The sequence below is a fragment of the Mauremys reevesii genome, linkage group 1 (genome assembly GCF_016161935.1).
Source record: "Mauremys reevesii isolate NIE-2019 linkage group 1, ASM1616193v1, whole genome shotgun sequence".
In the NCBI taxonomy this organism is placed as follows: Eukaryota; Metazoa; Chordata; order Testudines; family Geoemydidae; genus Mauremys; species Mauremys reevesii.
In genome coordinates, this window is record NC_052623.1 from 4,307,512 (window position 1) to 4,379,600 (window position 72,089).

A 72,089-nucleotide genomic window follows, 5' to 3' on the forward strand; every position below is an offset into this window, starting at 1 on the left:
ATGCTGAATAGAGGAGAATAATCACGTCCCTCGATCTGCTGGCAATGCCCCTACTTATACAGCCCAAAATACAGTTAGCCTTCCTGGCAACAAGGGCACACTGCTGACTCATATCCAACTTCTCATCCACTGTAAACCCTAGATCCTTTTCTGCAGAACATGATTGGTATAGAAATGGGTGGAAAGCAGCAGATGAAAAGGATATTGCATATTCAAAGAAATGGAAATGGATTTACCAGTGGGTAACAAAAAACCCTAAACAGTTAAAGGTGCAACATGTAAAGGCAAACAGTAAAGAAACCACTATGGAGGCTGGCATAAATATACAGGGAAGAGTAACCACCTTTCTGTATGCAATACTATACATTCCCTCCTGGCCAGAGGCACAAAATCCTTTTACCTGTAAAGGGTTGAGAAGCTCAGGTAGCCTGGCTGGCACCTGACCAAAATGACCAAAAAGGGGACAAGATACTTTCAAATCTGGGGAGGGGGAAAAGGCTTTGTTTTGTCCATTCTTTGTCTGTCTTTTCTGTGTGCTTGCCGGAGACGGATCAAGAAGGCAAGCAATCCAACTCCATTAGAATTAGTAAGTAATAATAAGGAAATGCATTAGCTTACTTTTATTTGGCTTGTGATTTTCCTTGTCTAGAGGAAGGTTTTGTCTCTGGATTTGTAATCCTAAGGTTTTGCCCAGAGGGGAGATCCTCTATGTTCTTGAGACTTTTGTTATTCTGTAAAGTATTTACCATCCCGATTTTACAGCGGTGATTCTTTTACCTTTTCTTTAATTAAAATTCTTCTTTTAGGAACCTGATTGATATTTCATTGTTTTTAGATCCAAGGGTTTGGGTCTGTGTTCACCCGTACCAATTGGTGAAGATGTATTCTCAAGCCTCCCCAGGAAAGGGGCTGTAGAGGTTTGGGGGATTATTCTCAAGCCTGCCAAGGAGAAGGGGTGCTGGGGCTTAGGGGGATATTTGGGGAAAGTAGGGATCCAAGTGGCCTTCCCTAAAACAAAACAAACATGATGCTGCAACCGACGGAACTCGGCTCCTCCCTACCAGTGATCAAACTAGCTGGCCACTAGATTGAGCTGGACTCTGGAGTGGTAACTATAATATCAACTGGCGGAACAGTGTATGTGTGTGGTGTAATTAAATGCAGATGCTAATTGCTGTATCTTCAATAAATGCAGCTTATTGCCTTTCCTCCTAAAAAGGATCCTGTGTGATTCTTATAAGCATAAAACTCATACCTTGTGGCATGATCCCTGGAATGTTTCATGGTTGTGCAGAGCAGACAGGAACTGTCCTCTATCTCATCATGCACATATTGCAATGGGTTTGCGGAGCAGGTGAGCTCCTCAGCAAGAGATGGGTACCTGAGATTTCTGAGATTGTAGTGTATCCCCCTCAGGTAGCCGTGTTCCACACCTCTCTCACCCCAGCATCTGCAGCAGGATCCCACACTGAGAGCTGACACAGGGGCATGCACTGTTTATAATATAGCTCCGTGCAATCCCAGGGGGGTTCGTTCAGCCTCTAGGGGCATCTGAATGTAAAAGGCTGGAGACAAGTGTGTCTGCACTTCTGTGCTATTTATCCACATTCAAGCTCAAACAGCAATTAAGGGACTTTCCCTAAGGAAAATGAGAACTCTTGGGCTCTGTGCTGAGTCAGAGAGGAATTGGAATTGTTCTGTGCATTTGTGTATATTTAAAAATTATAGTTGATTAGGAAGAAAACTTGGGATAATGCCTAAATCTCTGTAGGGTTTGACACCCTGTAAATGCCCAGACATTTCTGGAGATGGATGATTGAGGGGAGACACGAGCACTCTCTTTAGGTATACAGGGCTGTCACTAAGGAATCAGAGATCAATAATTGTGAACTCCCCACACCTGGGAAGTGTGAACTTCAGGACTCCATTTCCACTTCCACTCAGAAACTAGCCAATGCACCACAGTCACCGGGGTCGCTTTATTGGAACAGAGTGAGTAAAAGCGACAGCAACAGAATGTTCCTGTGCGTGCAGTGCAGCCCGGGGCCTGTCCTGGGGATAGAGGCCTCCCCCTACCTCAAAGCTGCTGTGCTACAGGCGGGATGGAGTCTGGATTAGTGTTTGCATTGGATTTGCTCTCTCTATATTGGTTCATTTTCTCCCAGTGTCTCCAATTTGGAACTGAAATCTAATGTTCCAGGCTGAGTCAGACTTGCCAGGATGGTCCCATCACTGAACTCTCGGCCTGCTCCTCTGGCTAACTGGGGGTATTTCTCCTGTGAGGAGCACTTGGGTTTTTAAGCACTGGAAGGAAACGGAGAGATTTCTCCTGTCTGATCTCAACAGGAGTGTGGTGTCCACCTGTATGCAAGTTACTAACTCTCTGTAGCTGGCCGGCATGGTTTGACCTTTGTCTCTAGATAAAGGTAAAGGGGAGGACGGGGGTACTAGGCCTTGATTTGTCTGGATTATTGTGCTGATTATTTATTAGCATTTTTTGTGTTGTGGAAGCTCCCAGAGGCCCCGCTCCAATTCGGGGCCCCTTTTTCTAGGCCGTTCACAAACCCAGAAGGAGAAACAGCCCCTGCCCCTCCTATAAATCAAATCAAGACAAGACCCAGCTACTGTGTGTAACAAACCAGAGAGGGGGCAGGCAGGAGATGAGGGAGTAACAACACTACAAATGGGTCATTTCATAGGCTGCTGGGTGGGTGTGAGACAGTGGAAATGCACAGCCCTGCCCTGTCCTGGGCTTTTAAAAGCAGAGCTCATCTTCAGAGGATCGAGTCTGGGGCTGGCGTGAACAAGATGGAATTCCTGGAGATGGAATACTGTGGGAGACCCTATAAAAATTAAAGTCCCATGATGCACACGGAAGCTACCCTGCAAAAGCAGCAATAACTGAATGCTCTGTAGCCCTTTAAGGCAACAGTGCACATAGACAGCGATAAACAACAAAAAAGTGTGGAACTTCCCCAGAAGAAGGATCAGAGAGGGGAGCTGACACAGAGACTGGATGAGTCAGGAGAAGCTGGGGCAGGAGCGAGGCACACGGCCGGCAGAGGAGACTCTTGGGTTGTGGATCTATGGCTGAAACAGAGAGCCAGACTCCAGATGCAGGAGAAGCCATGAGTTGCAGGAGGGTTAAAGTTTGCCCCAGGGAGGGTGGACAAAATAATGGCTATTGGAAAACACAATCCAAACTGTACATATAAAATTATGAGGTCTAAATTAACTGATACCAGTCAAAAAAAAATCTTGGTGTCATTGTGGATAGTTTCTGAAAACATCCACTCACTGTGCAGCAGGGAATCAGGTAGAAAGGGAGAGAGAATAAGAGTGAAAATATCATATTGCCTCTATATAAACCTATGGTACGCCCACACCTAAAATACTGCCTGCAGATCTGATCACCCCATCTCAAAAAGCTACACTGGAAATGAAAAAGTTATAGAAAAGGAGAACCAGAATGATTAGGGGTATGGAACAGCTTCCATATGAGGACAGATTAATAAAACTGGGTTTTTTCAACTTGGGAAAGAGATAACTAAGGGGAGGAGGATATGATAGAGGTCTATAAAATCATGACTGGTGTGGAGAACGTAAATAAGGAAGTGTTATTTACTCCTTCTCATAACATAAAAACTAGGGGGTCACCCAATGGAATTAGTTGGCAGTGGTTTAAAACAAACAAAATGAAGTATTTCTTTACACAACACACAGTCAATCTGTGGTACTCTTTGCCAGAGGATGTTGTGCAGGCCAATACTATTATGGCTATAAAAAAGAACTATATAAATTCATGGGACATACATCCATCAATAACTATTAGCCACGATGGGTTGGGATGGTGTCTTTAGCCTCAGTTTGCTGGAAGTTGGGAAAGGGTTATGTGGAATGGATCACTTGCTTATTACCTGTTCTGTTCATTCCCTCTGAAACATCTGAAATTGGCCACTGTTGGAAGACAGGATACTGGGTTAGATGGACCTTTGGAATGTCCCAGCATGGCCATTCTTATGTCCACTGAGGCAGGAAATGGTGTGCAGATGTTGTGTTGTGTTTACCTGGATCTAGGTATTCCTTCTGCTGTCTAAAGTAGAGGAATTATTTTAGCAACCTATGAATGGAATTCCAGAGGGTCCCACTCTGAGATTGCTCAATTAAAGCAAACTGCAAAGAATGGGGCTTACCATCCACAAAAGGGGTTGTTATTCTAATACGGTACTTGGATTTGCCAAGGCAGCAACAAAACAGCTTTCAAAATGTTTTACTACTTACACAGCAGCCAAAACACAGTTCACATACACCAACTTGGCCTTCCGTTTCCACCCAGACAGCCAAGTCAGGTATGATGAGGATCATTGAAAATCTTGTTCATCATATAAAACGGTTCTAACAATGCCAAAGTATTGGACAAATCACCTCCCAGGTGAACGAATATTTCAGATTATACACAGAGACATGATTAGAGTTTTTAAGTCATTTTCATAGTAGAGATGGCTGGCTTCAGAATTGGATAGAGTTCTTTCATAATTAGTCACGAGATTATAGTCCAATATTGAAACATTCATTATCAGGGCATTCCAGGGTGTAACTGGTGACCAGAGATCTGTGACTCAAGCTTCCTCCGATGAAGCTTAAGCAGATCTGAGATAAAAAGGATCAGGTTCCAAGATCCCTTTATACAGTTTCTGGGCCACAGAGTCCTCGTATGAATAATAGGCTTGTGAAGTAACCTTCTCTGATGTTATTGACATGAACAGTGACTGTATAGATATGCTGTTGGTATGCATGTATCATTTTTATATCTGAATTTATGAGCATTGACTCTGCTTGTATTTGAAGTGTTTGCTGTGGGAAACACATAACGGAGGTTTGGCCAACATATTGTTGTGACGGGTTGGGTAACAGCAAATCCCTCAAGCCTGCCACTAGATGTGCTGGAATACCATTGAGAACAATCCCCCTGCTAGAAAAGGCTTCCCTCCACTCCAATCTTGCTGAGCTAGAAACTCCAGTCGGCTCCAGCACAGACCAAGAGGTGGGCCAGGCCCCCCCTACAGTTCACAAAAACTAAGATTCGCTTAGCCCAGGTGCTTCTCAGTTAACAGGGACTTTCCCAGCACCCAGTAGTCAGTCTTTGTGGGAGCCTAACCCCCAAATATATTGGTTTTACTCTGTATAAAAACTTATACAGAGAAAATGCATAAATTGTCCGCCCTCTCTAACACTGATAGATATATAAAACTGTTTACTCCTCCAGGTGTAAATCACTTGTTCTGTGTTCATTAATAAACAAAAGTGATTTTATTAAGTATAAAGAGTAGGATTTAAATGGTTTCAAGTAATAACAGACTGAACAAAGAATGTCACCAAGTAAAATAAAGCAAAAACACACAAGTCTAAGCCTAATACATGAAGAAACTGAATACAGGTAAATCTCATGCTCAGAGATGTTCCAATAAGCTTCTTTCACAGACTAGACTCCTTCTTAGACTTGGCCCAATCCTTTCCCATGGTACAGTTCTTGTTAGTTCCAGCAGGGCTGCCCAAAGGATTCAGGGGGCCTGGGGCAAAGCAATTTCGAGGGCCTCTTCCATTAAATAAATTGCAATACTATATTCTCGTGGGGTCTCCTGTGGGGCCCAGGGCAAATTGCCCCACTTGCTCTCTCCCATGGGCAGCCCTGAGAAAAATAAACCTTCCACATCTCAGCACAAACCCAGTTTTGAGAAAACTTCTTTACAAGGTATCACTGGTTCTCAGCATCAGATAGTGCTAAAGGGCATTAAAGCTCATTAAAAGGGTTGGACAAATATTTTCCATCAAAACTATTTTTGGATCGAAAACTAGGGGTTTTTAAAAAGCAGAAAAAAATCACGGACAAGGTCTGCTTCCAATCAAAATTTGTTTTTTTTAAATTAAAAAGCTGAAATTAGTCTGCCAAAACCTGAACATGGTTTGAGGTTTCAGAAGTGTGTGGCCAAATATTTGCTGCTTGCTGTGTTTGATTGTTTAAAGAAACAATAAAAAAATTCTGCTAAAAAAATCCAAAACTTTTGAACCACCTCAGCTTGTGACCAAATGCCTGAGCTCATCCAGGCAGAGATTTTTCCAGGTTTCTGATACTCTGCTGGCTTCCTTGACTCATATCTGTCTCCATAACTTTAGGTTCACTTAGGTTAGAACATAAGAACAGCCATATTGGGTCAAACCAAAGGTCCATCCAGCCCAGTATCTGTCTACCAACAATGGCCAATGCCAAGTGCCCCAGAGGGAGTCAACCTAACTGGTAATGATCAAGTGATCTCTCTCCTGCCATCCATCATCACCCTCTGACAAACAGAGGCTAGGGACACCATTCCTTACCCATCCTGGCTAATAGCCATTAATGGACTTAACCTCCATGCATTTATCTATTTCCTAGAGACTGGCTCTATGGGGTCCCTCACAAACAGAAGACAGTTACTGTGGGTTTGTCTTTAGTATAGCTTATGTACATACTCCACGAACTGAGCATTTGAGCTTGTTCCAGTATCTGGGATGAGCCTATGTTGTGAAAACTGAAATGCTCAAAATAGCACATGCATGTGAATGGACACAGGATGCTAAAATTAAATTAACCCAGGGGGTCTCAAACCGGGGGTCAGGACCCCTCGGGGGGTCACGAGATTATTACTGGGGGTCACGAGCTGTCAGCCTCCACCTCAAACCCCGCATTGCCTCCAGCATTTATAATAGTGTTAAATATATTAAAAAGTGTTTTTAATTTATAAGCGGGGGGGGGGGGGTGTCTCACTCAGAGGTTTACTATGTAAAAGGGATCACCAGGACAAAAGTTTGAGAACCACTGAATTAATCCCTCAGGGAATGCAGGGGAGTGGGGGGGGGTCTCCCTTGGTAGGGTTGGGAAGGATATTGCTCTTCTCATGTGATCCCTCCCCCAGTGGCTAATTTGAAATGAAGCTACCCTCCCCTGACATGAATCGCCCTATGGCACTGAAATTAAATATAGACTATAACTTGGCCTTTGAGAAGTGAAAGGGATGGTAGCCCTAATGGAAAAGCTAACAGCTTGGCTCTTCTGCAAGCCTCAAATTGCTGAATGAGCTTTAGGGTAGAGAAGGCTGTGCCTCCCAAACAGCCTGGCCCTGCCCTCTATCTGACCCCCACCCACTTCCTGCCCCCCAACTGCCCCCTTCAGAATCCCCGACCCATCCTGCTCCTTGTCCCCTCACTGTCCCCCAGAGACCCCACCCAATCACCACCCTGGGACCCCACTCCTGCTCCCTGTCTGCCCCAATCCCTATCCACCCCGCCTGCTGAGTCCTGACAGACCCCCAGAATGCCCACAATCCAACCCCCGTTCCCTCTCCCCTGACCGCCCCCAACCTCTGCCCCTTCCCTGTGCCCTAACTGTCCCCAGGACTCCCTGCCTCTTAGCCAACCCACCCGGCCCGGAGCCTCAGCGCGTCGCTGAACAGCTGCAGTGTGGCTCCGGCAGGCCTCCTGAGCTCTGCCCCGCTCAGAGCCACGTGGTAAGGGGGTGGGGCTTCGAGCTCCACCCTGCTCAGAGCCACGTGGTAAGGGGGAGGGGCTTCGAGCTCCGCCCCGCTCAGAGCCGCGTGGTAAGGAGGTGGGGCTTCGAGCTCCGCCCCGCTCAGAGCCGCGTGGTAAGGAGGTGGGGCTTCGAGCTCCACCCTGCTCAGAGCCGCGTGGTAAGGAGGTGGGGCTTCGAGCTCCACCCTGCTCAGAGCCGCGTGGTAAGGAGGTGGAGCTTCAAGCTCCACCCTGCTCAGAGCCGCGTGGTAAGGGGGTGGGGCTTTGAGCTTCGCCCCGCTCAGAGCCACGTGGTAAGGGGGCGGGGCTGCGAGCTCCAGTGGGACCTGGGCTCCCTCCGCTCAGCCTGGAGCTCGCAGCCCCGCCCCCTTGCCAAGCGGCTTTGAGGGGGGAAGAGCTCAGGCCCTGCCGGAGACACGCTGCAGTGCTGTCCGGGGACACTGCTTGTTGCGCTGAGGCTCCAGGAGAGGGGCAGAGGCGGAAGCCTCGGCTGTTCTCTTGGGGGCCCCGTGGAGCCCGGGGCATGGGGCAAATTGCCTCACTTGTCCCCCCCTCTGGGCGGCCCTGAGTTCCAGCTCAGGTGGTAAGTAGGGGATTTCTCATGACTGCAGCCCCCTTTGTTTTTCCAACCCCTTTTATAGCTTTGGCACAAGGCGGGAATCCCCTACTTCATTCTAAATGGAAAAGCACCAGGTTAAAGATGGAATCCAGGTTAGGTATGATTATCACATGTCCTGTGAGATTTCATTACCCACTCACTGGCACACACATATACAGGAAATGTTACAAGTAAAGAGAGCCATTTACCACCAATTGTCCTGATTAATGGGAGCCATCAAGATTCCAAACCACCATTAATGGCTCACACTTTGCATAATTACAGTAGGACCTCAGAGTTATATTTCATATTCCTAGTTTCAGATACAAGAAAAAGTGAATACGCTCAGTAGATTATACACCAGGGGTAGGCAACCTATGGCACGTGTGCCGAAGGCGGCACGCGAGCTGTTTTTCAGCGGCACTCACACTGCCCAGGTCCGGGCCACTGGTCTGGGGGGCTCTGCATTTTAATTTAATTTTAAATGAAGCTTCTTAAACATTTAAAAAACCTTATTTACTTTACACACAACAATAGTTTAGTTATATATTATAGACTCATAGAAAGAGACCTTCTAAAAATGTTAAAATGTATTACTGGCACATGAAACCTTAAATTAGAGTAAATAAATGAAGGCTCGGCACAAAGGTTGCCGACCCCTGTTATACACTTTGGAATGATACCTTACAAGAGACCTTTTGCATAAAGCATATTACAATTACATCATATTCACACTTATAAAGATATATTTATAAACATATGGAGTGCAACATCACAATTGTGAAGGGACTATTCAAGTAATTGGAAGTACTTGACTGACAATGGACCTTGGGAGACTCCAATCCACATCTGAGGAGCATTCCTAGGAATGTTCAAGGTAGCATGTGAGCAATGGCTGCTTTACTTGCAAAGCACTGAGTCATGCATGGACATGTGACTTGCCCATGTGACTCCAAACTCCATCTTGCTGCTGTGATTTTCCAAAGTAAGAAAAAAGGAGTCCTTCCATATGGCAGAGGATATACAAGGCCCTGGAAACCCCTCCATTTTGTCTTCTATCCTGCTTCTGACCTCTGGAGGAATTTTCCTAGAAACTTAAGCTCTGAACAAAGGACTGAACAACCCATCCAAATCTATGCATGTACTCCAGGATGTACCTGTAGTTTATTCCACCACTGCCATAAGCCTAACCAAGAATTTTGCAGTTGTTGTATGTATTTGATTCCATTTAACCAATTTTAACTCTCATCTATATTTCTTTCTTTTTTATGAATAAACCTTTAGATTTTAGATTCTAAAGGATTGGCAACAGTGTGATTTGTGGGTAAGATCTGATTTGTATATTGACCTGGGGCTGGGGCTTCATCTTTTGGGATCAGGAGAATCTTTAACTGAGGACACTGATTTTCATAACCATTTGTTCCTATAAGAAGTGTTATTGGTGGTGAAACAAGAGAACTGGGATAACTGAGGGAATTGCTTGTGTGACTTCTGCTTAGCCAGTGGGGTGAAACCGAAGTCCTCTCTGTTTGGCTGGTGTGATGCCTTAGTAGTGAAGGACATGCCCCCACCCCACCCCGCCCCCAGCCTTGGGCTCTGACTGCCCTGCTCTAAGCAATTTGTCCTGAATTAATACTCTCAATAGTGCCCCCCAAGAACACCCCTTGTTACACCTTCAATTTCCTAGACATCACTGGTAATTAACTACCTGGATTAACATAAATTTATTATCCATTAAGCAGTTTATAGAGAGTTTATCAGAAACTTTAAAGAGACAAACAGAAAATGATGTCATTGCACCCAAGTTCCATCTAATAATATTTCCTTTTCATCTCTGAATTAACAAAATACAGCTCTAGACAGGAATCATTTCGTTACACTGTTAATCTCTAACAAGCTCTTGGTACTACAGTAACTAACTTCTTCCAATTATTTAACACTACAAGTCTACATTTCAAAGCTGTGGCCTGTCTAGGATGGAAAGGCCCCCATTATCATTTAAATACTTTTCTAACCTGTCTCTAAAGGGTGAATCTGGCCTGAAAGTTGATTACTCTTTCTGGCCATGTGTCACACAACTGCTTTTGCAAGACCATGGCACCCGAAAAGGAGAAACTGGAATCAGCGTGCGCCCAAGGGGAGCCCTGGGAAGGGCGGGCTGAAGCAATTGAAGAGTCTGGGGGAGCTGAGCTAAAGCTAGTGTCAGGGCCTTGGTGCTTGGCGGGCAGGTTTCTGCTCCCAGAGGGAGGCACTAGCACGGAAGCTGCACTGCGAGAGTGGGCCTGGAAACCCAGAGCCAGAGGCAGGGCCTGAACAGTGCTGTGACTCAAAATCACAGGGGTCTTGTTTGTGGGCCCCAAACACGCTCGGCTGGGGAGTGTCCAGCTGCATGAGCTTGAGTGAGGCTGTGACAGCAAACCTGGAGCTGCTACTCAGATGTGAAAGGGGAGTGGGCCTGGCCAGGGAGGTGCCACAAGGTATTTTCTTCACCCAAATGTGGCTCCTTTGCTACCTGTGTTTCCCCAAGTGCTCTTGTTCCAGTACTGATCCATCTGGTCTTCCCTGAGGGAAATGTTCCTGGAACACATGGTGCCTGTTTGGGGTCAGGGAGAGAGTTTGTGTCTCCCTTGGAAAGTGCTCCCCAGAACGGCAGAGACCTGTCCCTGTTCCTGTGGGTTTTGTCCCATCTCTCTCTCTCTCTCTCTCTCTCTCTCTCTCTCTCTCTCCCTCCCTCCCCTGGTGTATTAAGGTCCAGCTCTCTCTCTCCTTTGTAACTCACCCCCACACACACACTTGCCTCCCTCACTCTCACTTCTAAGTCCCTGGCCATTACCAACTAGCAGCCTGCAGTTGTGGTAGCCTACAGTCTAGCCTGCTTGCTTCCCTATATATCTTTTCTTATAAGTTTCTTATTTTCTTATGGGTTTGATTATTTCTTTTCTTAATAAGTTTACAAATTAATATCACCTGTAACACAAGGGACCTGCAGGCCACATCCTGTATGTTGAGCTAAAGCAGGTAGCAGATATGAAAAGGTTCGGCGATAAGTGCGGCCAGAACCTCCTGTTGAAGTTGTGGAGGAGTTGGAATAGGGGCTGTAACCTTGTGCTTTCTAGATAGGCATCTGCCAGGGTCTGTCTCATGCAACAAAATGGGCAGGCATCTGGAATGGGGGTGAACTCTGCTACATACATTCCAGTGCTAGGTGGTACTAGGTCCCGCGACTAGGTATCAGGGTATATGAGGAAGTGAAGCATGTGAAGTATGAGCATTTAAAGTTGTTCCCTCGGTGTAATTCAGAAACGAACTGGCTGCAGGGTGTGCAGCCAGCTCGGCTTATGAAAGGGAGGGGGCCAAAGGGACTCACGGGACAGGAGCCCAATCAAAGAGTCCAGAGGTCTTGGGGTGAGGCATTGGTGGGGAGCACCCTCTTGTAGGAACCATTCAAGGAAAATCTGAGGACTAGGAAATAAGGTAGGCTCCGCCTCCTGGAGTATGTGCAGGGGGATCTGAAGGGTGAAGAGCCCCAGGTGAGCTGTGAGATAAATAGGCCATGATGGCCACTCAGTGGAGGGCTGAGAACTGGGCTGGCCGAATGCTGGAGGAGTGAGCCCTGGCAAGATGGAAACAAAATGCATACAGGAGTGGCACAACTGATTGATGTCCACCTGGACATAAGTAACGGTAGAATTGTCATCTGGGTGTTGGTTGCACCAGACGTCCACCAGGGAGTGATGATTGACGATCTCTCTGAGGATGCCTGCAGTGGCCTGGCTGCTCTCGATCCCTGAGTGATTCTGGTCCTCAACAATGGTATTAAAATCCCCACTCAGGACCAGGCACTAGTGAGGATCCAAGGTGCCAAGGAAGGCAGACACCTGTTGATAGAAACACACCCACTCCGGGTCTGCATTCGTGGGGTAGACATTGAACAGATCCAATGTCAGCCCCTCCACACAGGCCTGGAGGTGAAGCAGGGAACTTGGTATGACCTCAGCAATTCCCAGCATCTCAGGCTGTAGATTGGGGGAGAACAGGGTGGCCACCCCAGCCGAATGAGCGCTGAGGTGTCTACAATATACCTGGTCTCCTCACTCTAGCCACCAACTAGTCTCGGCGGCTGGATCCATGTGGGTTTCCTGCAGGCAAACCACACAGTATCCTATGTCACAAAGGAAGGAGAGCACCTGGAAATTGTGGAGACCCACTTTAGAGCCTCTGGTGTTCAATGTTGAAAAGATGATTGGTTTCATTCTGAGGGCTGAGGAGGATCCTTGTGGGCAGGAGGATCCCCAGCCGGCCTTGCAACAATCTCTGACCAACCTGAAAGGCTTGTCACAGATTTTGCAGGCCCAGCATTAGACCAGGATGTCCTGCCTTCTGGTTCCCCTCCACTCCTCCAAAACAGCCCTTGTGGCCCAGAGGATGAGATGGAAGTCTCCCCAACACTTCTGAGGGAGCTTCACCTTACCCTTGAAATCACAGGTGTCCACCAGAAAATGGAGAATCTCATCCCGCAGCACAGTGGGGGATGGTGTCATGGACCTATGATGACCATCTGTCTGGGCCCCCGTTACAACCTGTGGCCCACAGAGATGGGCAAAGAGAGCAGACCACTGGTGCGTTGACTATACCGGTGGTGCTGCGCAACCCATCTCTATCTCCGGAAAGGGAAGTGGAGGGAAGAGAGAAGCCCCTAAAGGGTCAGGGAAGGGAGCCAAAGAAACCTCCTCCTGAGGTTTGTCCAAGGTCAGGTGAAATAGACAACCCATGGGTGGCAGTGGTATGGAAGATTGAGGGACCAAGAAATCAGCTGTCCTTCGTGAAATCTGATCTCCTGTGCTGCTGGGATCCTGAGGCTCCTAGCCGCTATTCTGTTGGTTGTGGGGAGGGATGGGAGTAGTTCTTCCCCTGCACAGCTGCTCTTGGTGGGGAGATCAGACCCACCTTCAGCGGCAGCGCATAAATAGGGGTGGTACATGCTTAACTGTGTTCTGCAGCAGCCCAGGAGCTGAGCTCAAATCTTCTGTCCCTTCCCCACCCCTCTGTCCCCACAACTTCTGCCACAGCACCAAGCACCGAGCTCAGGGCTTCCTCCTGCAGCGGCTCCTGCTGGGTTGGGGGTTTTTTCTCCCCTGCTCCCCCTGCAACTCCTGCATCCGCTCTGTGGCTGCAGCTGGGCTTGGGGGAGCCTGAATGGAGGGCTTCTTCTGCCGCTCCAACCGTGGCACCCTGGTCTCTTCCCCTCCCCCAGTGGCTCTTACTGGGGTTGGAGGCTTGAACTCCTGCCAGCTGAAGCTGACACATCCCAAGCTCAGGGCTTGATACCCTCTTCTGCTGCAGGAATCACATGATGATTGCAATATTCTGTTCATTCCCTCTGAAGCACCTGGCACTGGGCACGGTCAGAAAACAGGCTACTGGGCTACATGGACCATTGGTTTTACCCAGTATGGACATTCTATTCTTATTTAGACCCAAGATATATCTGCCTCCTGCTATATCACACTACACCCCACCTCCATCCCAGAGCTGAGATAGATCCTAGGAGTCTTGATGGGGTCTCTCTCTCCACAGAGTTAGTAACAAATTAAGAATAAACATTCAAATGTTATCACTAACCAGTGTCCTTAAATGACTTGCCACAAGATGTGAGAACATATTGGTTTTAGAGATGACTGGGTCGCAGCTGACAAAGGGAAGGGAAGAGAGGAACAAGAGAAGGGGGCAGGGCCTTGGGGAGAAGACACACAGCACGGTCAAGGCTTGACAGAAAAGATGGGTAAAGATTTTAATTCCAGGGATCCAGCTACCAGCAATTAGAAAGGTGGCAAACCAGTGTAGTGTACATAGACTGATTCCCCAGTTCATCACATTGCAATGGCACTGTAAGCACAGGAAAGGGTTTAATCTCACTTTGACTGTCCAGTAAGTGATTCAGGGAAGAAGTCCCAGCATCATGCATCAGCCAGCTCTGCACAGAGCTCAATCTGAGATCCAGGACACAAAGTGGAAACATTTAGGTCCCTTTATGAGCAAAGGGCTGGATCAGCCTGCCCCGGATCTGTTTGGTCCTCACCCCATAAATGATGGGGTGTAGCACAGGGGGCACCAGCTGGTACACACTGGCAATGAGAACAAGGAAATGCAGTGGCACATTGTGACCTAAGCGGAATATGACAGAGGAGAAGAAATCTGGTATGTACAAAGCTAAGATGGCACAAAGATGAGAGATGCAGGTCCTGAAAGTTTTGAGCCGGGCATCTTTTGTGGGGAGGCGGAAGATGGCCCGGAGGATCAGAGTGTAGGACATGGCGATAAAAAACACATCCATTCCACTCACAGAGAAAAGATCAAACAGTCCATAGTAACTACTGATGCTGATGTCAGCGCAGGCCAGTTTCACCACAGCTATATGTCCACAATAGGAGTGGGGGATAATATTGGTTCTGCAATATGGCCACCGCCTCGCCAGGAAGGGATAAGGTAATGTGAGTATGCCACAGCGCAGCACCACTGCCAGGCCTATCTTGGCCACAACAGAGTTTGTCAGGATGGTGGAATGTCTCAGGGGATGGCAGATGGCCACGTAGCGATCCAGAGCCATGGCCATGAGGATTCCAGACTCCATCGCTGAGAAGCAGTGAAGGAAATACATCTGGGTGAGGCAGGCACTGAAACTGATTTCCCTGGAATTGAACCAGAAGATGCTCAGCATTTTGGGCAGGGTGGTTGTGGACATGACCAGGTCAGTGACGGCCAGCATGCAGAGGAAATAGTACATGGGCTCATGGAGGCTCGGCTCCCTCTTCACGATGAACAGGATGGTGAAGTTCCCCAACACAGCTATGGCGTACATTGCACAGAAGGGGATGGAGATCCAGATATGGGCTGCCTCCAGGCCAGGAATGCCAAGTAGGATGAAGGTAGAGGGGTTGGTGAAGTCACTTGTGTTGAAATCTGACATGGAGTAGGGGAGGTGTCCAGCTCTGAGTTATAAGGGAGTCTCCTGCATGTACTATATGTTCCCCTGACTTTCTGTGTGTTCCCAGGATCTCGGGTGATGGTCACAATTGAAATGCCTGAATGGAGAGACAATATTAATATGAGACACTATATGCACTAGTGGAGGCTGTTCTCTTGGGAGAAGCAGATTGGCACACTGAAAATGACATGACATTTCCATTCTTCAGAGAAAATAACTATGAACAATGACCCTACTAAATCCATTCTGTAGGGAGTTCCTCATTCATCCAGTTGCTTGAAATCTGAGAGTTGAAAAATACAAAACGTTTGCTAGGACATGTGCTGGGAGAAACTCCCAACTAGAACATACATCAGGGAAAAGTCCTGGACGCCATTGATAGCAGTTGAATCATAGAATCATAGAATCATAGAATCTCAGGGTTGGAAGGGACCTCAGGAGGTCATCTAGTCCAACCCCCTGCTCAAAGCAGGACCAAGAGAAACACCTGCTCATTTGCAGTAGTGGACAAAACAAAAGCAATTTTCAGATCCTTAAGACATGGGATGGAGAATAACATGTTCTGGCTATGCGTTCAGTATTTGTCACCCAGTCTTTATAAAGGATATAGCATATATAAAAGGAGTTTCCAAGACAGGCTTTGGGAATGGGGGAGGCTGCTATATGCAAACAGATAAAACAACAATAACACAAACAACAACAAAAACCTCTTTCCTGTGCTTACTGTGCTGTGTCAATGTGATGAACTGGGGAGTCAATCTATGTACACTACACTGGGTTGCCGCCTTTCTAATTGCTGGTAGCTGGATCCCTGGAATTACAGTCTTGCCTCATCTCTTCTGTTAAGCCTCGACCCTGCTGTGTGTCTTCTCTCCAAGGCCCTGCCCCTGCAACTTGCTTCTGTCTTCCTGTCCCCTTGTCAGCTGCGACCCAGTCATCTCTAAAACCAATATGTTCTCACATCTTGTGGCAAGTTATTTAAGGACACAGGTTAGTGTTAAAATTTGAATGTTTATTCTTAATTTGTTACTAACTCTGCGGAGAAAGAGAAACCCCATCAAGACTTCTAGGATCTATCTCAGCTCCGGGAGGGGCTTAGTGGGTTACAAGAGAAGGCAGATACATCTGAGGTATAAATAAGCAGATCAGAATGGCCATTCCGGGTAAAACAAATATAAAAAGTGGAAAGTAGGACAAATTACAGATGATGAATATAGACAAACAACACAGGAATGCAGGGGAAAGATTAGAAAGGCAAAAGCACAAAATGATCTCAAACCAACCACAGGAATAAAGGGAAACAAGAAGACTTTTTGTCAATATATTAGAAGCAAGAGGAAGACCAAGGACAGGGTAGGCTCACTGCTCAGTGAGGAGGGAGAAACAGTAACAGGAAACTTGGAAATGGCAAAGATGCTTAATGACTGCTTTGTTTCGATCTTCACTGAGAAGTCTGAAGGAATGCCTAACATAGTGAATGCTAATGGGAAGGGGGTATGTTTGGAAGAGAAAATAAAAAAAAGAACAAGTTAAAAATCTCTTAGAAAAGTTAGATGCCTGCAAGTCACCAGGGCCTGATGAAATGCATCCTAGAATACTCAAGGAGCTAATAGAGGAGGTATCTGAGCCTCTAGCTATTATCTTTGGAAAATCATGGGAGAGAGGATATATTCCAGAAGACTGGAAAAGGAAAAATATAGTGCCCGTCTATAAAAAGGGAAATAAAAACAACCCAGGAAACTACAGACCAGTTAGTTTAACTTCTGTGCCAGGATAGATAATGGAACAAGTAATTAAGGAAATCATCTGCAAACACTTGGAAGGTGGTAAGGTGATAAGGAATAGCCAGCATGGATTTGTAAAGAACAAATCATGTCAAACCAATCTGATAGCTTTCTTTGATAGGATAACGAGTCTTTAGGATAAGGGAGAAGTGGTGGATGTGGTATACCTAGACTTTAGTAAGGCATTTGATACGGTCTCGCATGATATTCTTATAGATAAACTAGGCAAATACAATTTAGATGGGGCTACTATAAGGTGGGTATATAAATGGCTGGATAACCGTACTCAGAGAGTAGTTATTAATGGTTCCCAATCCTGCTGGAAAGGTATAACAAGTGGGTTTCTGATGGGGTCTGTTTTGGGACCGGCTCTGTTCAATATCTTCATCAAATACTTAGATATTGACATAGAAGTATGCTTATTAAGTTTACTGATGATACCAAACTGGGAGGGATTGCAACTGCTTTGGAGGATAGGATCATAATTCAAAATGATCTGGACAAATTGGAGAAATGGTCTGAGGTAAACAGGATGAAGTTTAACAAAGACAAATGCAAAGTGCTCCACTTAGGAAGGAACAATCAGTTTCACACATACAGAATGGGAAGAGACTCTCTAGGGAGGAGTATGGCAGAAAGGGATCATGGGGTTATAGTGGACCACAAGCTAAATATGAGTCAACAGTGTGATGCTGTTACAAAAAAAGCAAACGTGATTCTGGGATGCATTATCAGGTGTGTGGTGAGCAAGACATGAGAAGTCATTCTTCTGCTCTACTCTGCGCTGGTTAGGCCTCAACTGAAGTATTGGTTCCAGTTCTGGGCACCGCATTTCAAGAAATATGTGGAGAAATTGGAGCGGGTCCAGAGAACAGCAACAAGAATGATTAAAGGTCGTGAGACCTATGAAGGAAGGCTGAAAGAATTGGGTTTGTTTAGTCTGGAAAAGAGAAGACTGAGAGGGGACATGAGAGCAGTTTTCAGGTATCTAAAAGGGTGTCATCAGGAGGAGGGAGAAAACTTGTTCACCTTCGCCTCTAAGGATAGAACAAGAAGCAATGGGCTTAAACTGCAGCAAGGGAGGTTTAGGTTGGACATTAGGAAAAAAGTTCCTAACTGTCAGGGTGGTTAAACACTGGAATAAATTGCCTAGGGAGGTTGCAGAATCTCCATCTCTGGAGATATTTAAGAGTAGGTTAGATAAATGTCTATCCAGGATGGTCTAGACAGTATTTGGACCTGCCATGAGGGCAGGGGACTGGACTCCATGACCTCTTGAGGTCCCTTTCAGTCCTATAATCTATGAATCTATGAATCTATGAAAAGTCTGGGATTCTTAGTTTACACAAGAGACAAAGAAGGGAGCATATGACATGAGGGAGGAAAATTAATAATGAAACTGATTTATATTCAAATGGCCAGTTCCCAACCAGTACTATCTATAGACTTAGTGCTCCAAGAGGACTAATTACCCAAAGGTGAGGAAAATTGTCAGAAAAACTGATTGGTAGGAAAAATGTAGATAGAAAAATATGAATGAAAATTGGTAATTCTTTGATAAGTTTATTAGATAGCGGAAAAACATGATTCCACAGTCAACAAAATGAACAACTTTGGATGTAAACCCAGTTCAGTGGCCAAGTGAAAGCAGCAGTTAGTGGGGGGAAGCGATATGTAACAAAGAGGAAAAAGGGAAAATAGCTAGCCAAGAATAGAAGTTGGAAGTTATGAAAATTGACAAGGGACATTAAGTCATCTGGGTAAAGTCCATGTTTAGCAGAGCCCTGGATCACAAAAAGAAGGTTATTAAGTATATTTACAACAAGAGAAATCCTAGAAAAGTTTTATGTCAGTTCCTGTGTTAAATGTAAAGCATTAAAAATAAAGGGATTTTTTTTTTTATAAAATAATTGACAAGGTTAAGAAATAATGAAAAAGCTGGTATGGGGTTAGTTAAAAACAATGTCCAGAAATATAATTAATGCCAGTCACCAACAAGGTTTATGCAAAACAGATCTTGTCAAATAAACCTGATTTCATCCTTTTATGAGAACACATTGGTTGATCAAGTGAACTGCGCAGGTGTAACAAACCTTGATTTCTCAAAGGCATTTGATTTAGTAGGAGAAAACATTGAGTTAAAAAAATAACATCATGTAATATCAGTAGAGGTCATTTAAAATGGACTGAAACTGGCTAACAGCTGGATCTCAGAAAGCTGTAGTCAATAGGCCTTCGTCAGAAAATGAGGCTGTTTGTAGTGGGGTTCTGCAGGGATCAGTTCTAGGCCTGACGCTATTCAATATTTTCATCAGTGATCTGGAAGGAAATAGAAAATCACCGCAGATAAAATTTGTGGATGACCCAAAGATTGTCAGAGTGGTTGCAATGATGAGACTAGGGCAGGCACACCGAGTGATATGGAGCATTTGGAAAATGGGGCCTATGCAAAGAAAATATTTTAATACAGTCAAATGCAAAATGATCCTCTAGGAACAGGTAATGCAGGCCCGACCCACAGACTACAGCACTGTTTTATGGAATGCAAGGACCCTGAAAAGGATTTAGGGGACACTGTGGACAACCAACTCATTGTGAACTCCCAGTGCGATACTGCACCATAAAGGGGTGATGTGGTCCTCGGATGCATAAACAGGGGAGTGATGAGTTGGAGTTGAAAACAGATGCTGAAAACTTGCAGAGGAGGCAAAAAAGAGACATGAAAATGATTGGAGGATAGAGAAAAAGTCGGACTGTTAGACTTGAAGGTGTGTATCTCTTTAACTTATGAAAAAGATGATCAAGCAGAGACTTTCATGGGGAGAAAATCATGGGTATTAATGGGCTCTGTAATCTACCAGAGAAAGGCTGAGCGAGACCAAAAGGCTGGAAGCTGAAGCCAGGTAAATTCCAGCTAGAAATTATGGTCAAATATTTAACACTGAGGGTGATTAACCACTTGGGCCCACTGAGAAGGGAAGTGTTGGATTCTCCAATTCCCCATGTTGGCAGATCCAGACTGGATGTTGTTTTCTGGAAGATCTGCTTGAAGGGTTGTTTACACTTAAAATGCTACAGTGATGCTGCCATAGCACTTCAATACTTACACAGAGGAAGGGTTCTCCCCTCAGCACAGGTAATCCCCGAGAGGTGGTAGCTAGGTCGATGGAAGAATTCATCTCATGCTGTCTACACCAGGGCACAGATTAGCCAACAAGTTCTTGGGATGTATTGGAGGCATGTTTTTGTTCCAGAAGGAGGAGAAAACTTCTAGGAGAGAGGCTGTTCTAGACTTGATTTTGACAAAGAAGGAGGAACTGGTTGATAATTTGAAAGTGAAAGTTTGGGGGAAAGTGATCATGAAATGATACAGTTCCTGATTCTATGAGGGAGAACAGCAAAATAAAGACAATGGGGCACAAGAACAAATTCTCCCACTGTGTAGGAAAGATAGGATGTATGGCAAGAGACCACAATGGCTTGACCAGGAGATCTTGAATGATCTAAAAAACAAAAAAAAAGGATCCTACAAAAAGTGGAAACAAGGTCAAATTACAAAGGAGGAAAATAAACAAATAACACATGTATGTAGGGGCAAAATGAGAAAGACCAAGGCAGAAAACGAGATCAGACTAGCTTGGGACATAAAGGGTAACAGGACAACATTCTACAAATACTTTAGAAGCAAGAGGAAGACCAAGGACAGGGTCAGCCTGTTACTAAATGAAGAGGAGGAAACAATAACAGAAAATGGGGAAATGGCAGAGGTTCTTAATGACTTCTTTGTTTCAGTTTTCACCAAAAAGTTTGGTGGTGTTTGGACAACTAAGATAGAGAATGCCGGTGAACATGGAGTAGGTTCACATGCTGAAAACGGGAAAGAACAAGTTAAAAGTTACTTGAAAAGATAGATGTCTTCAAGTCACCAGGGTCTAACGAACACATATTACAATGCTCTGAAGGAACTGACTGAGCAGATATCTGAGCCATTTGAAATTCTCTTTGAAAAGTCATGGAAGACAGGGGAGATTCCGGAAGAATGGAAAAGAGAACATATAGTGCCTGTCTATAAAAAGGGAAATAAGGGCAGCCCAGGCAATTGCAGAATAGTCAGCTTAACTTCTCTACCAGGTAGGATAATGAAGTAAAAAATTAAGGAATCACTTTGCAAGCATCTAGAAGATAATAAGGGGATAAGTGATAGTCAGCATGAATTTGTCAAGGACAAATCATGTCAAACAATCCGGATAGCTTTCTTTGACAGGCTAACAAGCCTTGTGGATGGGGGGAAGCAGTAGATGTATATTTTGACATTAGAAAGGCTTTTGATAGAGTCTCGCATGACCTTCACATTAAGGATCTAGGGAAATACAACCTAGATGGAGCTTCTATAAGGTGAGTGCATAACTGATTGGAAAACTGGTCCCAGAAAATAGTTATACATGGTTTACAGTGATGCTGGAAGGGCATAACAAGTGGGGATCCACAGAGATCAATTATCGGTCCGGTTCTTTTCAATGTCTTCATGAATTATTTAGATCATGGCGTACAGAGTAAACTTATTAAGTTTGCAGATTATACCAAGTTGGGACGGGTTTCAAGTCCTTTGGAGAATATGAGAAAAATTCAAAATGATCTGGTAAAACTGGAGAAAAGGATGATTAGGGATCTTGAAAACATAACCTATGAGGGAAGACTAAAAGAACTATGTTTGTTTACTCTGAAAAACAGAAGACTGAGGGGGGACATGATAGCAGTTTTCAAATATCTAAAAGGTTGTTACAAGGAGGGAGAAAAAATATTCTCCTTAAGCTCTGATGATAGGTCAAGAAGCAATGTAATTAAATTGCTGCCAGTATGGTTTAAGTTCGACATTAGGAAAAACTTCCTAATTGTCAGAGTCTTTAAGCACTGGAATAAATTGTGTATGGTGGTTGTGGAATCTCCATCATTGGAGACTTTTAAAAGCAAGGTAGACAAACACCTGTCAGGGATGTTACAGATGGTGCTGGTCCTACCAGTTCTATGACTCTATGATATAGTTACATCACTCTGGGGTGTGGAATTTTTTGCTATTTAAAAATAGGCAAATGCAATGTAAGGTTATATTAGAAGAAATATAAAATGCAAATCACTGTGTGTGATAGTATTCCTCTACGCGGTGTGGGCTAAATTGGAGTAAAGTGTCCAATTTTGCTCACCAATGTATAGAAAGGATATAGAGAAATTGGAAAGGATCCATAGGCAAGTGACAAAACTGTTAGTCAGGGGATGGAATGCAAACTGTATGAGCGAGCTGAAGGCACCAATATGTTTATTTGGAAAAAGGATATTATTCGGGGACATGATAGTGGTCTTCAAATACTCGAAAGGCTGCCATAAAAATGCGGAGGAAAGTATTTCTGTCTTACTGGAGAGGGGCAGGACAAGAGGCAATGGGTTCAAATTCCAGCCTAGTAGATTTAAATTAAATTTCAGGAAAATCTTCCTGACTTTAAGTACAGGAGGCCAATGGAACAGACTCCCAGGGAAGTCATGGATGCTCCATCTGTGGAGGTTTTCCAAAGATGTGTGAATAGCCATCAGTCTTAGAGGACAAAGACAAAAAAAAAGACTTTGCCTTCCTTTATATCTCTTTGACACTATCATTTTATGCTGTAAAATCCTAGTGTAGACCCGGCCTTAGTGACACACACGTCTTTTGGCTCAATCCAGAGGTAACTGAGTGAAATTTAATGGGCCTGTGCTTTACAGCAGGTCAGACTGGATGATCAAATGGTCCCTTCTGATCTTAAACCCTATGGATCTATTGATAAAGAAAGTAGATCAGTCATTTATATTTAATGTGTCTCATAACACGAAGAAGGGAACATTTAGTTAAATTGAAGGTCTGAACATATAACATTGAGAAAAGGTAATTGCTACCATAATTCCTATTTGGCCTGTAGAACTCCTTGCTACCAACATTATTGGAGCAAAGAGCATAGACGAATAGGATTCACAAATTGATTGGCCAATGTGGATGGTGCCGGTGGCATCCCCTGTACTTAAGTCTGTCTGATACCTTCCATGAGAAGACCTCATTTCCAGTTTCTTATAAATTACCAAATTTTACGTGTTTGGACTGAAATTTATCATGCTGGGTGTCTGCTTCGAGAAGAATTATTTTTTGAATGTTTCAGGCATAACAGTTCAGCCGATTTCTCAAATGAAGCTAGGAGAAAGTATGTGTTACCTATGTGGAAAAATTGTCATTATTATTCTAGTGTGGAACAGTAGCACCTACACGCTTTGCAGCAGATAAAAGTCAGGTAGAAGATCCTGTCCCCCTGCCCCATTAACAGACAGAGCCCTGAAATGCAAGAGGACGGGGTGACAGTCTCTGTGCATTAACGCACAGTTTACTCCTGACGTCTGTACTCAATTCTTGCTCCAAGGAGAATTTTGCTTACTGGGGCCTGACCAAAGTACGGGGCATGGTCTCAGAAGGATTCACTCCGCCACTGAAATGCACCACCTTGGGGCTGGAGGCTATCAGGCAGGATGCGCAGAAGTGCACAGAAAATAGTGACATTTTGTCCAGTGATTCTTTAGTAAACTCATCGCTTATGGCAAGGGCCCTGGGATGTGTCATAGTTGTGCAGAGCAGAAAGGACAACAGACTTACTCTCTATCCCTCCACACTCACGTTGCACAGGGTTTGCCAATCAGGTGAGCTCCTCAGCAAGAGATGGGTACCTGTGAATTCTGAGACCGAAGTATCCGTGACCCACACCTCTCTCAACCCAGCATCTTCAGCAGCATCCCATGGCAAGAGCCGACACAGGGGTGTGCACAGTTTCTAATATATCTCTGTGTAATCCCAGTGAGGTTCACTTAGCTTCTAGAGGAGAAGAGACTGAAGAGTCTGAATGTAAACAGGCTGTCGACAAGCCTGTCTCCGCTTCTGTGCTAATTATCCAGCTTTAGGAGTAAACAGTAATTAAGGGACCTTCCCAAAGGGAGAAGAGAACTCTTGGGCTCTGTGCTGAGTCAGAGAGGAATTGGCTGTTTTGTGTATTTGTGTATATTTATAAATTATAGTTGATTAGAAAGAAAATAAGGGATAATGCCTAGATGTCCATAAACTCTGTTACCCTGTAAAGGCCAGGATAGCCGGATAAATAGGAGAGTGACAGATCTGGAGAAAGATTATTTATTTATTAGCATTATTAGAATTATATGTATTAATTAATGAATAAATAGTGATTGGGCAACAAAATGGCAAATGAAATTTAATGTGGATAAATGTAAAGTAATGCACTTTGGGAAAAATAACCCCAACTATACATACAATATGATGGGGGCTAATTTAGCTACAACTAATCAGGAAAGACTCTTGGAGCCATCGTGGATAGTTCTCTGAAGATGTCCACGCAGTGTGCAGTGGTGGCCAAAAAAGCAAACAAGATGTTAGGAATCATTAAAAAGGGGATAGAGAATAAGACAGAGAATATCTTATTGCCCTTATATAAATAGACGGTACGCCCACATCTTGAATACTGCGTACAGATGTGGTCTCTTCATCTCAAAAAAGATATATTGGCACTAGAAAAGGTTCAGAAAAGGGCAACTAAAATGATTAGGGGTTTGGAGAAGGTCCCATATGAGGAAAGATTAAAGAGGCTAGGACTCTTCAGCTTGGAAAAGAGGAGACTAAGGGGGGATGTGATAGAAGTATATAAAATCATGAGTGATGTGGAGAAAGTAGATAAGGAGAAAAGTTATGTACTTGTTCCTATAATAAAAGAAATAGGGACCACCAAATGAAATTAATGGACAGCAGGTTTAAAACAAATAAAAGGAATTTCTTCTTTACCCAGTGCACAGTCAACTTTTGGAACTCCTTACCTGAGGAGGTTGTGAAGGCTAGGACTATAACAGGGTTTAAATAGAACTGAATAAATTCATGGAGGTTAAGTCCATTAATTGTTATTAGCCAGGATGGGTAAGGAATGGTGTCCCTGGCCTCTGTTTGTCAGAGGGTGGAGATGGATGGCAGGAGAGAGATCACTTGTTCATTACCTGTTAGATTCAGTCCTTCTGGGGCACCTGGCATTGGTCACTGTCCGTAGACAGGATACTGGGCTAGATGGACCTTTGGTCTGACCCAGTCTGCCCGTTCTTATGTTCCTATGTAAATATTATTTAATTATTAGTTAATTTACACTTAATTTATATTAATTAATAACACTTGTTTGTTTATTGATTAATTATTAACTCACAATATTGTTTTGCTCTTTTGCAGTACTCATGGCTCTTCAAATTTCTGCAAAAGTGTGTAATAACCTGCTCCCTCTGCCTGCCTGAGGCTCTGTCTCCACCACAGACCTTACAGCAGCACTGCTGTACTGCTGAAGATGCACCGCTGTAAGGTCTCCCGAATGGCCGCTCTATGTCTATGGGAGAGCTCTCTCCTACAGATATCATTAAACTACCCCAATGAGCATTTTCCGCTCACGTAGTGCTCACCACACTGGTGCTTTTGTTGTTTTTTTCACACTCCTGACCGACAAATGTTTTATTGACAAAAGTGCTAGTGTAGACAAAGCCTGAGTTGCATGCTAGTAAAGACACCCACTGCCTCAAGTCCTGCAATGTTTAAGAAGATTTCAGTTTCTGCTGGTCTTCTTTCTCACCACGCCCAGCTCCTGAATAGATCTATCTCAAAACTCTGTCTGGATCCCTTCCCAGAGTCCAGTGCACTACCTGAGAATTTCAATTCCTTGGGGGGTTCCAGTTGTTCCATCTCTCTGATAGCTCCTTTATTCATTCACCACAGCCCTGTTATCTCTGTCCTCTCCTCCCGTCTCCCCTCTGGTACCCGGGGTTGGGAATTCATAAGAAGGAGGCACAGTCTGCACCCTAAGAAGGGAGGCGTGATTAGATCTAAAGCACAATTACAAAAGCTAATGGAGAGCCATGTGCTCCAGCTGTGTGTCTGGTGCAATCATCACTCAATGGCCCATTCTCTTTAGCCCCAGTCTAGTTCCCCTGAATATGTGCTCTGCTCTTAAAGGCCCAGGACATACTTCTAACAGCCAGGGCAGGGCTCTACATTTCAGACCCACCCAGCATTCTATGTAACCACCCATTCTTAGAGCTGTTACTCCCTCAACTCCCTACCGGCCACCTTTCTGGTTTGTTAGACACAGTAGCTGTGTCTTAGCTTAATTTGATTGATAGGCTCCTTGGGGCAGAGGTTATTTCTCCTTCTGCATTTGCAAAAAGCCCAGCACAAGGGGCCCTGAACTGGAGCGGGGCCACAATAAATAACTGATGGAGTAGGGAGTGGAGAATATTGACCTGGTAATGTTGTGTGGGAGTTTTGCTAGTTTATTGTCTGCATTGGTGCTGGATGGTGACGGGATATCAGGGGTGACTTCACTTGAGGGATGATACGTGAGCACGTAACCTGAGCCCAGGAGGGGTTGGGGCCAGGTGACGCCTTCTGTCCAGGAACTGGACACGTCTGGAGGAGGAGCCAGGGGGTCTGGTTGGGGGGGAGACTGCTGGAGGAGGTTTCAGTTTGGAGCTGTCTGGGGAAATGGAGGGAATGGGTCTCCCTACCCTCCAAGATGGACCTGACTGAGGGGTCCTGTTTTCTGTACCTACAAACTCTGTTTGGACTGTGTTTCTGTCATCTAATAAACCTTCTGTTTTACTGGCTGGCTGAGAGTCACAGTAAATTGCAGGAAGTGTGGGGGGTGCACCCTGACTCCCCCACATTCCATGAGAATAATAAACAAAATAATCCAGGCAAATCCTAGGTAACCTGCTTTGATCTGTTTGTTATGATTTATAATCACTTAAAACTTATCCTTGTGTAGTTAATAAACCTGCTTCATGCTTTATCTTAACCAGTGTTTTGTTTGTTTGTTTTTTTGAGTGAAGTGTTCGGGTATCTTGGCTCTGGGAACAGAGACTGTTGCATATCTTCCCCAAATTGAGTGGGGGAGCAGATTGTTTAATGAGTTTGCATCCTTCCAGATCCCTGGGCAGGTCAAGATGGTATAATTCTGGGTTTACACTCCAGTAAGGGTGCAAGGCTGTGGAGCTGGGAAATTGACTGGGGCCTTCATTGCTGGTCCATGAGTGGCTTAGCTAAAGCACTCAGGTAACTCGGTACAGTGTGTGGCACTCTCTCATTTTCCTTAGCTCTCTACCTCAACTTGCTTTTCTCCTGTGGTGCAGACCAGAATGTATTCATTTTGGGATATTCACCACAGTTACATACTTTCAGCACAGCTTGTACAAAGTAGGTTATGTGAGGTGCCAAAGGAAAAGTTATGATTTGCTTCATATGATTATCCTATTTATATGCACAAATAACGTTTGTATCTGAAATTATTAATATTGACTATGTACCTATATTTCAAATGTGTTTGCTCCTGTGATAACTCCCACTAGGTTAGTTTACGTCTAACATAGCCAGCAAATTGTGAAGCGACTAATCAAGTTGATATTCAATGAACACAATGGGCCATGGAGGAAGCTTATCCCTGCTTAATGGACTTTCTTGTGGACATTTTATAGCCAGAATAGGGTAATGGCCTGTATTATGATTCATTGAAGCATGCAAGAGCATTTGACGAGCTCATTTGACCATTGACTCCATCTTGTGCCTGAACTTTTCCACTAGCTGGATAGCATCTACCTTGGCCTGTAGGGGATTTATTGTTCCTTGACCCACCTGGTGCCCCAGGCAAGTCACTCTGTTTTGGCCTATTTGATACTTTTTAGTCTTAACAGTTAGTCCTGCCTGCCTGATGCGCTTGAAGCCTTTTTCTAGGTGCTCCAGATGTTCTGCCCATGAATCGGAAAAAATGGCCACATCATCAAGGTAGGCAACTGCAGATCCTCCCAATCCTACTAGGAGACCATTTACAAGTCTTTGGAAGGTGGCGGGTGCATTTCGCAGCCCAAAAGGAAGCACATTAAATTCATACACTCCTGCATGTGTGATGAAGGCTGACCTTTCCTTGGCAGGTTCATCTAGCGGTACTTGCCAGTAGCCCTTGGTTAAGTCTAAGGTAGAGATGAACTGGGCACATCCAAATTTCTCCAATAATTCATTGGTGCATGGCATTGGATAGTTGTCGGGACGAGTTACAGCATTTAGCTTACGGTAGTCCACGCAAAAGCGTATTTCCCCATCTGGTTTAGGAACTAGAACCACTAGAGATGCCCATGCACTGTTAGAGGGGTGGATTATAGCCATCTGTAGCATGTCCTGGATCTCCTGTTTTATAGCAGTTTGGGCATGAGGTGACACCTAGTAGGGTGGGGTTCTAATTGGGTGAGCATTACCTGTGTCAATGGAGTGGTATGCCCATTCAGTCCGTCCTGGGGTAGCGGAGAACATTGGTGCAAAGCTAGTGCACAGCTCCTTGATCTGTTGTCGCTGCAGACGTCCAAGGGTCACAGAGAGGTTCACCTCTTCCACGCCACTGTCACTTTTTCCATCGTAGTAGACACCTTCAGGCCACTCCGCGACATCTGTTCCCTGGGCTGTCAACTGCGAAACCTTTAATTCTCTGGAATAAAAGGGATTAAGAGAATTAACATGGTATACCTTAGGCTTTATATTGGAGGTGGGGAATGCTATGAGATAGGTAACAGCTCCTAGGTGCTCCTGGACCATGAATGGTCCTTCCCACAATGCTTCCATTTTATGGGCCTGGAGCGCCTTCAAGACCATGACTTGATCTCCTACTTTGAAGGACCATTCTCTGGAATGTTTATCATACCAGGCCTTTCGCTCTTCCTGAGCTTCCTTTAGGTTTTCTTTAGCAAGGGCTAAAGAGTGTTGGAGGGTGCTTTGTAGGCTGCTTACAAAGTCTAGCATGTTAGTTCCTGGAGAAGGCGTAAACCCCTCCCATTGCTGCTTCACTAACTGTAATGGTCCCTTAACCTCCTGGCCATACACAAGTTCAAATGGTGAAAACCCTAAACTGGGATGTGGTACAGCCCTATAGGCAAACAGAAACTGCTGCAACACTAGGTCCCAATCATTGGAGTGTTCATTTATGAATTTACGTATCATGGCCCCCAAAGTTCCATTAAACCTCTCCACCAGGCCATTGGTTTGATGGTGGTAAGGGGTGGCAACCAAGTGATTCACTCCATTAACTTCCCACAGGTTTTTCATGGTCCCGGACAGGAAATTAGTTCCCAAATCGGTAAGGATGTCGGAGGGCCAACCTACCCTGGCAAAAATATCTGCTATGGCCTGGCACACACTTTTAGCCCTGGTGTTGCTTAGAGCTACTGCTTCTGGCCATCGGGTAGCAAAATCCATGAAGGTCAGTATGTACTGCTTTCCTCTGGGGGTCTTTTTTGGGAAAGGACCCAGAATATCCACAGCTACTCGCTGAAATGGGACCTCAATTATGGGGAGTGCCTGGAGAGGGGCTTTGACCTGGTCTTGGGGCTTTCCCACTCGTTGGCACACCTCACAAGACTGGACATAATTAGCAACGTCCTTGCCCATCCCCTCCCAGTGGAAGGACTTCCCCAACCTGTCTTTGGTTCTGTTCACCCCAGAATGGCCACTGGGATGATCCTGGGCTAAGCTTAAGAGCTTTTCCTGGTACTTAGTTGGAACTACCAACTGTTTTTGAGGATGCCAGCCTTCCTGGTGTCCACCAGAAAGAGTCTCCTTGTATAAAAGTCCTTGTTCTACAACAAACCGGGATCGGCTAGAAGAGCTGAGAGGCGGTGGGGTGCTTCGTGCCGCCGCCCAAGCTGTCTTAAGGCTGTCATCGGCTTCCTGCTCAGTCTGGAACTGTTCCCTTGAGGCTGGAGACATTAGTTCCTCCTTAGACTTTGGACTTGGGCTTGGTCCCTGTGGAAGCGATGTAGGTGATGAGGTTGTTGTCGTTGATTGTGAACCGCTCTCCACTGGTGCACTAGGTGATATTTCAGGCTCTGGCTGAGCCTCTTGTGTAGGGTTGTCTGCTGCTTCTGCCAGTTCAGGCCTGCTGGTGCCCTCTGGCGTTTGAGTTGTAGATGGGCTTGCAAGCGCTGGAGTCAGTGCTGACAACGGTTCTGGTGCTGGTTGCTTTTCCAGTTCCGGTTCTGGGACTGGATGCACTAGGGTTGTTGCAGTCATTGGCAGAGGATCCGGTTCTACTACCTCTGTCTGGGTCTCTAGTAACACATACGGGGCCCTGGTGGATGGCTCAGGAACAGGGATGGGTGTGGAAGCTTGCTTGGTCTGGCTGTGGGTGACCATTTCCACCCTCTTGTTTAGCTTCACATGGTTGGCCAAGTCTTCCCCAGTAGCATGGGGATGGAATAATTGTCATAGACGGCAAAAGTCCACATTTCTGACCAGCCCTTGTACTGGATAGGCAATTCAGCTGTAGGCAAGTTTAAAGATTTTGACATGAATGGGTGAATGGTCTCTTGGGCCTCTGGGTTGAGGAATTTGGGATTCACTAAGGATTGGTGGATAACTGACACTTGTGCCCCGGTGTCTTTTCACGCGATAACCTTCTTTCTGCCCACTCTCAAGGTTTCCCTTCGCTCCGAGGGTATTTGAGAGATATCTGGGCCTGGGGATCCTTGGCGTGATGGTGGTGTAATGAACGGCACTCGGTTGGGGTTCTTGGGGCAGTGGGCCTTTATATGTCCCAGTTCATTACATTTAAAACATCGCCCAGCTGACTGGTAACTGGGCCGAGGTGGGTTGCTGGAGATTGGTGAGGTGGGACTATAGGTAGTCTGGGGCTTTGCTTGGGTTGTAGGTGGGGCCTTGGGTTGCCCCCAGTGATAGGGTTTGGTTTGAGTTTGCCCTCTCTGATATTCGCTCCAACTGCTAGTAGTTTTTTTTCTTTTCTGCCACTTCCACCCATTTGGCTCCAATCTCCCCCACCTCGGTTACAGTTTTGGGCTTCCCATCTAGGCATTTCAGCTGCCACCTCTGCTAAGGGTCCACTGAGCTGTGGCCTCAGCTCTATCATGTACTGGTCTCTAGAGAAGCTGTACCCAAGGCAGGCCCTTTCAAAATTTTCTAAGAAGGCCTCAGTATCATCACCTGCCTTGTAGGTGGGGAATTTTCTGGGATGGGAAACAGTACCTGGAGAAGGGTTGTTAGGGTTGGCTGGTGCATCTTGCTTAGCCCTTGCTAAGTCCAGTTGATGCTTTCTCTCTCTTTCCCTCTCCTCCATCTCTTTTTCTCTCGCCTCCATCTCTTTTTCTTTCACCTCCATAGCTCTTTTGTGGGCATCCTCTTTGGCTTTTTCTTCTTTTTCCCTCTCCTCCATAGCTCTTTTGTGTGCAGCCTCAGCCCTGGCCATCTGTCTGTCATGTTCCTTTTGGCTCTCCTCAGCCTGGAGTTTGGCTAATTCTAGCTGCTGTTGTATGGTTTTTTCCCCCTTGCCTGACATTTTCCCCCTGATCTACATTAGCTATCTGTGGGGTGTGGGGGTGGGGAGGTGAATAGCTTGGAATCTTTAGTTACTGTAATGTGACTCTTTAGAAAAAAAACAAATACAATAGGTTTTTGTGACTTGCCTTGGCAATGTTAATGACCCTCCAGTGATCACAGCTGGAGCTTCCCTTCTAACAAAAAGCCCTCTGTTAGAATCTCTTATCTGTTTGCCTTCAGGGTATCTCTCCTTCACTGCTTCCCCAGCATCTCAAAGGAGGGGAAAAAAAATCTGGCTTTTGGTCCCTAAAAAATCCCTCACCGCTGCTCACCATGTCAAGGTTCCTTCCCCACTCTGAACTTAGGGTATAGATGTGGGGGGCCTGCATGAGAAGCTCTAAGCTTAACTACCAGCTTAGATCTGGTCTGGCTGCCACCACTCACAAGCACTACTTTCCTTCCCTGGGTAGCCTTGAGAGATTTCGCCAATTTCCTGGTGAACACAGATCCAAACCCCCTGGATTTTAAAACAAGGAGAAATTAGCCATCCCCCCTCCTTTCTCCCACCAACTCCAACCCCATTGGTTCTAAAAACAAGGAAAAATCAATCAGGTTATTTAAAAAAGGTTTTTAATTAAAGGGAAAAAAAGGTAAAAGAAAACCCTCTGGGAGAGATTAGCATACCAGCTACTCTCACAGACAACAGATTCAAAACACAGAGGATGTTCCCCTGGGCAAAAACTTAATTACACCAATGAAAATACCCCAATACCCAATTTGATTCTTCCTCTAATTGCACAAGACAGGTTACAAAGAAATACACATAAACTTATTTATTCCTTTCTAAAACTTACTACTCTGATAGGAGGCTGGTTCCTTGATCTTTTTCACTCCGGCTGAAACTGAAACTGACTAAACAAAGGAAACTTCCCTCATTCCTTTTGAAACATCTTGTTCCCCCATTGGTTCCTCTGGTCAGGTATCAGCTAGGCTAGGTGAACTTCTTAATCCTTTACAGGTAAAAGAGGCATTAACCCTTAACTATCTGTTTATGACAGGCCCGTACTATGATTCATTGAAGCATGCAAGAGCATTTGACCAGCTCATGTGACCATTGACTCCATCTTGTGCCTGAACTTTTCCACTAGCTGTACTATTCTCCGTATGAGGAGAGATTAATAAGACTGGGACTTTTCAGCTTCAAAAAGAGATGACTAAGGGGAGATACGATTGAGGTTTATAAAATCATGACTCGTGTAGAGAAAGTAGATAAAGAAGTGAAATATACTCCTCATAACACAAGAACTAGGGGACACCATGGTATTCACACACCTAAAATACTGCCTGCATATCTGATCATCACAACTCAAAAAAGATATATTGGAATTGAAAAAGTTTTAGAAAAATGCAACAGGAATTATTAGGGATATGGATCAGCTTCAATATGAGGAGAGATTAATAGAAATGGGTCTTTGCAACTTGGGAAAGAGATGACTAAGGGGGTGGGGGAGATGAGAGAGGTCTATAAAACCATGAATGGTGTGGAAAATGTAAATAAGGGAGTGTTATTTACTTCTTCTCATAACACAAAAATTAGGGGTCACCCGAAATTAATTGGCAGTGGTTTAAAAGAAATAAAAGGAAGTATTTCTTCACACAACACACAGTCAACCTGTGAAGCTCTTTGCCATAAGGGTTGTGAAGGCCAAGACTATTACAGTTTTCAAAAATAACTAAATGAATCCATGGAGGATAGGTCCATCAATGACTATTAGCCAGGTTGGGCAGGGATGATGTCCCTAGCCTCTGTTTGCTGGAGGCTGGGAAAGGGTGATGGAGAACAGATCACTTGATAAGTAACTGTTCTGTTCACTCCCTCTGAAAGATCTGACATTGGCCACTGTTGGATGACAGGATATGGGGCTAGATGGACCTGTTGTCTAAAGTAGAGGAATTGTTTTAGCAACCTGTGAATGGGGTTCCACTGGAGCCCACTCTGAGATTGCTCAATTAGGGCAAACTGCAAATAAAGGGACTGACAATCCCCAAAACAGCTTCCACCCAGACAGCCAAGTCAAGTATGATGATGATTATTGAAAATCTTGTTCATCATATAATAAAGTTCTATCAATACCAAAGGGTTATACACAGCACCTCCCAGGTGAATGAATATGTCAGATATTACCAAAATATTCACTTAGAGCCAATTCTTATTAACTAAACAAAGATTTATTTAAAAAGAGAAAGTATTGGTTAAAAGATAATTAGACACAGAGATCTGATTAGAGTTTTTAAGTCAGTTTCATAGTAGAGATGGCTGGCTTCAAAGTTCCACCAAGTTCTTTCAGAATTAGTCAAAAGATCATTGTCCAATGTAGAAATATTCATTATCAGGATGGTCTACGGTATAACTGGAGACCAGAATCTTGTGACTCAAGCTTCCCCTGATGATGTTTCAGCAGATCTGAGATCAAAAGGATCAGGTTCCAAGAGCCCTTTTTACAGATCCTGGGTGAACAATAGACCTTTGAAGTAATCTTCTGTTTCCTAAACATCACTGATAATTAACTACCTGGATTAAAATAAGGTTATTATCCATTAAGCAGTTAAAGAGAGTTCACCAGAAACTCTAAAGAGACATAATGAAAATGAGATTATTGCACCCAAGATCCATCTAATAATATTTCCTTTTCAGCTCTGAATTAACCAAATAATGCTCTTGATGGAAATCGTTTGGTTACACTACTAACCTCTAATAAGCTGCCGGTAAACAGAGACTACTAAAGTCATTAACTTCTTCCAGTTCTTTAATAATACAAGTCTACATTTCAAGTGGTGAATCTGGGTCAATAGCCTGCAAGTTGCTTAACCCTTTCTGGCCATGTGTCACACAACCCCTTTTGCAAGGCCTGGGGCTGTTTGATTTAGTGATCATGTGACCCGAACAGGAGAAACTGGAACCAGCGTGTGCCCAAGGAGGAGCCCTGGGAAGAGTGGGCTGAAGCAATTGGAGAGTCTGGGGGAACCGAGCCGAAGCTCGTGTCAGGGCCTTGGTGCTTGGCGGGCAGGCTTCTGCTCCCAGAGGGAGGCACTAGAACGGAAGCTGCACTGCGAGAGTGGGCCTGGAAACCCAGAGCCAGAGGCAGGGCCTGAACAGTGCTGTGACTCCAAATCACAACGGTCTTGTTTGTGGGCCCCAAACACGCTCAGCCAGTGAATGTTTAGCTTCATGAGCTTGAGGAGCACAGTGACAGCAACCCTGGAGCTGCTACAGAGATGAGAAGGGGAGTGGGCCTGGCCTCTCTCTCTCTCTCTCTCCTGGTGCATTAGGTCCTGCTCTCTCTCTCTTTTGTAACTCACCCACACCCACACTTGCCTCCCTCTCTCTGTCACTTCTAAGTCCCTGGCCATTGCCATCTAGCAGCCTGCAGCTGTGGTACCCTATAGGCTAGCCTGCTTGCTTGCCTACATATATTTTCTTATACGTTTCTTATTTTCTAATGGGTTTGATTATTTGTTTTATTAATAAGTTTACAGATTTATATTAGAGTATATTTCACCTGTAACACAAGCAACTTGCAGGCCACATCCTGTAAGCTGAGCTAAAGCAGGTAGCAGATATGAAAAGGTTTGGGGAAAAGTGCAGCCAGAACCTGCTGATGAAGTTGTGGAGGAGTTGGAATAGGGGCTGTAACCTTGCGCATTGTAGATAGGCATCTGCCAGGGTCTGCCTCATGCTGCAAAATGGGCAGGCATCTGGAATGGGGGTGAACTGGGCCACATACATGCCTGTGCTCATGGCTCCATGAAGGAGCCACCAACCGATATCCCCGGTGGGCAGTGGGACTGGGGTGGACATTCTGTCCCACCGGGGTTCCTCACCCTCTGAAAGTGATACTAGGTCTCACCACTTGGTATCAGGGCAACTGAGGAAGTGAAGCATTCGGAGCATGAGCATGTAAAGTTGTTCCCTTGGTGGAATTCAGAAATGAACCAGCTGCAAGGCATGAAGCCAGCTAAGGTTATGAAAGGGAGGAGGGTTGGGGGGACTTATGGGACATGAGCCCAATCAAGAATTACAGAGGTCCTGGGGTGAGTGGTGGATGGGGTGCACCCTCTTGTAGGACCAGTTCAAGGAAAACCCAAGCAGTAGACAATAAGGTGGCCCCAACCTCCTGGAGTTTGTGCAGGGGGGTCTGAAGTGTGAAGTGCCCCAGGTGAGCTCCGAGATGAAAGACGCCATCATGGCCACTAAATGGTAGGCTGAGAGCTCGGCAGGCCAAATGCTGGAAGAATGGGCCCAGGCAAGATGGAAACAAAATATATCCATGTGGTCCAACCAGGAGTGGCACAACCTATCAACCTCCACCTGGACTTAGATAAAAATGGAATTGTCTTCCGGGAGAAAGTGGCACCAGACATCCACCAGGGAGTTATGATTGATGATATCTCTGAGGATGCCTGCAGCAGCCTGGCTGCTCTTGATCCCTGAGCAATTCTGGTCCTCAAAGATGGTATTAAAATTCCCACTCAGGACCAGGCACTAGTGAGGATCCAAGGTGCCGAGAATAGCAATGCCTGTTATGAGAAACACACCCACTCTGGGTCTGCATTTTGGGGTTAGACATTGAAGAGATTCAATGTCAGCACTTCCACACAGACCTGAAGGTGCAGCAGATGACCTGGGATGACCTCGGAAACTCCCAACATCTCAAGCTGTAGATCGAGAGACAACAAGGTGGCCACCCCATCTCAATGAGCACTGAGGTGTCAAAAATATACCCAGTCCCCCCACTCCAGTCACCAACTAGTCTCGGTGGCTGGATCCTTGTGGGTTTCCTGCAGGCAAATCACAGAGTACCCTACATCACAAACGAGGAAGAACACCTGGCAACTCTGGAGCACCACCCTAGAGAGTCTGTTGTTCAATATTGAAAAGATGGTTGGCTTCATTATGAAGGCTGAGGAGGATCCTTGTGGGCAGTAGGATCCCCAACTGGCCTTGCAACGATCGCTGACCAACCTGAAAAGCTTGTCACAGAAGTTGTGGGCCCACCGGTAGACCAGGATGTCCTACCTCCCGGTTCCCCTCCATTCCTCCAAAACAGCCCTCATGGCCAAGAGGACAAGATGGAAGTCTCCCCAACACTCGAGAGGGAGCTTCACCTTACCCTCGAAATCACGGGTGTCCACCTGAAAACGGTGAAGCTCATCCTGCAGCACAGGGGGAACAGTGTCCTGTACCTCTGATGATCCTCTGGGCAAAGAGGGAAAAGACCACAATTGTAGTGACTGTACAGTTTGGGAAGTGGTAGTGGACTCATGATGACACATTGGCTGGGCCTCTGTTATGACCCTGTGGCCCACGGAGATTGGCAAAGAGAGAAAAGACCACCGGTGCAGCAACTTTACTGGTGGCACTGCATAGCACGTCTATATATCCAGAAAGGAAAAGGGAGGTGGAGGGAGGAGAGCAGCCCCTAAATGTTCAGAGAGGGGAGACAAAAAACCCACCCCCTGAGATTCCTTCAAGGACAGGGAAAATTAGACAACCTCTGGTCAGCAGCAGTATGGAAGATGGGGGGACAAAAATGAGTAGGGCTACTCTCCCGCCATCTACTCCCCCTGCTTCACAGGAATCACATTGCCATGGTCTGTTCATTCCCTCTGAAGCACCAGGCACTGGGCACTGTCAGAAGACAGGCTACTGGGCTACATGGACCATTGGCTTTACCCAGAACAGCCATTCTGATCTTCTTCTTTAGACCCCAGATGTATCTGCCTCCTGCTGCAACCCACTATACCCCACCCGCCTCCCAGAGCTCAGATAGATCCCAGGTATGATAGAATCACAGAATCTCAGGGTTGGAAGGGACCTCAGGAGGTATCTAGTCCAACCCCCAGCTCAAAGCAGAACCAATCCCCAGCTAAATCATCCCAGTGAGGGCTTTGTCAGCCAGGAGTCCTGATGGAGTCTCTCTCTCCACAGAGTTAGTAACAAATTAAGAATAAACATTAAAATTTTAACACTAACCTGTGTCCCTTAAGTGACTTGCCATAAGAGGTGAGAACATATTGGTTTTAGAGATGACTATGTTGCAGTTGACAATGGGAAGGGAAGAGAGGAACAAGAGACGGGGGCAGGGCATTGGGGAGAAGACACACATCAGGGTCAAGACTTGACAGAAGAGATGGGGTAAGATTGCAATTTCAGGGATGCAGCTATCAGCAATTAGAAAAGTGGCCACCCAGTGTAGTGTACACAGACTGATTCCCCAGTTAATCACATTGACACAGCACAGTAAGGACAGGGATGGGTTTAATGTCTCCAACTATACATACAATATGAATCCAGTAAGTGATTCAGGGAAGAGGCCCCAGCACCATGTGCCAGCCAGCTCTGCACAGAGCTCAATCTGAGAGCCAGAGCACAAGGAGAAAACATTTAGGTCTCTTTACGTGTAAAGAGCCGGAGCAGCCTGTCCCGGATCTGTTTGGTCCTCATCCCATAGATGATGGGATGTAGCACGGGAGGCACCAGCAGATACACACTGGCAAAGAGAACAAGGAAATGCAGTGGCACATTTTGGCCAAACCGCTGCGTGAAAGAGGAGAAGAAATCTGGGATATACAAAGCAAAGATGGCACAAAGATGAGAGATGCAGGTCCTGAAAGTTTTGAGCTGGGCATCCTTTGTGGGGAGGCGGAAGATGGCCCAGAGGATCAGAGTATAGGACACAGAGATAAAAAACACATCCATTCCGATTACAGAGAAAAGATGAAACAGGCCATAGTAACTACTGATGCTGATGTCAGCACAGGCCAGCTTCAGCACAGCTATATGCCGACAATAGGAGTGGGGGATGATGTTGGTTCTACAATATGGCCACTGCCTTGCCAATAAGGGATAGGGTAATGTGAGTATGCCACTGCGCAGCACCAAGGCCAGGCCTATCTTGGTCACAACAGAGTTTGTCAGGATGGTGGAATGTCTCAGGGGATGGCAGATGGCCACGTAGCGATCAAAAGCCATGGCCATAAGGATTCCAGACTCCATCGCTGAGAAGCAGTGAATGAAGTACAGCTGGGTGAGGCAGGCACTGAAACTGATCTCCCTGGAGTTGAACCAAAAGATGCTCAGCATTTTGGGCAGGGTGGTTGTGGATGTGACCAGGTCGGTGACGGCCAGCATACAGAGGAAAAAGAACATGGGCTCATGGAGGCTCGGCTCCGTCTTTATGATGAAAAGAATGGTGAAGTTCCCCAACACAGCTATGGTGTACATAGCACAGAAGGGAATGGAGATCCAGATATGGGCTGCCTCTAGGCCAAGAATGCCCAGCAGGATGAAGGTGGAGGGGTTAGTGAAGTTGGTTGTCTTGGAATCTGACATGGAGTAGGCGAGAAAGTTTCCAACTCTCAGTCATAAGAGTGTCTCCTGCATGAACGATATGTTCCCTTGACTTTCTGTGTATTCCCAGGGTCCCAGGTGATGGTCACAGTAGAAATGCCTGAATGGAGAGACAATGTTAATATGAGACACTGCATGCACTAGTGGATGCTATTCTTATGGGAGAAGCAGATTGATCACTATTCACACATTGAAAAATTACATTTTATTATTCTGAGAAAAGAACTATGCACAATGACCCTACTAAATCCAATTCCATATTTTGTGGTGGTCTCTACGTTAATCATTCCTACAGTTTGTAGTGAGGGAACCTTAAGAGGCACCAGCAGGAAATTCAACTGTGGATATTGGTTATCCGTCATTGTTCCTTAATGCAATGAGAGCCAGGATAGGGAGTCGATGCTGTTGGAAGATTCCCATTCATCCAGTTGTTTGAAATCTGAGAGTGGAAAAAAACAGGGCAGGCACACCAAGTGATATGGAACATGTTGAAAGTGAGGCCCATGCAAACAAAATGTTTTAATTCAGTCAAATGCAAAATGATCCTCTAGAAACAGGCAATGCAGACCCGACCCAGAGACTACAGCACTTTATTAGGGAATTCAAGGACCTTGAAAAGGATTTAGGGGTCATTGTGGACACCCAACTGATTGTGAGCTCCCAATGGAACACTATAGCATAAGGGATGATATGGTCCCCGGATAAATAATCAGGGGAGTGGTGAGTTGGAGCAGGAGAAGGATTTTACCTCTGCACTTGGGATTGGTGAAACAAACTGCAGCTAAACATTAAAAAGGTTGTAGAGCAGTTTTTAAACAAGGAGATGGGGGAAAGCCGACTGCTGCAGAGGCGCGTGTGGATCAGACACAGACTTCTCTTAGGGGAGAATCTGATGATAGAGAATCTCCAGGAGCAGAGGACAGAAGAGTATAATGTAAGGGCGAGATCAGATGATAAACAGTCACATAAAAAAGAATCTGGCACATAAGAAAAGGGCAGACAAATAAACAGGGACAAGTTTTTAAAGTGCTTGTACACAAATGCTAGAAGTCTAAATAATAAGATGGGTGAACTAGAGTGCATGGTGATAAAGGAGGATATTGATATAATAGGCATCACAGAAACCTGGTGGACTGAGAGCAATCAATGGGACACAATCATTCCGGGGTACAAAATATATCGGAAGGACAGAACAGGTCGTGCGCGGGGGGGAGTGGCACTATATGTGAAAGAAAATGTAGATTCCAATGAAGTAAAAATCTTAAGCGAATCCACATGTTCCATAGAATCTCTATGGAGAAATTTCATGCTCTAATAAAAATATAACATTAGGGATCTATTATCAACCACCTGACCAGGACAGTAATAGTGATGATGAAATGCTAAGGGAAATTAGAGAGGCTATCAAAATTAAGAACTCAATAATAGTGGGGGATTTCAATTATCCCCATATTAACTGGGAACATTTCACTTCAGGACGAAATGCAGAGATAAAATTTCTCGATACTTTAAATGACTGCTTCATGGAGCAGCTGGTATGGGAACCCACAAGGGGAGAGGCAACTCTAGATTTCATCCTGAGTGGAGCGCAGGAGCTGGTCCAAGAGGTAAGTATAGCAGGACCGCTTGGAAATAGTGACCATAATACAATAGCATTCAACATCCCTGTGGTGGGAAGAACATCTCAACAGCCCAACACTGTGGCATTTAATTTCAAAAGGGGGAACTATGCAAAAATGAGGGGGTTAGTTAAACAAAAGTTAAAAGGTACAGTGACTAAGTGAAATCCGTGCAAGCTGCATGGGCGCTTTTTAAAGACACCATAATAGAGGCCCAAATTAAGAAACCAGTAAAAGAACTAAAAAAGAGCCACCGTGGCTTAACAACCATGTAAAAGAAGCAGTGAGAGATAAAAAGACTTCCTTTAAAAAGTGGAAATCAAATCCTAGTGAAGCAAATAGAAAGGAGCACAAACATTGCCAACTTAAGTGCAAGAGTGTAATAAGAAAAGCCAAAGAGGAGTTTGAAGAACGGCTAGCCAAAAACTCCAAAGGTAATGGCAAAATATTTTTTACGTACATCAGAAGCAGGAAGCCTATTAAACAACCAGTGGGGCCCCTTGACAATCGAAATACAAAAGGAGTGCTTAAAGACGACAAAGTCATTGTGGAGAAACTATATGGATTCTTTGCTTCAGTCTTCACGGCTGAGGATGTTAGGGAGATTCCCAAACCTGAGCTGGCTTTTGTAGGTGACAAATCTGAGGAACTGTCACAGATAGAAGTGTCACTAGAGGAGGTTTTGGAATTAATTGATAAACTCAACATTAACAAGTCACCGGGACCAGATGGCAATCACCCAAGAGTTCTGAAAGAACTCAAATGTGAAGTTGCGGAACTATTAACTAAGGTTTGTAACCTGTCCTTTAAGTCAGCTTCATAATGCCAATATTTTAAAAGGGCTCTAGAGGTGATCCCGGCAATTACAGTCTAATTAAGTCTAATGTCGGTACCGGGCAAATTAGTTGAAACAATAGTTAAGAATAAATTTGTCAGACACTTAGAAAAACACAAACTGTTGAGCAAAAGTCAACATGGTTTCTGTAAAGGGAAATTCTGTCTAACTAATCTATTAGAGTTCTTTGAAGGGGTCAACAAACATGTGGAAAAGGGGGATTCCGTGGACATAGTGTACTTAGATTTCCAGAAAGCCTTTGACAAGATCCCTCACCAAAGGCTCTTACATAAATTAAGCTGTCATGGGATAAAAGGAAAGGTCCTTTCATGGATTGAGAACTGGTTAAAGGACAGGGAACAAAGGGTAGGAATTAATGGTAACTAGTGGTGTTCCCCAAGGGTCAGTCCTAGGACCAATCCTATTCAATTTATTCATAAATGATCTGGAGAAAGGGGTAAACAGTGAGGTGGCAAAGTTTGCAGATGATACTAAACTGCTCAAGATAGTTAAGACCAAAGCAGATTGTGAAGAACTTCAAAAAGATCTCACAAAACGAAGTGATTGGGCAACAAAATGGCAAATTAAATGTAATGTGGCTAAATGTAAAGTGATGCACATTGGAAAAATAACCCCAACTATACATACAATATGATGGACGCTAATTTAGCTACCATGAGTCCGGAAAAAGATCTTGGAGTCATCATGGATAGTTCTCTGAACACATCCACGCAGTGTGCAGAGGAGGTCAAAAAAGCAAACAGGATGTTAGAAATCATTAAAAAGGGGATAGAGAATAAGACTGGGAATTTATTATTGTCCTTATATGAATCCATGGTACGCCCACATCTCGAATAATGTGTACAGATGTGGTCTCCTCACCTCAAAAAAGATATTCTAGCACTAGAAAAGGTTAAGAAAAAAGCAACTAAAATGATCAGGGGTTTGGAGAGGATCCCATATGAGGAGAGATTAAAGAGGCTAGGACTCTTCAGCTTGGAAAAGAGGAGACTAAGGGGGGATATGATAGAGGTATATAAAATCATGAGTGATGTGGAGAGAGTGAATAAGGAAAAGTTATGTACTTATTCCCATAATATAAGAACTAGGGGTCACCAGATGAAATTAATAGGCAGCAGGTTTTAAACAAATAAAAGGACGTTCTTCTTCATGCAGCGCACAGTCAACTTGTGGAACTCCTTGCCTGAGGAGGTTGTGAAGGCTAGGACTATAACAGGGTTTAAAAGAGAACTAGATAAATTCATGGTAGTTAAGTTCATTAATGGCTATTAGCCAGTATGGGTAAAAAATGGTGTCCCTAGCCTCTGTTTGTCAGAGGGTGGAGATGGATGGCAGGAGAGAGATCACTTGATCATTGCCTGTTAGTTTCAATCCCTAGAATCATAGAATCATAGAATCTCAGGGTTGGAAGGGATCTCAGGAGGTCATCTAGTCCAACCCCCTGCTCAAAGCAGGACCAAACCCAACTAAATCATCCCAGCCAGGGCTTTGTCAAGCCTGACCTTAAAAACCTCTAAGGAAGGAGATCCCACCACCTCCCTAGGTAACCCATTCCAGTGCTTCACCACCCTACTAGTGAAAAAGTTTTTCCTAATGTCCAACCTAAACCTCCCCCTCTGCAACTTGAGACCATTACTCCTTGTTCTGTCATCTTCTACCACTGAGAACAGTCTAGATCAATCCTCTTTGGAACCCCCTTTCAGGTAGTTGAAAGCAGCTATCAAATCCCCCCTCATTCTTCTCTTCTGCAGGCTAAACAATCCCAGTTCCCTCAGCCTCTCTTCATAAGTCATGTGCTCCAGCCCCCTAATCATTTTTGTTGCTCTCCACTGGACTCTCTCCAATTTATCCACATCCTTCTTGTAGTGTGGGGCCCAAAACTGGACACAGTACTCCAAATGAGGCCTCACCAGTGCTGAATAGAGGGGAATGATCACATCCCTCGATCTGCTGGAAATGCCCCTACATATACAACCCAAAATGCCATTAGCCTTCTTGGCAACAAGGGCACACTACTGACTCATATTCAGCTTTTCGTCCACCGTAACCCCTGGTCCTTTTCTGCAGAACTGCTGCCAGCCATTCGGTCCCTAGTCTGTAGCAGTGCATGGGATTCTTCCGTCCTATGTGCAGGACACTGCACTTGTCCTTGTTGAACCTCATCAGATTTCTTTTGGCCCAATCCTCTAATTTGTCTAGGTCCCTCTGTATCCTATCCCTACCCTCCAGCGTATCAACCACTCCTCCCAGTTTAGTGTCATCTGCAAACTTGCTAAGGGTGCAGTCCACACCATCCTCCAGATCGTTAATGAAGATATTGAACAAAACCGGCCCCAGCACCGACCCTTGGGGCACTCCACTTGATACCGGCTGCCAACTAGACATGGAACCATTGATCACTACCCGTTGATCCTGACCATCTACACAGTTTTCTATCCACCTTACCGTCCATTCATCCAGCCCAGACTTCTTTAACTTGCTGGCAAGAATACTGTGGGAGACTGTATCAAAAGCTTTGCTAAAGTCCAGAAATAGTACATCCACTTCTTTCCCCTCATCCACAGAGCCGGTTATCTCATCATAGAAGGCAATTAGATTAGTCAGGCATGATTTGCCCTTGGTGAATCCATGCTGACTGTTCCTGATCACTTTCCCCTCCTTTAAGTGGTTCAGAATTGATTCCTTGAGGATCTGTTCCATGATTTTTCCAGGGACTGAGGTGAGACTGACTGGCCTGTAGTTCCCTGGATCTTCCTTCTTCCCTTTTTTAAAGATGGGCACCTCATTAGCTTTTTTCCAGTCATCCGGGACCTCCCCCGATCGCCATGATTTTTCGAAGATAATGGCCAATGGCTCTGCAATCTCATCGGCCAACTCCTTTAGCACCCTTGGATGCAATGCATCCGGCCCCATGGACTTGTGCTTATCCAGCTTTTCTAAATAGTCCCGAACTTCTTCTTTCTCCACAGAGAGCTGGTCACCTCCTCCCCATACCGTGCTGCAGAGTGCAGCTGTCTGGGAGCTGACCTTGTCTGTGAAGACAGAGGCAAAAAAAGCATTGAGTACACTAGCTTTCTCCACATCCTCTGTCACTAGGTTCCCTCCCTCATTCAGCAAGGGGCCCACACTTTCCTTGACTTTCTTCTTGTTGCTAACATACCTGAAAAAACCCTTCTTGTTACTCCTAACATCTCCGGCTAGCTGCAACTCCAAGTGTGATTTGGCCTTCCTAATTTCACTCCTGCATGCGTGAGCAGTACTTTTATACTCCTCCCTGGTTATTTGTCCAGTCTTCCACTTCTTGTAAGCTGTTTTTTTGTGTTTAAGACAAGCAAGGATTTCGCTGTTAAGCCAAGCTGGTCGCCTGCCATATTTACTTTTCTTCCTCTGTCAGGGCCACCTGGCATTGGCCACTGTCGGTAGAGAGATACTGGGCTAGATGGACGTTTGGTCTGACCCGGTACGGCCGTTCTTATGTTCATATCTTGGGTCCACGTTTGGAAAAAGACGTTGAAGACTTGGGCAGAAGAGACACAAAAATGATTGGAGGATAGAGAAAAAGCCGGGCCTTTAGACTTGAAGGTGTATATCTCTTTAATTTATCAAAAGGTTGATCAAATGGAGACTTTAATGGGGAGAAAACCATGGGTAATAACGGGCTCTGTAATCTACCAGAGAAAGGCTGAGGAAGACTGAAGGGCTGGAAGCTGAAGCCAGGCAAATTCCAGCTCAATATTAGGGGCAAATATTTAGCACTGAGGGTGATTAACCACTTGGACACTCTGAGAATGGACGTGTTGGAGTCTCCAATTTCCCATGTTGGCAGATCCAGACTGGATTTTTTTTCTGGAATTAAGATTGCTTGAAGGGTTGTTTACACTTAAAATGCTACCGCGGTGCTGCCACAGAGCTTCAATATAGACACTACTTACACAGATGGAAGGGTTCTCCCCTCAGCACAGGTAATCCCAGAGAGGTGGTAGCTAGGTCGATGGAAGAATTCATCTCATGCTGTCTACACCAGGGCACAGATTATCCAACACGTTCTTGGAATGCATTGGAGGCATTTCTTTGTTCCAGAAGCAGTAGAACATTTCTAGGAGAGAGGCTGTTCTAGACTTGATTTTGACAAAGAACAAGGAACTGGTTGATAATTTAAAAGTAGAAGACAGTTTAGGGGAAAGTTACCATGAAATGACGGAGTTCATGATTCTAAAGAATGGTAGGAAGAAAAACAGCAAAATAAAGACAATGGATTTCAGGAAGACAGCTTTGAGCAAACTCAGGGAGCTGGTAGGTAAGACATCATGAGAAGCAAGTCTAAGGGGAAGTAAGGGCAGTACCTCCAAGTTTTCCAGCAGATAAAAGTCAGGTAACAGCCCCTGTCCCTCTGCCCCATTAACAGACAGAGCCCTGAAATGCAAGAGGAGGGGGTGACAGTGTCTGTGCATTAACACACAGCTGGTTCCTGATGTTTGTACTCAGCTCTTGTTCCAAGGGGAATTTTCCCTCACTGGGGGTAAGCAAAGTACGGGCTGTGATCTCAGAATTTGGTCTTGTATTGCACATCTACTAACACCTTACATCCATTCACTGTGCCACTGAAATAAAGCCACCTCTGGGCTGGAGGCCATCAGGTGGGATGAGCAGCGATGCACAGAAATCAGTGACATTTTGTCCAATGATTCTTTAACAAACTCATCACTTATGGCAAGGGCCCTGGGCTGTGTCATGATTGTGCAGAGCAGAAAGGACCACAGACTTACTCTCTATCCCTCCACATCCATGTTACACAGGGTTTGTCGATTGGGTGATCTCCTCAGCAAGAGATGGGTACCTGTGAATTACGAGATGGAAGTGTCCTCCCTGGGATCCCCCTCAGGTATCCGTGACCCACACCTCTCTCTGCAGCAGCATCCCATGCTAAGAGCCGACACAGGGGTGTGCACAGTTTCTAATATAGCTCTGTGTATTCCCAGTGGGGTTCGTTCAGCCTTTAAAGGAGAAGAGAGCATCTGAATGTAAACAGGCTGCAGAAAAGCATCTCTCCTCTTCTGTGCTAATTATCCAGCTTTAGAAGTAAACAGTAATTAAGGGACCTTCCCAAAGGGAGATGAGAGCTCCTGGGCTCTGTGTTGAGTCAGAGAGGAATTGGCTGTTTTGTGTATTTGTGTATATTTATAAAACATAGCTGATTAGAAGAAAATAAGGAATAATGCCTAGATGCCCATAGGCTCTGGGACCCTGCAAATGCCCTGGATGGACAGGTAGATAGGAGGCAGGCTGATCTGGAGAAAGATGACTGAGGGGAGACATAAGCACTTTCTACAGACATATGGGGCTTTCCCTATGGCATCAGAGATCAATAAATCTCAGTATCATCATACTGTGCAGCACACATCATTGAAGGATCTTCAAAATAGTTAGTAAAGGAAAGTAATTATGAAAATATCCCCAGTATACAGATAGGTAAACTGAGGCCAAACCGATCTAAGTCTTGGCCCAATAAATGTTCTTTAATTACCCTGACAAATTCCCTGCCTCTGTTTATTATTTATTCTTGTCCTGAAATTTTTGCCTAACGGGGATAGTTTTTGAGCACTTGGATTTGAACTTTTGCAGGTGTGCGTGCATCAAGGGACTTTCCATGCTTGGGTCTGCCAGCCCTTACCAGGCAGACTTGAGCAGTCAGCCTTTTAACTGGCTGTGGTTACGGGGCTTCCTGTTATGCGCCTTCTGCTAGCGGCTTGCCAGCCAGCATTTACTCTTTGCACTTTACCAGACAGGGCTCGTGTCCGACCAAAGCAGCCCCCTGCAAAAACTATTTCTTGAACCTTTTTACTTTTTCTGCCACATTAATAAGTTGACTATGCCCTTTAGATTTTGGTCTGAATCTTTCATAGAATTTCTTTAGTTCTTTTTCTTTTTAATAACGTTATTTTTTCTGATCCTTAGCCCTAACAAGCATGCATTTTCCCTGATGTTTTTAACGCCCCTTATCAATTTTCATAACTTCCAATTTGTATTACTGGCTATTTCCCCTCACCCTCATGCAGTCTATATTGCTTTCCCCCATCTCCTCACATCTTATTGCGGCCTTCCCTTTGCCACTGAACCCATTTTTTAGCCAAAGCTCTCCGCTTTCTTGATTGTGGAATCATGGCCATTTAGATGTATATTAAACTCTTCTTCAAGAACTCCCAAGTTTCATTCCCATTTTTCTCTCTAAATGTTTCCCCTCAATCAATTTTCCTGATCATTTGCTTCAGCTTTAAGGAATTGCCCCTTCTGTAGCTTTCAATCTCTACAGATATTATTGGTTGGGAAATGTTTTTTGTTTGTCCATTTGAATGTAATCAGTTCAATTTTATTCTTTTTTTCTCCTCTATCATAGGCCTTCTTCTTTGTCTCTTCTCTAAACTAAACAGTTCCAGACTCTTCAGTCTGTCCGTTAATGGCAACCTCCCCCATTCTCACAACCTGTCTCGGAAATCCCATTTTTATCTGCTACATCATTTATAGATACTGGGTGTCCAAAACTGAGTGCATGTCCAGAGCAGGTATTCTCCATCCCATTGCTTAGGCATCCGGACACTGTCTTTGTTTTGGGCAGTGCTGCGAATGAAGAGGTGTATCTGTGGAGCTGCTATCAATGACACCCAGATCTTTTCCCTGATGTGTGTTCTAGTTGGGAGTCTTCCCCCTCGCATGTGCCATGCCGAAACTTTAGTTTTCTTACACTCTCAGATTTTGAGCAACCCTGTGAATGGGGAACGCCATACAGTGTGGATTCTCTAGCTTTGTAGCACAAGGTGTTTTTCTCCTTTGTTTACACATATTAATATAAGATTTAAAAGTATCAAAAGGTCATACCCAAATTTCTATCTCAGGCTGACAAACAGGCTTATATGTCAAGTATAAGGGGGAGCCATGTTAGTCTGTATCCACAAAAACAACGAGGAGTCCAGTGGCACCTTAAATACTAACAGATTTATTTGGGTTATATGCTAACACTGCTTTTAGTTGTATTAGATGCAATGAGTCTATTTGTGTGTAGTGAACCATGAAGTTACAGTCCTTCTTAAACAGGAGGAATTTATTAAAGCAACAACTAAAAAGTACATACACAAAAACAGGTTTCCACACAACTCGGTCTTCAGCCTTGTCTTGCATGTTTACCAGGGACTACATGATGGCTGGAATTCTACATAATGCATAGAGCCCAGTTATGTGCTGCAGGGTATCAAATCAGTGCAGTGTGTGATTCTACAGCCCTGATTAGGGCCTTTTGGTAGCAGCACACAAGAAATAATAAATAATAATCTTCATTTAATGCATGTAGAGGTTGTGGTTCAGAGTGTGGAAGTGACTCACCCAGCAAATCCATGGCAGAGCTGTTACTCTTTGAACCAGATGCAGGGTGTGCAGCCCACTAAGGTTATGAAAAGGATGCTGTCGGGGGGACTCATGGGACAGGAGCCCAATCAAGAATTCCAGAGGTCCTTGGGGAGGGGTGGATGGGAAGCACCCTCTTGTAGACCCCTTCAAGGAAAATCCCAGTGGGAGGCACTAAGGTGGCCCCCACCTCCTGGAGTATGCGCAGGGGGGTCTGAAGTGTGAAGAGTCCAAGGTGAGCTCCGAGAAGAAAGAGGCCATCATGACCACTAAATGGTGGGCCGGGAATGGGGTCAGCTGAATGCTGGAGGAATGGGCCCAGGCAAGGTGGAAACAAAATAGACACATGAGCTCCAACCAGGAGTGGCACAACTAATCAGTCTCCACCTGGACATAGGTAAAGGTGGAATTTTCATTCGGGTGCTGGTTGTGCCAGACGTCCACCAGGGAGTGATGATTGACAATCTCTCTGAGGATGCCTGCAGCGGCCTGGCTGCTCTCGATCCCTGAGTGAGTCTGGTCCTCAAGGATGGTATTAAACTCCTCACTCAGGACCAGGCACTAGTAGGGATCCAAGGTGCCGAGGATGGCAGACAGCTGTTGATAAAAACACACCCACTCTGGGTCTGCATTTGGGGGGGTAGACATTGAACAGATTCACTGTCAGCCCCTCCACACTGGCCTGGAGGTGAAGCAGGCAACCTGAGACAACCTCGGCAACTCCCAGCATCTCAGGCTGTAGGTTGGGGGGAGAACAGGGTGGCCACCCCAGCTGAATTAGTGATGAGGTGTCTAAAATATAACCTGTCCCTCCACTCCAGACACCATCTTAGCGGGGAGGGATAGCTCAGTGGTTTGAGCACTGGCCTGCTAAACCTAGGAATGGGAGTTCAAACCTTGAGGGGGCTACTTAGGGATGTGGTGCAAAATCAGTACATAGTCCTGCTAGTGACACTAGGGGACTGGACTCAATGACTGGAAGATAGAACTATTCTAATTATTTTTTAAACTAGTCTCGGCGGCTGGATCCATGTGGGTTTCCTGCAGGCAAACCACAGAATACCCTACAAGCACAGAGAGCACCTGGGAAATGTGGAGATCCACCCTAGAACGTCTGGTGTTCAATTTTGAAAAGATGATTGGCTTCATTCTGAGGGCTGAGGAGGGTCCTTGCATGCAGGAGGATCCCCAACTGGTCTTGCAACATTCACTGATGAAAGGCTTATCACAGAAGTTGTGGGCCCACAGGTAGACCAGGATGTCCTAACTCTGTTTCCCTTCTACTCCAAAATAGCCTTGGCCAAGAGGACAAGGTAGAAGTCTCCCCAACACTGGAGAGGGAGCTTCACCTTACCCTTGAAACCATGTGTCCACCAGAAAAAGGTGAAGCTCATCCCGCAGCACAGTGGGGGACGTGGTAGTGGACCCATGATGATCCTCAGGCTGGGCCCCTGTTACGATCCTGTAGCCCACGGAGGTGGGCAAAGAGGGAGAAGATCACTGGTGCTGTGACTATACCGATGGAGCTGCACAACCCCTCTCTATCTCCAGAAAGGTAAAGGGAGGTGGAGGGAAGAGAACAGCCCCTAAAGTGTCAGGGACAGGAGGAAAAAAACCACCCCCTGCGGTTCCTCCAAGGACAGGGGAAATGAGACAACTCCTGGGCGGCAGCGGTATGGGGACAAAAATGAGTAGGGCTTCTGTCCCCACTCTGCTCCCCTTCCCCTGCTCCACAGGAATCACAGGCTGATTGCCATGTTCTGTTCATTCCCTCTGAAGCACCTGGCACTGGGCATTGTTAGGAAACAGGCTACTGGGCTACATGGACCATTGGTTTTACCCAGTATGGCCATTCTGATCTTCTTCTTTAGACCTCAGATGTCTCTGCCTCCTGCTGTAGCACGGTATACCCCACCTCCCTCCTACAGCGAAGATAGATCCCAGGAGTCCTGATGGGGTTTCCCTCTCCACAGGGAGTAACAAAGTAAGAATAAAAATTACAATTTTAACACTAACCAGTGACCTTAAATGACTTGCCATAACATGTGAGAACATATTGGTTTTAGAGATGACTGGGTCGCAGCTGACAAGTGGAGGGGGAAGACAGGAGCAAGTGACGGGGCAGGGCATTGGGGAGAAGACACACAGCGGGGTCGAGGCTTGACAAAAGAGATGGGGCAAAATTGCAATTCCAGGGATCCAGCTACCAGCAATTAGAAAGGTGGCAACCCAGTGTAGTGTACATAGATAGGCTCTCCAGTTCATCACATTGACACAGCAAAGTAAGGACAGGGAAGGGTTTAATGTCTCTGTCTGACCAGTGAGTGATTCAGGGAAGAGAACCCAGCACCATGCACCAGCCAGATCTGCACAGAGCTCAATCTGAGAGCCACACCACAAGGAGAAAACATTTAGGTCTCTTTATGAGTAAAGAGCTGGAGCAGCCTGCCCCGGATCTGTTGGGTCCTCGCCCCGTAGATGATGGGGTGTAGCATGGGGGGCACCACCAGGTAAACACTGGCAAAGAGAATGCGTATATGCAGTGGCACATTGTGGCCAAACCGCTGTGTGAGAGAGGAGAAAAAATCTGGGGTGTACAAAGCTAAGATGGCACAAAGATGAGAGATGCAGGTCCTGAAAGTTTTGAGCCGGGCATCCTTCGTGGGCAGGCGGAAGATGGCCCGGAGGATCTGAGTATAGGACACAACAATAAAAAACACATCAATTCCGATCACAGAGAAAAGATTAAACAGGCCATAGTAACTACTAATTCGGATGTCAGCACAGGCCAGGTTCACCACAGCTACATGCCGACAATAGAAGTGGGGGATGATGTTGGTTCTGCAATATGGCAACTGCCTTGCCAGGAAAGGATAGGGCAATGTGAGTATACCACTGCGCAGCACCAAGGCCAGGCCTATCTTGGCCACAACAGAGTTTGTGAGGATGGTGGAATGTCTCAGGGGATGGCAAATGGCCACGTAGCGATCGAAAGCCATGGCCACGAGGATCCCAGACTCCATTGCCGAGAAGGAGTGAACAAAGTACATCTGGGTGAAGCAGGCACTGAAACTGATCTCCCTGGAATTTAACCAGAAGATGCTCAGCATTTTGGGCATGGTGGATGTGGAAATGAGCAGGTCAGTGACAGCCAGCATGCAGAGGAAATAGAACATGGGCTCATGGAGGCTTGGCTCCCTCTTCACGATGAACAGGATGGTGAAGTTCCCCAAGATGGCTATGGCATACATTGTGCAGAAGGGGATGGAGATCCAGATATGGGCCGCCTCCAGGCCAGGAATGCCCAGCAGGATGAAGGTGGAGGGGTTGGTGAAATTGCTTGTGCTGGAATCTGACATGGAGTAGTGGAGAAGGTGTCCAACTCTGAGGCATAAGGGTGTCTCCTGCTTGTACCGTACGTTCCCCTGACTTTCTGTGAGTTCTCAGGGTCTTGGGTGATGGTTGTAGTAGAAATGCCTGAATGGAGAGACAACGTTAATATGAGACACTGCATACAATACTGGAGGCTGTTCTCATGGGAGAAGCAGATTGATCACTCTTCACACACTGAAAAATTACATTTTCATTAAACAGAGAAAACAACAATGAACCTAATAAATCCAATTCCATATTTTGTGGTGCTCCTGTGTTAATAATTCCTACACATTGTGGTGGGGGAACCTTAAGAGGCACTAGCAGGAAACACAAGTATGTATAGTGATTATCCATCATTCTTCCTTAATGAAATTAGAGCCAGACATTCACTCTAGGGCGTTCCCCATTCATCCAGTTGCTCAAAAACAGAGTGAAAAAACCAGACTTTTGGGAAGATTTGTGCTGGGAGAAAAATCCCAACTAGAACATACCTCAGTCTTGCATCTGAAGAAGTGGGTATTCACCCACGAAAGCTCATGCTGCAAAACGTCTGTTAGTCTATAAGGTGCCACAGGATTCTTTGTTGCTTTTACAGATCCAGACTAACACGGCTACCCCTCTGATACTTGATACCTCAGGGAAAAGACCTGGGCCCCACTGATAGGAGCTCAAGAGAAACACCTGCTCAATCGCAGCAGTGGACAAAACAAAAGCTATGTTCAGATCTCTAAGATGTGGGATGGAGAATAACATGTTCAGGATATGTGTTTTGGTCACCCAGTCTCTACTAAGGATATAACATATATAAAAGGGATTTCCAAGACAGGCTCTGAGAATGGGGGAGGCTCTTATATGCAAACATATATAAAAGTCTGGGACTCTTTTGTTTACACCAGAGATAAAGAAGGGAGCATATGATACAGGAGAAGAAAATAAAAAATGAAACTGATTTACATGCAAATGGACAGTTCTCAACCAGTACTATCTATAGACACTTAGTGCTCCAAGAGGAATAATTCCCCAAAGCTGAGGAAAATTGTCAGCAAAATGGACTGAGATTAAAAAGGTAGACAAAAATGAATGAAAATCGGTGATTCTTTGATAACAGTTCATTAGATAGCAGAAAACTCATGATTGCACAGTCAACAAAGTGATCAACTTTGTGTAAAAATGCAGTTCAGTGGTAAAGTGAAGGCAGCTATTGGGTGGTGGGGGTGGTTGGGGGGGGGTTAGCGATACGTAACAAAGAGAAAAAGGGAAAATAGGTAGCCAAGAATAGAAGTTGGAAGTTATGAAAATTGACAAGGGACGTTAAGTCATCTGGGTAAAGTCCACATTTGGCAGCTCTATGGATCACAAAAAGAAGGCTATTAAGTATATTAACAATAAGAGAAATACTAGAAAAGCTTTATGTCAATTCCTGTTTTAAATGTAAAGTATTAAAAATAAAGGGAATGTTTTTTTTCATAAAAGAATTGACAAGGTTAAGAAAGAATGGGAAAGTTTTTATGGGATGAGTTTAAGAAAAAGTCTAGAAATGTAAGTAATGCCTGTCACCAACAGGGTTTATGCAAAACAGGTCTTGACAAATAAACCTGATTCCATCCTTTTATGAGAGTACACATTTGGTTGATCAAGGGAACCACACAGCTGCAACAAACCTTGGTTTCCCAGATGCATTTGATTTAGTAGGGGAAAATATTGAGTTAAAAATTAACACCCTAGTATATCAGCAGAGAACATGTAACATAGACTGGAAACCGGCTAACTGATGGATCTCAGAAAGCTGTAGTCAATAGTCCTTCATCAGTAAATGGGGCTGTTTGTAGTGGGGTTCTGCAGGGATCAGTTCTAGGCCTGATGCTATTGAATATTTTAATCAATGATCTGGAAGGAAATAGAAAATCACTGCAAATAAAATTTGTGAATGACCCAAAGATTGGCACAGTGGACACAATGAGGAGCCCAGAGCAGGCATACCGATTGATATGGAGTATTTGGTAAGAGGGGCCAATGCAAACAAAATGTTTTAAAACATTCAAATGCAAAATTATCCTCTCAGAACAGGGTGCACAGGCCAGACCCACACACTACAGCACTGTATTATGGAAAGCAAGGACCCTGAAAACAATTAAGGGGTCATTGTGGACAACAAACTCATCGTGAGCTCCCAGTGCGATGCTGTAGCATAAAGGGATGATGTGGTCCTTGGATAGATAAACAGGGGAGTGGTGAGTTGGAGCAGGGGAAGGATTTTTCCTCTGCACATGCGATTGGTGAAACAAACTGCATCCAGTTCTGGGGTCTACATTTGAAAAAAAAATGTTGAAAAATTGGAAAGGGTGCAGAAAAGAGCCTCAAAAATCATAGAATCATAGAATATCAGGGTTGGAAGGGACCTCTGTTGGACATCTAGTCCAACCCCTGCTAAAAGCAGGACCAATCCCCAACTAAATCATCCCAGCCAGGGCTTTGTCAAGCCTGAACTGAAAAACCTCTAAGGAAGGAGATTCCACCATCTCCCTAGGTAACCCAACCCAGTTCTTCACCACCCTAGTGATTTTTTTCCCGAATATCCAACCTAGAGCTCCCCCACTGCAACTTGAGACCATTACTCCTGGTTCTGTCATCTGCTACCACTGAGAACAGTCTAGATCACTGTTCCCTCTAAGCTGTGCATGCACGTGCACACAGATCCTAAACTCCGCTCATATGGCAAAACATCGCACGCACAAAAAATTAAATATTACAGCAGAGCCAGGCGAAATATAATTTATGGTTGACTTTTGACATTGTTCGCAACTACATCCAGGTATTTTGACTTATTCACATATACTTGAGTTTGTACACAGCCAAATGAACAGCCTACAAGGAGATATGTGGGTCCCGATCGTCCAGACGTGATCAATGTTTCACGTTCGAAATGCTGACGGTCAGAATTCACACATCTTTTTGCAGGCTGTTCATTTGGCTGTGTACAAAATCAAATATGTGCGAATAAGTCAAAATGCCTGGCCGTAGTTGCTAAGGAACTGCAAAGATTTCCCAGAAATGAACCACGATAAGGGTTGTTTTCGCGATTGAAATCTTTCAAAGGCATTGGACTTCATACATTTACTCGTGATGTTTTATCATTTTCTCTGTTGTTTTTTTGCCACGTTTTTTTTCTATGCACAAATGTCCAGTGTACTGATCTGAATGATCTCTCATTTTCCCTTTTGTCGAATCACGCTGTTCAGTGCATTGATATAGTAGCCATATAATAAATGTATTAATTTTAAATAAACCAATCTGGTAAAAAATCAATCCCAAAATGTCACTGTCTAGAGGTGTAAAGCATAAAAAGACAGTGACTTCATTCAAATCTGGATGGCTGGATGAGATTATAGAGACGGTTACACTGAAGTCACATAGTGTAATACTTGTTAAACTTCGTGAAATATTCACATATGATGAGGACAATGGAGTGATTTTTGTACATTGTCGAGATGCCAGGGCTTTGGGAGAATTTTTAATGGAAAGAATGTTTAACGATGAATGGAAGTTGGATTTCTTAAAGAGTCATCTGTCAAGTGAGTCTCATATAGATGCTGTAACAAGACTTAGAAACAAAAACACTTCCTTATGGAGAGGATTGCTTAGCATGATTCTTGAAAGTCCAGCTGACAGTGTGTTTTTGGCTATTGAAATGAACAGCTCAGTGCTTTATGTTCAGCATATTAATGATCATATGGAAAAGTACGTGTGCATACCAGCGAGCTGGAGAAGTAAAAATTATGCTTTGGGATTTCTTTAAATTATCAACTGCATTGTTCAAATGACCTCAGACAAGAAACAGCATCAGTAATGTTTCATATTCTAGCTGTTGATGAAAGCACTGATCTATCCTTTAAGAGATACTTGATATTCTACTTTAAATATAGATCCATAAATTCTGCAGACTATAGAACTTCATTTGGTTGACTATTATGATTGCAAGAATGTGACGCTGTTTCAATAGTGTCGGCAATCAAAGAGTTTTATAAAAAACACCAACCTGATCTAATGAAAATGGTGATGTTCACCTCTGATGGTGCCTCTGTGATGTTGGCCAAACTCAATGGTGTGGTGGCTCAGCTGAAACGTGATATTCCACACTTAGTCCAGCAACATTGCGTTGCACACCGGGAAGACTTGGGGATTTCTGATGCATGGAAAGAGGTCAAGCTGATAAGAGACATCAAAACCTTCATGAGAACTGCCTACATGTTGTGCTGTCGGTCATCCTGGAGAAAATGCAAATTTCAGGAAATAGTGGATGCGTCTGAATGTGAGTCAGTGGCTTTCAGGCAACTCAGTGAAGTGTGCTCATTATCTAGGCACTTTGCACTTCGAGCAATTATTCACAACCATAATCCTCTTCTGGAATATTTTGAGCAAGACAAAGATACTGATCCACTTTCTAAATACTGTCACAAAAAGCTGAATACCACGGAATACTGAATAACGTTAGAAGTTTTGAATGAGGTTTCGTCGGAGCTGACTTCACTATCCACGCTGTCCAGAAACGGGGCCTTACACCTCTTACACCCAAGGTAAACTGAACAAGATCAGAAGACAGTACCTTGGAGATTCAGTCTTATGGAGTAACAAATTAAAGGCTTCTTACATATGAGCTCTCAAGAAAATAATGAAATTTATACCAGTTCCATAATAACTTTCATAAACATCTTCTGTGCACCTTTGGCAGATGGGTTTCCAGAGGATGAAGTCCAGGAGTGGTCCACCTTTGATTGTGCAACAATAGTTAAGTGTAACTTCCATTTTGGAATTCATGAGGTCAGATCCCTATGTTCAAATTACAAAGACTTTCTCACTGAAGAGATTGTTATAGTCAGTCAGTACAATGACTTCAAGTTTGCAGTAGCCGAAAGAATCAAAAGCCAAATGGTTTTAAGTTCCCCGGATACGGTGACATTTGCTCACCAGAATGAACAGTTTCAGGATCTTGCAAAGTTGATGGATATTGGAGGAACATTCCCAGCATCAAGTGCAGACTGTGAGTGTGGCTTTAGCTTAATGAACACTCTAAAAAACAAGCTATGGAATCGTTTACAAGTAGATCATTGGGACATGCTGATGTGTAGTAAGAGTTACCAGCTGGATGGAGGACGGATAGATCTGGACAGAGTTTATATTGAATGGGCAAATGAAAAAGATCTAGGGAAAAACAGTAAGGTTAGTTTAGCAGTCTTTGACATTTTGACCAATAAGGAAATTAAAATGCATTTGTAATTCCATATCTTATTCTTGGCTGATAATCATTTATTGATATTTTTTTAGGAAAATTTTAAATTTAAAACAGAAACTCTTGCTTTTCTTTTTTGACTTATGATGTCTCTGTCTGAAAACCCATGTCAATCGACATAATGGCATACTTACTACATTGTCTTTATTATATGTTTATCAAAATCTTTTCGGACATATGTATAGAATGAAAGGTGAAAGTGGACACCAACCTATGGACTGATAATGATCATGATTAATATGTGTTCGTGATTGTCTCTAAAAAAGATCATGAAGTGTAATGCTTAAAACTAACTTATAGTATGGGGCCCCAAACTGGGCAGTGCTCTATACGAATTGATTGGAGGATGGAGAAAAAGCTGAAACATTGGACTTGAAGGTGTAGGTGTGGTCCTCGGATAAATAATCAGGGGAGTGGTGAGTTGCAGCAGGAGATGGATTTCACCTCTGCACATGGGATTGGTGAAACAAACTGCTTCCAGATCTTGCGTCCACATATGGAAAAAGATATTGAAAACTTAGGCAGAAAAGAGACACAAAAATGATTGGAGGATAGAGAAAAAGCCAGACCATTAGACTTGAAGATGTATATCTCTTTAACTTATCAAAAAGATGATCAAGCGGAGAAGCCAGGCAAATCCCAGCTAGAAATTAGGGCCAAATATTTAGCACTGAGAGTGATTGACCACTGGGATACACTAATAAGGAAGTGTTGGATTTTCCAATTTCCCATGATGGCAGATCCAGACTGGATGATTTTTCTGGAATATCTGCTTGAAGGGTTGTTTACACTTAAAATGCTACAGCCGTGCTGCCATAGTGCTTCAATATAGACACTAATTAAGCGAATGGAAAGGGGTTCTCCCCTCAGCACAGGTAATCCCCAAGAGGTGGTAGCTAGGTTGATGGAATAATTCATCTCATGCTGTCTACATCAGGGCACAGATTATCCAACAAGTTCTTGGGATGTATTGCAGGCATGTTTTTGTTTCAGAAGCAGGAGAAAGCTACTAGTAGAGAGGCTGTTCTAGATTTGATTTTGACAAAAAAAGGAGAAACTGGTTGAGAATTTGAAATTGGAAGACATTTTGGGGGAAAGTGATTATGAAATGATAGAATACATGATTCTAAGGAATGGTAGTATGGGAAAAAAGGAAAATAAAGGCAAAGGATTTCCAGAAGGCAGCCTTTAATAAACTCAGGGAGTTGGTAGGCAAGATTTCATGGGTAGCAAGGCTACGAGGAAAAACAATAGAAGACAGCTGGCATTTTTTCAGAGACATTATTAAAGGGACAAGAGCAAACTATCCCACTGCAGGAAAGATAGGATGTATGGCAAGAGACCACAATGGCTTAACCAGGAGATCTTGAATGATCTAAAAATCAAAAAACGGATCCTACAAAAAGTGGAAACAAGGTCAGATTACAAAGGAGGAATATAAACAAATAAGACATGTATGTAGGGGCAAAAATGGAAAGACCAAGGCACAAAATGAGATCAGACTAGCTCGGAACATAAAGAGTAACAGGAAAACATTCTACAAATACTTTAGAAGCAAGAGGAAGAGCAAGGACAGGGTCAGCCTGTTACCAAATGAAGAGGGGGAAACAATCACAGAAAATGTGGAAATTGCAGAGGTTCTTTGTTTCGGTTTTCACCAAGAAGCCTGTTGGAGTTGGACAGTTAACCTAGAGGATGCCAGTGAACATGGAATAGGTTCAGATGCCAATAACGGGAAAGAACAAGTTAAAAGTTACTTAGACAAGTTAGATGTCTTCATTTCAGCAGGGTCTAACGAACACATATTACAATGCTCTGAAGGAACTGACTGAGCAGATATCTGAGCCATTAACAATTCTCTTTGAACAGTCATGGAAACAGGGAAGATTCTGGAAGAATGGAAAAGAGAACATATAGTGCCTGTCCATGAAAAAGGGAAATAAGGGTATCCCAGGCAAATGCAGAATAGTCAGCTTAACTTCTCTACCAGGCAGGTTAATGAAGTAAAAAATTAAGGAATCAATCTGCAAGCATCTAGATGATAATAAGGTGGTAAGTAATAGTCAGCGTGGATTTGTCAAGAACAAATCATGTCAAACAATCCGGACAGCTTTCTTTGACAGGCTAACAAGCCTTGTGGATAGGGGGAAGCAGTGGATGTTGTATATTTTTAAGTTTTTAGATGATACCAAGTTGGGACAGATTGCAAATCCTTTGTAGAATATGATGAAAATTCAAAATTATCTGGAAAAACTGGAGAAAGGGTGATTAGGCGTCTTGAAAACGTGACCTATAAGGAAGACTTAAAGAATTAGGTTTGTTTATTCTGAAAAAGAGAAGACTGAGATGGGACATGATCACAGTTTTCAAATACCTAAAAGGTTGTTATAAGGAGGGAGAAAAAATATTCTCCTTAACCTCTGATGATAGGACAAAAAGCAATGTAATTAAATTGCAGTCATTTTAGACAAACACTTGTCAGGGATGTTATAGATGGTGCTGGTCCTGCCAGATCTATGATTCTAAGATACAGCTACATCTCTCTGGGGAGTGGGGTTTTTTGCAGTTTAAAAGTAGGAAAATGCAATTTTAGATTATATTAGCAAAGTATAATATGCAACTCACGGTACATGTTAAGATTCCTCTACTCAGTGCGGGTTAGGTCTCGATTAGAGTAATGTGTCCAGTTTTGCTCACCAATATATAGAAAGGATGTAGAGAAACTGGAAAGGATCCACAGGCAAGTGACAAAACTGTTATTCAGGGGATGGAATGCAAGCCGTATGAGCAAGCTCAAGGCACCAATATGTTTATTTGGAAAAAGGAGATTATTCGGGGACATGATAGTTGTCTTCAAATACTTGAAAGGCTGCCATAAAAATAAGGAGGAAAGTTATTCTGTCTTACTGGAGAGGGGCAAGACAAGAGGCAATGGGTTCAAATTCCAGCCTAGCAGATTTAAATTAAATTTCAGGAAAATCTTCCTATCTTTAAGTACAGGACGCCAATGGAACAGACTCCCAGGGAAGTCATGGACATGCCATCTGTGGAGGTTTTCCAAAGACGTGTGACTAGCCATCAGTCTTAGATGACTAGGACAAAACAAATCCTGCATCTTGTCAGGGGATAGACTAGCTGTCCTTTGCGTTCCCTTATAACTCTATGGCTCTACCATTCCATGATGTAAAATCCTAGTGTAGATCCAGCCTTAGTCACACACACGTCTTTCGGCTCAATCCAAAGGTAACTGAGTGAAATGTAATGGGCCTGTGTTTTACAGGAAGTCAAAATGGATGATCAGATTGTCCCTTCTGATCTTAAACTCTATGGATCAATTGATAAAGAAAGTATCAGAGGGGTAGCCGTGTTAGTCTGGATCTGTAAAAGCAACAAAGAATCCTGTGGCACCTTATAGACTAACAGACGTTCTGCAGCATGAGCTTTCGTGGGTGAATACCCACTTCTTCAGAAGAAGAAGTGGGTATTCACCCACGAAAGCTCATGCTGCAGAACGTCTGTTAGTCTATAAGGTGCCACAGGATTCTTTGTTGCTTTGATAAAGAAAGTAGATCAGGCATTTATGTTTAATGTGTCTCATAACATGAACAAGGGAACATTTAGTAAAATTGAAAGTCTGAACATATAACATTGAGAAAAGAAAATTGCTAACATAATTCATATTTGGCCTGTAGAACTCCTTGCTACCAACATTATTGGAGCAAAGAGCATAGAAGAATGGGATTCACAAATAGATTGGCCATTATAGGTGGTGTCGGTGGCATCACCTGTAGAAAGGGCTATCTGACACCTTCCATTAGAAGACCTCATTTTCAGCTGCTTATAAGTTTGCCAAATTTTGAGTGATTTGACTGAAATTTCCCATGCTGGGTGCCTGCTTTGAGCAGAATTTTTTTTGAATGTTTCAGGCATAACAGTTCAGCCGACTTCTGGAATGAAGTTAGGAGAATGTATGTGTTACCCATGTTGGAAAATTCTTATTATTTTTTTAGTGAGGAACAGTAGCACCTCCAAGCTTTCTAGCAGATAAAAGTCTCGTAGCAGCTCCTGTCCCCCTGCCTCATTAACAGACAGAGCCCTGAAATGTAAGAGGAGGGGGTGACAGTGTCTGTGCATTAGCACACAGCTGACTGCTGACGTTGGTATGCCGTTCTTCCTCCAAGGGAAGTTTTGCTTCAGTAGGGCCTGAGCAAAGTACGGGGCATGGTCTCCGAATTCGACCTTGTATTGCTCATGGAAAAACATCTTTCTCCCTGAAGGATTCACTGTGACACTGAAATGCACCACCGTGGGGCCGGAGGCCATCAGGTGGGATGAGCAGCAATGCACAGAAATCAGTAATATTTTGGCTGGTGATTCTTTAGCAAACTCATTGCTTATGACAAGGGCCTTGGGATGTGTCAGGGTTGTGCAGAGCGGAAAGGACACAGACTTACTCTCTATCCCACCACACCAACGTTGCACAGGATTGGTCGATCAGGTGAGCTCCTCAGCAAGAGATGGGTACCTGCGAATTTTGAGACCGAAGTGTCCTCCCTAGGAATCTTCCTCAGGTATCCGTGACCCATAGCTCTCTCAGCCCAGCATCATCAGCAACATCCCATGCTAAAAGCCGACCCGGGGGTGTGCACAGTTTCTAATATAGCTCTGTGTATTCCCAGTGGGGTTCACTCAGCCTCTAGAGGAGAAGAGAGCATCTGAATGTAAATAGGCTGCAGACAAGCCTGTCTCTGCTTCTGTGCTAATTATCCAGTTTTAGGAGTAAACAGTAATTAAGAACCTTCCCAAAGGGAGATGAGAACTCCTGGGCTCTGTGCTGAGTCAGAGAGGAATTGGATGTTTTGTGTATTTGTGTATATTTATAAAATATAGTTGATTAGAAAGAAAGTAAGGGATAATGCCTAGATGCCCATAGGCTCTGGTACCCTGTAAATACCCAGGTTGGACAGGTAGATAGGAGGCAGGCCGATCTGGAGAAAGTGACCGAGGGGAGACATGATCACTTTCTACAGACATATGGGGCTAGGCGATATGGAATCAGAGATCAATATATCTCCTCACTATCATCATACTGTGCAGCACCCATCACTAAAGGATCTTCAAAACAATTAGCAAAAGAAAGTCATTATGAAAATATCCCCAGTATACAGATAGGTAAATTGAGGCACGGGGCGATATGGGCTGGCCAACATCACACAGAGAATGATAGACAGTATTGCAGACAGAACCCAGGAGTCCTGACTTCCCTCCTGTAACCATGGTCTCTCTGTCACACCACGAGGGAAATGGACTCCCGCTCTTTCAGGGACTGTTCATTGGGTGGGATACAGAGGAAAGGCTGGCAGAGGCAGCCTTCAGCCATTGCCATCCTGTCAAGGTGAATCTGAGTTTTTCAGAACTAGCTGCTGTTTATGAGGTCCCTGTTCCTGTGAGGTGTGAACTCTGGGACTCCACTTCCGCTGCCACTCAGAAACCTGCCAAGGCATCACAGTCACTGGGGTCGCTTGAGGGGAACAGACTTATACTACAACCACACTCGCAGATGTAATGATCCGGGAGTGAACCCCCCTCTCAGAGAGCGCTGCAGGAATCGCACTGCTGTGCGTTCACACTGTCAGCTGCCAGCGCAATGGCACGGCCACACCAAAGGTAGCACCAGTGCAGAATGACTGTTGCGTGTGCTTTTGGCTGTTCTAAAGGCCCGCTGGTGAAGTCTGTATGGGAAGCTGGACCTGGCCGATGACAACATCCCTGTTTATAGCTACATGCTGTACCATGCATAATATTTGTGAAGGGAAGGGTGAAAGCTGGAGGCTGAATTTCAACAGCCAGAGACCAATGCTATGAGAGGGGGCAGTGCAGCGCCGTGAGGATCAGAGATGCCTTGAGGCAGCAATTCATTGCCAAAAGCAGTAATGTTTCATGTCTTGCACGGGAGTGCAGTGGTCCCAATGCTATTAGGAGTCTGTGATTGCTCCATATGCACTAACTAGCAGTGCCTCTTGCTTTTCTGGGCTATGCTTCCTGTCACTTAATGCAATAAAGACTGCTTTCAAACAAAAAAAATGCTTTGATTAATATTAAAAAAAAAAGATTGGAGAGGCACACATGGGATGACAGATCTGTGCAGTGTGGGTGAAGGGTGGAGGGAGGTGTGGCGGGGTCCAGAATCATTACAGATTTCTATATATATAAGTGTCATATGCAGCCTTGCTGTCTGGAGTGCGGTATAATGGTTGCTGCACCTCATCTGAGCTGAACTGCCTGTGGATGGGGTTTGATTGCTGTGGGTAATGGTTGGAGTCTGGAGGGCTGGACGGTGAAGGTGTAGGTGTTGGAGGCAGCTGACGGCGATACGAAACAGCATGGTGGTCTGATAGCTCCTTTGTTCATTCACCAAAACCCTGTTATCTCTGTCCTCTCCTCCCGTCTCCCCTCTGGTACTAGGGGTCGGAAATTCATAAGGAGGTTCAGTTTCCACACTAAAAAGGGAGGCATGATTAGAACTAAAGCAGGTTACAAAAGCTACCGGAGATTCACGCGCTCCCAGCTCTTAAGTTGATTTATAAGCTCCTTGGGGCAGGGGTTGTTTCTCCTTTTGTGTTTGCACAAGAGGCCTTGACCTGGAACAGGGCCTCTGGAGCGGGGCCACAATACAAATAATGATCATAAATAATAAACACAATAATCTTAAGCACCTTCTCAGAGATAGATCCAAGCAGTGCTCAGTTTGCAAGGACGCTACCTTCTTTGGGGATTTGCCATGAAGATGAAGGTGGTGACTGATGGGAATAATCAGCAAAGAATCCTGTGGCACCTTATAGACTAACAGATGTTTTGCAGCAAGAGTCCCAAGATTCTGTTTCAAAAGATCTGTTGATCCAGTAATTTGGGAGAGGCTAAGGTCTGATAAACAGAAAGCACAGGTGACTCTTGCTGAACAGGCAATCTGAGAGGGACATTATGAAAAGTTCACATATTGCACCCGTGATGGGTAGCAGGGAAATCATTCTTTAAATTTCCTTTTCTCTATACTTTGGCTTGCTTTTCTTCTGTGGTATAGACCAGAATGCAGTCTTTTTCAGGACATGGATTTATGTCTTATTTAAAAGTACAAAATTAGATCCCACAAAGCTCTCTATGTATAGATATATTGCTGTGATATGCTGTACCACAAAGCAACACCCTGCCACCCCCATATTTACGTGTGTTGTAAATTGGAACAAATCTTGTCCAAAATCTGTCATGTGAAGTGTCAGTGGAAAAGTTATGGTTTGCTGAATATGATAATCCCATCTGTATGCATGTACCACTGTTGTATCTGAAGTTATGCATATTGACTCTGGCTCTGTATTTCAAATGTGTTTGCTCTTTTGGTAATTCCCACAAGGCATTTTACATCCGCTCTAGCCAGCACATTGTGGTTGAACCATTCAAGGTAATGTCCCCTTAAGAAACACAATAAGCATCTGAAGAAGCTTGTCCTCACCTGACGGACTTTCCTGTGTCTGTTCTAGTCAGGATCTGGGAATAGCTCCTCCTATGACACATCGAAGCCTGCAGAGGCATGTGACTAGCTCATGGGTCAATGGGCTCCATCTTGTGACTGACCTTATCCACTAAATGTGCTGGGGGCTTTGTTTTGGACAATGAAGGTCCCTCCACATGGCGAAAGTTATGACAGGAAAAATGGACATCATCACTTGGCGTCACTCCCCCACATCTCAATACCTGGAAAGACCATTGGAACAAAGGACTGAACTGGGGCTGTGGTCCCAGGCTGAAGGGGTTTCTAGCCTGTGTATGAAAGATGGGTGGACTGTTTGTACCATCAGGGTGAGACACACCTTGATTCAAATCCTGTCTAGAGTATCAAACCTAGATTGCAATTTCGTTTATTTCTTAGGTAGCCAACTTTGATCGGTTCTCTATTACTTATAATCACTTCAAATCCATCTCTGCATAGTTAATACAAATGTTGTTTGTTTTTTTCCTATAACAGTGTGTTGTTTGATATTCAAAAGGGAAATCTGCTCAGAAACAGCAGGAGAGGGGGACTGGGTAATAAACTTACACCGGTCAGGCTTCTGACCAGGGCAAGACAGTACAGCTCTGGGATCCTCAGCTGGGAGCTTGGTGGAACTATCCTCAGACTCTCTATTGTGGGTTCATGAGTGGCTGGATAAAGCATTCATGTACCAGCAGCTGAGTGTGTCCTTGTCTGTGTGTGGATTACAGCTTGTCACAGCCTTGCATGTGAGGGGGGACCCAGATTGTCCTGTCAGAGGGCTTAGCAGTATCCCAGTTCCAGGTTCTACCCTTGGGAAATCCTTCACACACACCCAATGAACAGGTCCTGCTAGACCGTGAGACTATTTCCTTCTTGTCATGCACTCAGTAACTGATGGAAAGTCAGTGCTTACAGCAAGGAAATCAGGACTCCTGGGCTCCCTCTGTCATTCTCTCTGTGACCTCGGCTAAGTCACATTTCCCTTTGCCTCAGTTTACCAATCTCTATAATAGGGATGTGTTCATCATTACTTTCCTTTACTAGATGTTTTCAAGATCCTTCAATGAAAGGTGCTGCGCCGTATGATGATAGTTACTGAAGAGAATTACTCATCTCTGATGCCATAGTAAGTGCCCCATGTGTCCACAGAAAGTGTTCGTGTCTCCCCTCATCTTTCTCCAGATCTATCTGTTTACTATCTATGCATCCCTGCTGGGTATTTACAGGGTGTACGACCCTATGGAGAGTTAGGTGCTATGCCTAGATTTCTTAATAATCAATTATAATTTTTAAATATACACAAATGCACAGAGCAGCCAATTCCTCTCTGACTCAGCACAGAGCCCCAGAGTTCTCATCTCCCTTCGGGAAGGTCCCGTAGTTACTGTTTACTCCTAAAGTAGGATAAATAGCATAGAAACACAGAGAGGCTTGTCTTCAGCTTGTCTCAGAGGCTGCTTCTCTGCTAGATGCTCAACAAACCCCCCTGGGATTGCACAGAGCTATATTATAAAGAGTGCACACCCCTGTGTCGGCTCTCCGGGTGGAATACTGCCACAGATGCTGGGCTGAGAGAGGTGTGGGTCACAGCTCCCTGAGGGGGATTCCCAGGGAAGACACTTCCATCTCAGAATTTTCAGTTACACATCTCTTGCTGGGGAGCTCACCTGCTCGACAAATACCGTGCAACACGGACATCATAGGATAGAGTGTAAGTCTGTGGTCCTTTCTACTCTGCACAGCCGTTAAACATCCCACAGTCCTTGCCAGACCCAGCTGATGGCCTCCAGCAATTCAATAGCACGGGGGATGCTTCAGGTATAAAGCTGTTAGTAGATGTACAATACAAGACCATATTCTGAGGCCATGGCCCGTACTATTATTCAGGCCCTACTGAGGCAAAACTGCCCTTGGAGTAACAAGTGATTAAAGATTTCAGGAGCCAGCTGAGGGTTAATGCACAGAGACAGTTAACTCCTCTTCTTGCATCTCTGGGCTCTGGCTGTCAATGGGGGTGGAGAGGTAGTGGGGGTGGCGTTACCTGACTTTTACCTGCATGGAGGTACTAGGAATCCTAATTGAAACAATTATAAGAATTATGCAACAAGAGTAAGAAATCTTCTCTCCTAGCTTTATTTGAGAAGTCAGCTGAACTGCTATGCCTGAAACTTTCAAAAAAACCTATTAATCTGCAAGTAGGTACCCAGCGTGGCAAATTTCAATCCAAACCATTAAAGTTGGCAAACTTAAAAGCAACCAAAAATCAGGATTTCTAATTGAAGGTGTCAGTCAGCCTTAACTAACAGTGGTGTCACCACTGCCACCTACAATACCCAAAACATTTGTGAATCCCATTCATAGAAGCTCTTTGTTCCAATAATCATAGAACCACTGAAGATTAAGTTGGAAGAAAACTCAGGATGACAATAAATCCAAGCCCCTGCTCAAAGCAGGACCAACTCTAACTAAACCATTCCAGCCAGGGCTTTTTCAAGCCAGGCTTTAAAAACATATACAGCTGGAGATTCCACCACCTCCCCAGATAACTCATTCCTGTGCTTCACCACCCTTCTAGTGAAATAGTGTTTCTTAATATCCAACCTTGACCTCTCACTGCAACTTGAGACCATTGCTCCTTGTTCTGTCTCCTTGTTCCATCCTCTCTGGAACCGCCCTTCAGGTAGTTAAAGGATGCTATCAACCCCCCCCCCCACTCTTCTCTTCTGAATATTAAATAAGCCCAGTTTCTTCAATGTCTCCTCATTAGTCATTATTTCACTAGGAGGATGGTGAAGTATCCAAGTGGTTTCTCAGTGTTCATACTTCAGCATCATAGGTAGTTTGCAAAAGTCTTTCTGAAAATTACCCAAGCAGGTTGGGGGTCATCATTCCTTGTTCAGAGCTTCCTTTTTGGAAACCCAGTCCAGAGAAATGAAGACAAGATGGAGATGTCTCGGGGTGCTTCTATATTTTCTGCCCTGTGAATGGAATTTTACAGTCCCAAACAAAGCCCACAATCCAAGTGCCTGAAAATTATTGTCTCAAGTTGGTATCCAGGGTCACATGAGCATATCACATGTCCTTACATGCTTTGATGATATACAAGAACAGCCATTGATCATATTCCCAGAGAGGTGTATTTCTTCTACGGCCCATTTTGAGAGGTACGTGTCCTTGATAGACCATCAACACATAGCTATGTGGTCTTATCTACCAGAGGGGTGTTACCCAGGAGCACACGCATGTGTTTGATAAAAGTCCATGGCCAATATTCAATATTCAATATTTCACACAGAAAGATTATATCTAAATTATGGCAGAAAATATCATATTGCTTCTATATAAATCAACGGTACGCCTACATCTTGAATATTACATGCAGATGTAGTCATCACATCTCAAAAAAATATATTGAAATTGGTTAAGGTTCAGAAAAGGGCAGCAAAAATGATTAGGGGCATGGAATGGCTTCCATATGAGGAGTGATTAATAAGATAATGTCTTTTCAGCTTGGAAAAGAGGTGACTAAGGGGAGATGTGATCGAGGTCTATAAAATCATGACTGGTGTAGAGAAAGTAGATAAGAAAGTGTTGTTTACTACTTCACATAACAAAAGAAGCAGGGTCACCAAATGAAATTAATAGGCAGCAGGTTTAAAATAAATAAAAGAAAGTATTTCTTAACACAACACACAGTTAACCTTTGGAACTTCTTCCCAGAGAATGTTGTGAAGGCCAAGACTACAACAGCTTTCAAAAAAACAAAACAAAACAAAACAAAACAACTAGATGAATTCATGGAGGATAGGTCCATCAATGACTATTAACCAGGATGGGCAGGGATGATGTCCCTAGCCTCTGTTTGCTGCAAGCTGAGAAAGGGTGATGGGGAATGGATCACTTGATAATTATCTGTTATGTTCATTCCCTCTGAAGCACCTGACATTGGTCACTGTTGGAAGACAGGATAATGGGCTAGATGGACCTTTGGTCTAACCCAACATGGCCATTTTTAAGTTCACTGAGGAAGGAAATGGTGTGCACATGTTTTGCTTTGTTGTATTTACCTGGATCTGAGTATTGTTTCTGCTGTCTAAAGAGGAATTGTTTTAGCAACCTGTGAATGGGGATCCAGAGGGCCCCATTCTGAGACTGCTCAATTAGGGCAAACTGCGAAGAAAGGGGCTGACAATCCTCCAAACGGGTGTTTATTCTAACACATGGATTTACCAAGTCACCAACACAACAGCTCTCACAATGCTTTACTGCTTACACAGAAGCCAAAACACAGGTCCCTTAAAGCCACCCAGCCTTGGGCTTCCGACCAGACAGCCAAGTCAAATATGATGATGATTATTGAAAATCTTGTTCATCGTATAATAAAGTTCTATCAATACCAAAGGATTATACACATCACTTCAAAGGGGAATGAATATTTCAGATATTACCCAAATACTCAGAGCCAATTCTTATTAACTAAACTAAGATTTATTTTAAAAAAAGAGCATATTGGTTAAAAGATAATTATACACTGAGACATGATTAGAGTGTTTAACTCAGTTTCATAGTAGAGATGGCTGGCTTTGGAGTTCCACAGAGTTCTCTCAGAACTAGTCAAGAGACTATAGTCCAATGTTAAAATATTCATTTTCAAGACAGTCCAGGGTGTAACTGGAGACCAGAGTCTTATGACTTGAGTTTCTCCTGATGATACTTAAGCAGATCTGAGATAAAAAGGATCAAGTTCCAAAAGCCCTTTATACAGTTCCTGGGCAGCACAGCAGTACTTGGGTGAACAATAGGGTTTTGAAGTAACCTTCTATTTCCTAAACATCACTGGTAATTAACTACCTGGATTAACATAAGGTTATTGTCCATTAAGCAGTTAAAGAGAGTACACCAGAAACTTTAAATAGACATATAGAAAATGATATTCTTGCACACAAGTTCCATTTAATAATATTTCCTTTTCATCTCTGAAATTAACAAATACATCTCTAGACAGGAAACCTTTGGTTACATTGTTAACCTCCAACAAGCTGTCGGTAAACAGAGACTACTAGAATCACTAACATCTTCCTTTGTAACTCACCCACACCCACACGTGCCTCCCTCTCTCTCTCACGTCTAGGTCCCTGGCCATTACCCAACTAGGAGCCTGCAGCTGTGGTACCCTATAGTCAAGCCTACTTGCTTGACTATGTATCTTTTCTTATAAATTTCTTATTTTCTTCTGGGTTTGATTATTTGTTTTAATAGTAAGTTCACAGATTTATATTAGAGTATATTTCAGTTAAAACATAAGGGACCTGGAGACCACATCCTGTATGTTGAGCTAAAGCAGTTAGTAGATATGAAAATGTTTGGGGAAAAGTGCAGCCTGTTGATAGAAACACACCCACTCTGGGTCTGCATTCGGCGGGTAGACACTGAACAGATTCACTGTCAGCTCCTCCACACAGGCCTGGAGGTGCAGCAGGTGACCTGGGACAACCTCAGCAACTCCCAGCATCTCAGGCTGTAGGTTGGGGGAGAACAGGGCAGCCACCCCAGAAGAATGAGTGCTGAGGTGTCTAAAATATACCCGATCTTCCCACTTTAGCCACCAACTAGTCTTGGTGGCTGGATCCTTGTGGGGTTTCGGCAGATAAATCACAAAGTACCCTACATCACAAAGGAAGGAGAGCACATGGCAACTGTGGAGACCCACTTTAGAGCGTCTGGTGTTCAGTTTTGAAAAGACGGTTGGCTTCATTCTGAGGGCTGAGGAGGATCCTCATGGGAAGGAGGATCCCCATCCTGCCTTGAAACAATTGCTGACCAATCTGAAAGGCTTGTCACAGAAGTTGTGGGCCCACAGGTAGACCAGGATGTCCTAACTCTGTTTCCCCTCTACTCCTCCAAAACAGCCCTCATGGCCAAGAGGACAGCGTAGAAGTCTCCCCAATGCTGGAGAGGGAGCTTCACCTTGCCCTTGAAACCACATGTTCACCAGAAAAAGGTGAAGCTCATCCAGCAGCACAGTGGGGGACGTTATAGTGGACCCATGATGATCCTCTGGCTGGGCCCCTGTTACGACCCTGTGGCCCACAGAGATGGGCAAAGAGGGAGAAGATCACTGGTGCTGTGACTGTAACAATGGCGCTGCACAAACCATCTCTATCTCCAGAAAGAGAAAGGGAGGTGGAGGAAAGAGAACAGCCCCTAAAGTGTCAGGGACAGGAGAAAAAAAAACACCCTCTGAGGTTCCTCCAAGGACAGGGGAAATGAGACAACTCCTGGGCGGCAGCGGTATGGAAGATGGAGATGACAAAAATGAGTAGGGCTTCTGTTCCCCCCTCTGCTCCCCTTCCCCGCTCCACATGAATCAGAGGAGAATTTTCATGTTCTGTTCATTCCCTCTGAAGCACCTGGCACTGAGCACTGTCAGAAGACAGGCTACTGGGCTACATGGACCATTGGTTTTACCCAGAATGGCCATTCTGATCTTCTTCTTTAGACCTCAGATGTATCTGGCTCCTGCTGTAACACGGTATACCCCATCCCCTTCCTAGAGCAAAGATAGATCCCAGGAGTCCTGATGGGGTCTCTCTCTCCACAGAGTTAGTAACAAAGTAAGAATAAACATTACAATTTTAACACTAATAGTGATCTTAAGTGACTTGCAAGATTGCAATTTCAGGGATGCAGCTATCAGCAATTAGAAAGGTGGTAACCCAATCTAGTGTACATAGACTGACTCCACAGTTCATCACATTGACACAGCATAGTAAAGACAGGGATGGGTTTAATGTCTCAGTGTGTCCAGTAAGTGATTCAGGGAAGAGGCCTTAGCACCATGCACCAGCCAGCTCTGCATAGGACTCAATCTGAGAGCCAGATCACATGGACAAAACATTTAGGTCTCTTTATGAGTAAAGAGCTGGAGCAGCCTGCCCCGGATCTGTTTGGTCCTCACCCCGTAAATGATGGGATGTACCATAGGGGGCACCAGAATGTACACACTGGCAAAGAGAATGCGTAAATGCAGTGGCACATTGTGGCCAAACCGCTGTGTGAGAGAGGAGAAAAAATCTGGGATGTACAAAGCTAAGATGGCACAAAGATGAGAGATGCAGGTCCCAAAAGTTTTGAGCCGGGCATCCTTTGTGGGGAGGCGAATGATGGCCCAGAGGATCTGAGTGTAGGACATTGTGATAAAAAACACATCCATTCCGCTCACAAAGAAAAGATTAAACAGGCCATAGTAACTACTGATGCGGATGTCAGTGCAGG

General features: G+C 44.5%; 4 protein-coding genes across 4 annotated transcripts in view; all 4 read right to left on the reverse strand.

Moving 5' to 3' along the window:
* Positions 1-14,180: 14,180 nt before the first annotated feature.
* On the reverse strand, positions 14,181-15,128 carry LOC120404858 (olfactory receptor 52R1-like). Its single transcript, XM_039537936.1, has one exon. The coding sequence runs from the start codon at positions 15,126-15,128 to the stop codon at positions 14,181-14,183; it is 948 nt and encodes a 315-aa protein (XP_039393870.1).
* Positions 15,129-37,788: 22,660 nt separating this feature from the next.
* LOC120397950 (olfactory receptor 51E1-like) lies at positions 37,789-38,736 on the reverse strand. Its single transcript, XM_039524725.1, has one exon. It carries the CDS (start codon positions 38,734-38,736, stop codon positions 37,789-37,791), a length of 948 nt encoding a protein of 315 aa, XP_039380659.1.
* Positions 38,737-51,035: 12,299 nt separating this feature from the next.
* LOC120397360 (olfactory receptor 52E4-like) lies at positions 51,036-51,983 on the reverse strand. The gene has a single exon (XM_039523058.1). The coding sequence runs from the start codon at positions 51,981-51,983 to the stop codon at positions 51,036-51,038; it is 948 nt and encodes a 315-aa protein (XP_039378992.1).
* Positions 51,984-71,712: 19,729 nt separating this feature from the next.
* LOC120395242 (olfactory receptor 52R1-like) overlaps positions 71,713-72,089 on the reverse strand; it is a 948-nt gene continuing 571 nt past the window's right edge. Inside the window, exon 1 of the mRNA XM_039519445.1 lies at positions 71,713-72,089. This exon is cut by the window's right edge and continues 571 nt beyond it. Coding sequence (XP_039375379.1) covers positions 71,713-72,089 — 377 coding nt within the window.

What these genes read in the sequence shown, in the direction of transcription:
- LOC120404858 (XM_039537936.1), bottom strand. Translation starts at nt 15,128, where the DNA reads ATGTCAGATTTCAACACAAGTGACTTCACCAACCCCTCTACCTTCATC.
- LOC120397950 (XM_039524725.1), bottom strand. Translation starts at nt 38,736, where the DNA reads ATGTCAGATTCCAAGACAACCAACTTCACTAACCCCTCCACCTTCATC.
- LOC120397360 (XM_039523058.1), bottom strand. Translation starts at nt 51,983, where the DNA reads ATGTCAGATTCCAGCACAAGCAATTTCACCAACCCCTCCACCTTCATC.